General features: G+C 37.6%; 1 pseudogene; it reads right to left on the minus strand.

Annotated features, from left to right (window-relative positions):
- Positions 1-26,494: 26,494 nt before the first annotated feature.
- Positions 26,495-27,125, minus strand: LOC102833216 (annotated as a pseudogene).
- Positions 27,126-54,007: the final 26,882 nt, after the last annotated feature.

Here is a 54,007-nt window from a genome sequence, read left to right on the forward strand (position 1 = left end):
AGAAGCCCAACGAAGTCCAGGAAGGGTGGACCCCAAAAGAAAATCACCAAGACATATCATAGTCAAGCTCTCCAAACTCAAAGACAAGGAGATGCTCCTGAAGGCAGCAAGAGAAAAGCGAGGAGTCACATGCAAGGGCAAAAAAGTCAGACTAAGCTCAGCCCTCTCGGCAGGAACCATGCAAGCGAGAAGGCAATGGGAAGACATATATAAAACCTTGCAAGAAAAAAATTGTCAACCAAGAATCCTTTATCCAGCAAATCAATCAATCAAATATGAGGGAGCAATCAAAACATCAGGATAAACAGAAGCTATGGGACTTCACCAAAGCCAACCCTGTGCTACAAAACATCCTAAAGGGATTTCTGTGGACCAAGAACCAACAAGAACAGACAACAATCAGAGACTGACGTATGAGGCAGCACATCCCTGAATTAAGTAAACAGAAAGAAGAAATGTTAACAAAACAAATCTATAAGAACAAACTGAGAGACTCTGGGAGGGCAGTATATGACACAAACAAGTACAATGCAAAAGAAGGTGAACACATAGGAACAGAGATCCAGACAATGAGAAGGTCAGGTAGATTACAGGATAAAATAGTTTGCACTAAATGGACAGAGAAGTCAATGGACCATAAGGCAACCTCAAAGAAAATTAACACTTCACAGCAAAATGGCCAATACCAGTCCATTTCAGCTCACTAATGCCTATGATATTGATGTTTATACATTCCATTTCATTTTTGACAACTTCCTATTTTCCCAGATTCATACTTCAAATGACCATCATTGTACTTTGAAGCAAATAATTTGTATTGTAGCTAGATTCACAGATTGAAGAGGAATTTTTGCCCCAGGTTGTAACTTCAGCTTGGAGGACTTTGGCAATGATGTGATGAGGTCAAAGTGTTTTGCATGTAGCAGAAACATGAATTGCGTGGTGACGGTGAGTGTGGGTGTTGGAGAGGTGATGGGTGTCCTAGATTGAACTGTGTGCCACCAAAATAGCAAAATATGTATCAACTTGACCGTGCCATGATATTCAGTGATTTTGCAGTTATGATGCAGTCATTTTCCAGGATATGATCTGAAATAATAAACCAATAAACAATAAAAGGATGAAGGGTAAGCTACAGAAACCTTGGGAAACCCTAGTGGTGCTGTGGGTTAGGTGTTGGGCTACCAATTACAAAGTTGGCAGTTCAAGCCCATCAGCTATATTTGGATTGACTATTTACTTAAAGATTTACAGTCTTGTAAACACCATAAAGGGTTACAGTTAGTCTGAACTAATTCAGTGACAGCAGGTTTGGTTGATATGGCAGTTTCCGTGATCTAACCATAACCTTGAGCTGATGTAAAGGGAAGTTTCCCGGAAGTGTATTCTGCAACAGCTGTTATTTTACAAGAGATAAAAGGAGAAAGAGAATCAAATGGACCTACAACCACGAAGAAAAAGGGTCTAGAAGTGGACTGTGTCCTTTGGACCTGAGGTCCCTGCACTGTGAAGCATATATATCTAGGATATCTCTAAGGAATGTTGGACTTGCAGATGATGAAAGAGGATAAGGGGCCTTTTCCCCAGATATCATAGAGAGAAAACCCTTCTCCTAGAGTTGGACCTCTTAACATGAACTTGTAGCCTCCTAAACTATAAGAGAATAAAGTTCTGTTTATTAAAGCCAACCACTTGTATTTCTGTTACAGGAGCACTAGATATATATTATAAAATGTGGTACAATACTAAATTGGCTGAAGAAAAAAAAGAAAGAAAATACTCAAAAACTAAAATATTCAAAGTGGGAGCATCACTACCATTTTTTCCCAGAAATTTAAAAAAGAATATGAGGGCATAGTATAAATGATTGTGTACCAGGAAGTTGAACAACATATATGAAATGGACAATACCTTGAAACAAAGTACCAAAGCTAAATCTGAACTCTTAATACATCTAAAAGTAGTACAAAGATTAAATCAGTAATAAAAACCCTAACAACAAATAAATGTTCAGATGAGATGACTTCAATAGTGAATTCTACCAAATAGTTAAAGAAGAATTAATAGCAATCTTTGTCGAATCCTTGTAAAATTATAAGAGGAGGGAACATCGCCATCCATCCACATGCAGCATTTCTGTTACAGCAGCACTAGATGTATAGGATGGCATTTGGTACAATTAACTAGATTGAGTAAAAAATACTAATTTTAAAGGACTATGAGTATACTATATATGATTGTTGTCCTCTAAGATCAAGAACTCACCACTCGTCTATCAGTATGTCTTACTGTAGTGGCTTGTTGAGTTGCTGTGATTCTGGAAGCTATGCCATAGGTATTTATTTAAAATACCAGCAGGGTCACTCATGGTGGACAGGTTTCAGATGAGCTTCCAGATGAAGACAGACTAGGAAGAAGGAGAGACAAACTACTTCCGAATATTTAGTCATGGATAACCTTATGAATAGTAGAGAAACACTTTCAGATATAGTGCTGGAAAATTAGCCCTTCAGATTGGAAGTCACTCAAAATGCGACTGGGGAAGAACTGCCTATTCAAAGTAAAGTTGACCATGATGCTAATGGAGTAAAGTTGATGGGAGTAAAGTCCTTGGGACCTTCCTTTGCTGATGAGGCACAACTCAAAATGAAGAGAAACAGCTGTAGACATCCATTCATAATCAGAACACGGAATGAACTAAGCAAGAATCCAGGAAAATTGGAAATTGTCAAAAATGAAATGAAACACATAAACATCAATATCATAGGCATTAATAAGCTGAAATGAGCTAGTATTGGCCATTTTAAATCTGACAAGCATATGGTTTACTATGCCAAGAATGACAAACTGAAGACAAATGATGTTGCATTCACTGTCATAAAGAACATATCAAGATCAGTCATGAGGTAAAGTCTGAATTTAGAGATCATCTTAAGAACAGATTTGCTATATTAAACATTGAAGACCGAAAACCAGAACAGTTGTGGGATGACATTAAAGAACTTCATACAAGAAGAGAGCAAAAAGTCATTGAGAAGACAAGAAAGAAAAGATAAAAATGGATGTCAGAAGAGACACAGAAACTTGCTCTACTGTGTCAAGATTCTAAAGCAAATGGAAGAAATGAGGAGGTCCAAGAGCTGAACGAAAATTTCAAAGGTTAGCTCAAGAAGACAAAGTCAAATATTACAACAAAATATGCAAATATCTGGAGTCAGAGAACAAAAAGGGAAGAACATGTTCAGCAGTTCTCAAGCTGGGGTACTTTAAGTGAAAAATTTGAAGCCTCAACTTTCATTACTCAAATTTGAGGCTTCAATTTTTGAAGCCTGGGAAAATTATTGAGTGACACAGACAGCATCAAAAGATGATGAAAGGAATACACAGAGTCACTGTACCAAAAGGAAAAGGTTGATGTTCAACCGTGTCAAGAGATAGCATATGATCAAGAGCCAATGATACTGAAGGAAGAAGTCCAAGGTACATTGAAGGAATTGGCAAAGAACAAGGTACCAGAAATTGATGGAATAAAAATTGAAATATTTCAAGAAAGTGAAGCAGCACTGGAAGCATTCACTCATCTATGCCAAGAAATTTGGAAGATAACTAGCTGGGCAGCTGATCCATATTTGTGCCCATTCCAAAGAGAGGTGATCCAACAGGATGCAGAAATCATCGGACAATATGTTTGATATTCCATGTGAGTAAAGTTTACCAAAGGTAATACAGAAATGGTTACAAGCATACATTGACAGAGAACTTCCAGAAGTTGAAGCTGGCTTCAGAAGAGGCCGTGGAATGAGGGATATCATTGCTGATGTCCAGTGAATCTTGACTGAAAGCAGATAATACCAGAAAGATGTTTACCTGTGCATTATTGACTATGCAAAGGCTTTCAATTGTGTGGATCATGACAACCTATGGACAACATTGCAAAGTATGAGTACTCTGGAACATTAATTGGGCTCATGAGGAATCTGTACATGGACCAAAAAGCAGTTATTCGAACAGACCTGGGAATACTGAATGGTTTAAAATTAAGAAAGGTGTGCAACAGGGTTGTTTTCTTTCACCAAACTTCTTTAACCTGTGTTATCAGCAAATAATGTGAGAAGCTGGGTTATATGAAGAAAATCATGGCATCAGGATTGGAGGAATATTTATTCACAATCTGCGATATGCAAATGACACAACATTGCTTGCTAAGTGAAGAAGACTTAAAATACTTACTGATGAAGATCAAAAAACACAGCGATTGGTATGGATTGCATCTCAATGTAAAGAAAACAAAAATCCTCACCACTGGACCAATAAACAACATTCTTATCAATGGAGAAAAGACTGAAGTTGTCAAGGACTTCATTCTTCTTGGATCAACCATCAACACTCATGGAAACAGCGCTCAAGAAATCAAACAACATATTGCATTAGACAAATCTGCTGTGCAAGACCTTTTTAAAATTATGAAGAGCAAAGATGTCAACTTGAGGTCTAAGGTGCACCTGACCCAAGCCATGGTATTTTCAATAACCTTATATGCTTGTGAAAGCTGGACAGTGAATAAGGTAAACATCTTTCTGGTATTATCTGCTTTCAGCCAAGATCCACTGGACATCAGAAGACCATAGAAGACCACAGAAGAATTGATGCTTTTGTGTTATGGTGTTGGAGTAGAATATTTCAAGCGCCATGGGCTGCCAAAAGAACAAAGAGATCTGTGTTGGAAGAAGTGCAGTCAGAGTGCTCCTTGGAGGCCAGGATAGTCAAACTTTGCCTCTCATACTTCGGACATATTGTCAGGAGGGACCAGTTGCTGGAGAAGGATATCATGTTTGGTAAGGTGGAGAGTCAGAGAAAAAGGAAGACCCCCAGCGAGATGATTGGCAAAGTGGCAGCATCTATGGGCTCAAGGGTGGCAACAATTGTGAGGTTGGCCAGGACCGGGCAGTGTTTCCTTCTGTTGTACATAAGGTCGCTATGAGTTGGTACCAACTTGATGCCAACTAAAAACAAGCTCAAGAACAAGATGAGGATGCCCACTTTCACCACTTCTATTCACCACAGCACTGGGAATCCTAGTCAGAATAATTAGAAAAGAAAATCAGAGACTTCCTAATTAGAAAGGATTAAGTAAAATTATTTCTGTTTGCCAACGATAGGGGCTTATAAGTGGAAAATACACAAACATAAATCTATCTAACAAATTCAGCAAAGTTTCAGGCTATAAAGTCAACACAATGAATTAATTGATAAAATTATTGTAATGTTATTCGGCTATATATAGACCTGTTTTGGAAGAAGTGCAGCCAGAGTGCTCCTTGGAGGCCAGGATAGCTAAGCTTCATCACTCCTACTTTGGACATCAATTCCAGAGGAAACAATCATTGGAGAAGGATGTCATGCTGGGTAGGGTGGAGGGTCAGAGAAAAAGAGGAGGACCCCCAACGAGATGGATCTGCCAGGCGACATCATTGATGCCTTCAAGTGTGGCAGCGGTAGTGAGGTTGGCCCAGGATCAGACATTGTTTCGTTCTGCTGTGCATGGGGTCGCTATGAGTCGGTTCCGACTCGATGGCACCTAACAACAACAAATTACAAGTAATGAAGTGATGGTGATATGACACGGATTCAGTTCTGACTCATAGTGACCCTGTATAGGATTTCTGAGGCTGTAAATCTTTATGGGAGCAGAAAGCCTCATCTTTCTCCTGAGAAATGGCTGGTAGTTTCAAAGGGCTGGCCTTTAGTTTAGCCACTTGTAACCACTTATGCTACCAGAGCCTCTCGTACATATCTCTAAATATCCTAAAAGTCATTGAATTTCACACTCAAAATAGTCAAATTACATGTTATTCTAATTATATTTCAATAAAACTATTAAAATGTCATGTATTTTTATTGTTGTTAAGTTGGTTCCAATGCCTAGTGACTCTTTACAGGCTTCCAAACAACATTTGTATTTAAACCAAATGGTGGATTTGAACCACCAACCTTTTAACTGGCAATCTAAAGTTTATCCTACAGCACCACACCAGGAATATATGTGGATATGTTCCTCTCTATTCATGGATATGGAATCCTGATGTGGCACTGTGGGTTAATGCACTGGACTGCAAAGTTGTTTAATCTGCAAGGTCATTGCTTCAAGCTCACCAACCACTCCTTGGAAACCCTATACAGGGTTGCTATGGGTTGGAACTGACTTGATGACACTTAACAACATTAATGGATATATTCAACTCATAGTGACCCTGTATGTTGTTGTTGTTATGTGCTATGGAGTCCGTTCTGACTCATAGTGACCCTGTACAGGGTTTCCAAGCCTGTAAATCTTTACGAGACCAGAAAGCCTCATCTTTCTCCCATGGAACAGCTGGTAGTTTCGAACTGCTGACCTTGCGGTTCGCAGCCCAATTCATAACCATTATGCTACGAGAGCTCCTTTCTAGTGCTTATCCTACAGAGCCATGCCAGAAATATACATGGACATATTTTTGAGGAGCCCTGGTAATGCAGTGGCTATGCACTTGACTATTACTTGAAAAGCCAACTATCCAAACCTACCAGCCACTCTGTGGAAAAAAATGTGGCGGTCTGATTCTATGGGGCAGTTCTGTTCTGTCCTACAGGGTTACTGTTAGTCAAGATAGATATGATAACAAACTAGAAGACATGAGAAAAGGAATTCCATGGCAATCTTGTTCTGGAGTCTAGAGTCAAATGTGTCTACTTTTTGATGTCATATGTTCGAATATTTTGGGATAGCTGTCTACATCAGAGAAACCATGGTGGCACAGCAGATAAAGTGCTTAGCTACTAACCAAAAGGTTTGCATTGAAATCCATAATTCTCAGAAACTCTATGAGGTAGTTCTACTCTACCTGATAGATTTGCTAAGAATAGCAATCAACTCAAAGACAATAGGTTTCATTTTATGGTTTGGTTACTATAGTCATTTGCTTATTATGCACATGGTGCATTGAAATATTCCTGGTTCAGTGATTCAAACTGTAGTTCCCACTGTGTGGAAGTTACATAAAGTCAACTGGTGGGTATTTCACTTACCGGTTGTAAGAATGGCTTGGGGACAGCATCTGACACCTAATATGACTTTTCCAGAGGGAATGAGAATTCCAAGCTCATTATCAGTTTGAGGCCAATTCTTACACCAAGTCATTCTCTACTTCTTGTCTGGGTTCAATAATTCATTGCATTTCCACAGAAAATTCACAAACAATACTCCCAATTATGGAGTTTATTAGAGAGGTGGACTGGTTACAATTCAGGATCAGAAATACAGTTATTTGGTTTGGACAGCTTATCCTCAGCCATGCCCACTAGCACACCTCTCCTTCTTTGGTCCTTGTTCTCTCAGCCACAAGGTTCTTTAACATCGCTCTTATTCAAGCAATATTAAAAAAAAAAAAAAAAATTCTTTCCATGTTACTGTTAAATGGGCACTCTATTCTACCATAAGTAAGCTTCAAACCAAAGGCACTCAGATCTAGCTCCCCTGATTCTGAGTCTGGAGGCAACCCACTCTGCAAGTTAGCCTTCTATCTAAATGCACTCAGGTTTCTTGCTCCATGGGCTCACCACTCTTTCACACGATCTTGGTTTTGCAGCCATCATTCTGGGACCATTTTTTCTGCTGCTCCTCTGGTGTCAGAACTTTGTCTCCTGAATCAAGGAGGTTCAATGTGCAGGGATCTCAGGGACCAAAGGAGGCACTCTATGCCTGGCTCTTTTCTTTATGATAGTGAGATTTCCTGTTCCTGTTTTCAAGATGGCTCATTTCAGACCCAGTGGGTTGGCAAAACTGACCAATTCCCATGTTAGATTTCCATATGCATTGTTGTTTATATTTCCGCTCAGTCATTTAATGGGAATTACAAAGACTATGGCTAGAAGAGTGATATCTGGTAATTCACTGCACCACAACACTTCAGTGTAAGATTTTCAGGAAACACTACAAAGTCAGCCTTTATGTAAACTGTTAGACCACAGCTGAGAAGACTTGCTAACCAGCATAGGTAAAGTATATTAAGCAGCAGGGACCAAAAATATTCACAAGTGCCTTTTAAGATTCCTCTTCTCTAACATGAATATATTAAAGTTGCTGAAGTCTTTAATAGAAAATATTTGGACTGACATTTCTGTGAGTGGAAGAGATTATCTGTTGCTTACAATTTGTCACTTCTAACCGACTGTAGATCACAGCAGTTTAGAAGCTTAACCCCTTTAAAGTAAGGCTTTCTTCAGCATTTGCAAAAAATCCTTTCAGCAGGCTGATAAAAATAGCAGCAGTGAAGCAATTAGATGTAATCCCACACATCTGCAGTCCAAGCCAGACCCGATATATGCTTTCTCCTATTTTAGTTGCTCACAGATTCAAAATTCTCTTTTAAGGTCTTGACAAAGTGAACGGAATGGATGATCTTCAAATAGTATACATTTAAATTCAACTCTAAATACTTCCATACAACTCTCATGGCAATTTTGGCCATCCACTTCAGTAAAATGTAGTGCAATTCAGATATTTTGAGTCTAAATTTACTGACACTAAGTAGTTGAGCATTGGATTTCAATTGAATTTTGGAACTTTTATCAAGTCCTACTAGATGTAGGTGCTTTCAAAGATTGGACACAAAGATAAATATGGTGTTTTGCTACCTGTAATTAGCATACCATATAAAATTGGATTACAATCTATTTATTTTGATAGTGTAAATATTGTCTTATTATATATTTATATCATATAATTGTTGTTGTTAAGTGCCGTCAAGTTGATTCCGACCCATAGCGACTCTGTATAGGGTTTCCAAGGTGTAGCTGGTGAGCATGAACTGCTGACCTTACAGTTCAAATGGCTTTACAGTCTGGTGTATTAACCCACAGCACCACACTACTGTCAAATAGAGTTTGACTCAGAGTATCCACATGTACAACAGAATGCAACATTGTCTTTCCCTGAACCATCATCATAATTACTATTATGTTTAAGCCCATTCCATTGTTGTTGCCACTATGCCAATCCATCTCATTAAGGGTCTTCTGGTGTTCTGCTGACCCTGAAGTCTACTTTTCCAGATATGATGCCCTTCTCCAAGGACTGGTCCACCTAACAACATGTTCAAAGTATGAGAGATGAAGTCTTGCTTCTAAGGAGGATTCTGGCTATACTTCTTCCAAGACATATTTGTTTGTTCTTGCGGCAGTCCAAGGTACTTTCGATATTCTTCTTCAACACCATAATTCAAATGCACTGAAGACTACATATGAATCAATGATTGTAATATCATTGTTGTTGTTGTTAAGTGCTGTGGAGTTGGTTCCAACTCATAGTGACACTGTATAGGGAGCGACTCGTGTGTTTGAACCACAGTCCTTGTGATCCAAACCAACCTTGAGGTAGAGCACTTATCCTACAGCACCACACCAGGACTCTTATGATATCATAAGTCTGATAATTTGAAGACACCTATGGCAAAATGCATAATTGATAAGTACTCTTAAGGCAACCAGTTAAGTTCTGAGGTACTATTAAATCTTTAACCAGTAAAATGTTAGCTAACTTCCAAAGCAGAATATGTGGAAGGCCCTAACATGTCAGCAAAATATTGTCTGAAGAATAATCAGAATAGTGAGTAGACAGTTTTGGTTTTGTTACTTCACATAATGTTTTGAAACTTTATAAATATCTATAAAACCGTTTTCCTTGTCTCTGGATCTGATCAAATGAAACAGTGTTTAGATTCCTGCTAATGTTCTCCAAGTAGATTTTTATGAACAAGAAAGCTATTTCTGTTTCTTTAATTGTATTTTGTACCTGATTTCTGAGTTTTTGAATTTTTGAAGATCATCACAGAATTGTCATGAAGAAGAGTAATCATGCAAACACCATATTCTCTCTGATCACAACTCCAAAAATGAGTAATCTACAAGTTCTTTAGGATTTCATAATCATTAATCACATCTCCTTTTCTTGTTGTTGTTGCTATTCTGGGGTTGTGAGTGTTGATGTCTACAGGAAGCAGGTGCCAAAATGGAAGAAGAAGTCCAAGAGGCTTATTGGAGACAATGAATGTGAGTAAAATAAAAGAAAGAAAGAAAGTTTGGGTAGGAAGACCAGAGGACTGCAATGCATCTTGGTCATCTCCCTGGGAAAATAAACATTGTCCAGAAATAGCAAGCCCTTGACTTCCTATGTTGCTCAGTCATTGCCAAGTACTGTGCAAAAAGTGAACGAAAAAACCTTGGAGAACTAGTGCTTCAGCTAACTCTGCTCCTTGAAGCAGATCCTCTTTTGAAAGGAAATATGAGTGGTTCACTATCATGACTGTAATAGGTGATTGATAGTTTTTGAATTTTTTTTCTTCCTATTTAAAAATATTTTATTTCTCAGTTGTTGCAGTTTTATATATCCATATCCACATTATTTCAATTAATACAATAAACATCCTACAAACTCTACCTTTGAGAATTACAACCATTGGTTTTAGAGGACAACCTTCCATCACAGGGAGCACCAAGAAGAGACCTCTCCACCATTATCCAACTGAGGTTGCCCTTTTATTTCATAAATACAAAAATAAAAAAATTTTTTTTATTTTTGGAAATAAAAAATCACACATACAAAACACAGAGCTTAGTTATGCTCATGTGACCTAAAGTGGAACCAAAGAGATTGCATTCAGAACCAGAAAGAGAAAAGGAAAAAAAAAAAAAAATCATGTAAGCCTGTCTTCCAGGTTTAATTCAAATGATGTGCAATCAAACACTTAGCTTACTTTAAAAAACAACAACAAAACAACAAAAAAACATTGTTAGTAGTATATGATGCCAGTGAAGTAGAGAGAGGCAATGAGACATTCCAAAGCATTCTTCTCTTCACAGAAATAGTAGTCATCAATGAGATGACCAGTAACTTAGTTGTTCAATAATCCTAAATTTAATTTCACATTATTTGTGATATTTACTTCCTCTGACATCTACAAAAATAATCAAATATTAGCTTAACATAATAAAATAAAATGTCTCAGGGATAAACCAACAATACCAGTGCTGGATCAGTATTTGATTACACAAGCTATGGAAAGGAAAAAGCTATGCATCAGGATTGAATTCTTTCACTTTTCTTATTTAATCTCCTTGCCGAGAAAATAATTAGAAGAGCTGTATTATATGAATCAAAACTGGAGAAAGTCTATGATATGCAGAAGACAAAACCTTGCTTGCTGGAAGTGAAGTAGACTTGAAATACTTATTGATGAATCTCAAAGGCTGCAGGTGAAAATCCTCACAACTGGCCCAACAAACGACATACTGATAACTGGAGAGTTAACTGAAGTTGTCAAAGATATCATTTTATTGGATCCACATTCTATGCTTATGGAAGCAGAAGCCAAGAAATCAAAAGACATGTTGCATTAGGCAGTTCTGCTGCAAATGTTCTCTTTAAAATATTAAAGAGCAAAGATATCATTTTGTGGACTAAGGTTCACCTGATACACGCCACAGTATTTTCAGTCTTTGCATATTCATGTGAAAGTTGGACAATGTATAAGGAACACAGAAGAATCGATGCATTTACATTATGATGTTGGCAAAAAATATTGAAAGGTACTTGGATGCCAGAATGAATAAATTTGTCTTGGAAGAAGTACATCTAGACGGCTCCTTAGAAACAACAATGGTGTGATTTCTTTTCTTGTAAGTTGAGCCAGTTATCAGGAAGGATCATTCCATGGCGAGACACCTAATTCTTGGTAAAGTCGAGGGTCAATAAAAAATGGAAGATCTTCAATGAGATGACATGGCAGTGGTAGCAACAATTCAAGTCAAACCAAGTATAACAATTGCGAAGATGGTGCAAAAATAGATAGTGTTTGTTTTGTTGTACATAGGTTCTCTATGAGATGGAACCAACTTGATGGCATCTAATAACAATAAGGAAAAAGTACCCTGGTAGTGTGGTAGATTAAGCATCGGATGGCTAACTGAAATGTCAGTGGTTTAACCCCACCATGGATGGGAGGGAAATGTGGCAGTCTGCTTCTGTAAAGATTTACAACCTCGGAAACCCTATGGGGCAATTCTATTCTGTTCTATAGGGTTGTTGTGTCAGAACTGATAGACATCAGTTGATTTTAGTTTTCTGATTGCACGGTAAAAATGTACCTTTCTTGTCATAACTTAAATAATCATGAATGAAAATGGAATGAAACCAAGCATATAAAGAATAGGGGTGTAGAGAGGAACAAGAGTAGTAAAGAGAATCAACAAAACAATTCATTATGTTTTTAACCTCTGCTCTGATTAAGATATACATATTTTGATCACTGCTTTTGTGGGATTGTTTTTTTGTTTGGTTTTGCATAGAATCTATAAATTGGAATACTGGTATGGTGCTTTAGGAAAAGCACTGTCCTGCTAATTACAAGGTAATTCAAACACACAAGTCACTCCTTGGAAACCCTATACAGGGTCGCTATGGGTCAGAAGTGACTTGACGACACTTAATAACAGCAATAGCAAATACAGGAAAGACATTAGTTTGAGATCTGAGCAAATGTGTATCATTTGAAGTGGTTCAAATACCAAAACACAAACAACCAAATTGTACATGTCTAAAGGGAATTATTTTTCTTTCCTGTTTTTTAATGAACTTTGATTTTTTCATGTGTGATATACTTGATGTTGTTTCACAACTCATCTAGTCTTTGGTCATTAGTATTGAATGTGTCAAATCTATTCTTGAAACGATTTCTATATTCAGGTGGGATATACCCAACATCATGCTTTGGCACTCATGAATTTGTTTTCATTTTCTTCAGCTTCACCTTGAATAAGCTTATAAATAATTAATGGTCTCCGGCATCATTTCTATCATTAAAGCCATGTTTATTTTTCAACAATCAAACCTTCTTTGTTTCTAACTCATGCAATCCAATGGTTGGTTGGTTGGTTACATGCCGTGGAGTCAGTTCCGACTCATAGTAACCCCTGCACAGGGTTTCTGAGGCTGTAAATCTTTTTGGGAGCAGAAAGCCTCATCTTTCTACTGTGGAACAGCTGGTAGTTTCAAACTGCTGACCTTGACATTTGCAGCCTGATTCGTAACCACTACGCTACCAGAGCTCCTTGGCCAATTGTTAATTATCCATAAATCTTTATAATATGTTTGATCAATTTCAGATTGCAAAAGTTTGTAAAAATCATCAGTTTTTTTCATCTTTGGCATTAATGGTTGGTGTATAAATTTAAATAACAGTGTTATGGACTGGTCTTATTGTCTTATGTTTATTTGACTGTCATTGGCAGCACTGTACTTTAGGATAGACTTTGAAATGTTCTTTTTTTACAATGGCGTCATTTCTCTTCAATTTTGTCATCCCTAGCATAGTAGACTTTATGATTGTCTGTTTCAAAATGGCCAACACTTGTCAATTGCTATTCATTATTGCCTATGGATGGCACTTAACAACAACGATGCCTAGTAAGCATCTGAGGATTAAGGTGTGCCCGACCAAGTCATGCTATTTTCCATACAAGTATGTATGTGAAAGCAAGGCAATGAATAAGGGAGCCTGGAGAAGAATTGATGCATTTCCGTTATGATTAACAAAGAATACTGAATATACCATGGACTGCCAGAAGAACGAACAAATCTGTTTTGGAAGAAGTAAAGCCAAATTGCTCTTTCTAGAGACCATGTTGATGCTTGTCTCTCATAGTCTGGACATGCTGTCAGAAAGGACTAATAAGAAGGTGTACATGCCCCACGCCATGGTATTTTCAATAGCTGTATATGTATGTGAAAGTTGGACAGTGATTAAGTGTAGAGAATTTATGCATTTGTGTTAATGTTAGATAAAAATATTAAAAGTACAGTGGACTTCCAGAAGAAAAAAATATATATGTTAGAAGTAAGGCCAGAGTTCTTATTTGAATCCACGGTGGCCAGACTTCATCTCTCATAATTTGAATATGTTGCCAGAAACGTAAGCAGAAAAGAAGAAGCTCTTCATTGAAATTGATTAACACAGTGGCTGCAACAAAAGTGTTAAATATAACAACAGTGGTGAGCTATAGTACTGGACTGTTTGTACTTCTGTTGTACATAGGGTCACTGACTCGACACCATCAAACAACAGCAACAAATGCCTACATATGGATCTTCAAGCATTCCATTTCATTTTGATAACTTCCAGTTTTCCATGATTCATATTGTATGCACAGCAAATAATCCAATAAGCTTAACTATACAATTAATAATGTAGTATCAAGACTGGAGAAGGTCAAATTAACAACCTACAATATGCAGATGTCACAATCTTGTTGAAAGTGAAGCATTTACTGATGAAGATAAAAAATTACAGTATTCTGTATGATTATATCTCAACTTTAATCCTCAGAACTGGAATAATAAGCAACTTAATGATAATGGAGTTTACTTGGATCTGCAATCAATGCTCAAGGAAGCAAAAGTCAAAAAATCAAATGATGTATTGCATTCTGCAAATCTCCTACAAAAGACCTCTTAAACTGTTAGCAAGCAAAGATGTTGCCTTGAGACTATGGCATGCCTGACACTATCCATGGTGTTTTCAATGATCTCATAATGCATTCAAAGGCTGGATAATGAACAAGGAAGATTTAAGAAGAATTGATGCCTTTAAATTATGTTGTTGTCAAATAATACTGAATTTATGCTGTACCTGGTGTGGCACTGTGAGCTAATGCGTCAGATGGCAAAGTCATTTGAACTGCAAGGTTGATAGTTCAAGCTCACCAACTGCTCCATGGAAACCCTATAAAGGGTTGCTATGGGTCGGAATTGACTCTATGGCACTTAACAACAACAAAAACAACCAGAATAATGAGCAAATCTGTCAGAATGTTCCTTGGAAGCAAGGCTGTAGAGTCTTTGTCTCGCTCACTTTGGCATTTTATCAGGAAGTTCTAGTACTGGTACCAGTAAATAAGTGGACAAGTGAATGACAATATGATAAATGTGGGAAAGATTGAAATTGGCAAAGACTACATTTTGTTGGACTCCATTATCAACATTCATGGAAGCAGCAGTCAAGAAACCAAATGACAAATGACATTAGGCAAATCTACCATACAAGACTTCTTTAAAGTGTTCAAGAGCAAAGATATCAGTTTGAGGACTTAAGTACACCTGACCCATGCCATGGTATTTCCAGTCTCCTCATATGCATGTTAAAGTTGGAAAATGAATAAGGAAGACCGCAGAAGAATTTATGCATTTGAGTTATGGTGTTGGGAATAATAAATAATATTAAAAGTACCACGGACTGCCAGAAGAAGAAACAAATCTGTGCTGGAAGAAATATAAGCAGAGTGCTCCTTAGATGTTATCATAAGGGACCAGTCCCTGGAGAAGGACACCATGCTTGATAAAGTGGAGGGTCAATGAAAAAGAAGAAGAACCCCAAGGAGATGGATTAACTTAGTGGAAGCAGAAATGGGCTCAAGCATAACAACAATTGTGAGGATGACACAGGCCTGGGTAGTGTGCATAGGGTCGCTATGAGTCAGAACCAACTCAACAGCAACCAACAACAAAAGCAACAACAGTCCCTTGAGGTGGACATCATGCTTGAAAAAGAAAAGGGTCAGTGAGAAATAGGGAGACCTTCAATGAGACAGATTTACATACTCAAATTTATTAGCTACAAGAGTTGTAAGTAAAGAGGAAGACTTGACATCTGGTGTGGATTTACTAGAGGTATGTATAGTATCACCTGTACACAGTGACTTAGCTTTTGTTTCCTCCATCTTTCTCTTAGATCTTTCCTTCTTCATATTTTAGGGTTTCCAGATAATTAACTGAGTAGGACCTCATTCAAATGCCATGGTCTGATAGAGAGGAAGGGCTGTGTGGGCAATGCTTTTGTTGGTAAGTGCCATCGAGTTGGTTCTGACTTATAGCAACCCTGTATAGGGTTACTGAGGAGGGCCTGGTGGGTTTGGGCTATTGACTTTGTAGTTAACAGTTCATCGCTTATCCCACTGTGCCTATGCATGAAACATATAACCTAATATGCACTGAGATTTCATTTAATTAAATTATATAAGGACAATAGCCAGAACTCCTGCTCTAAAATGAAATATCAGTGCTTTTAGGAGTCTATGCACTGACTGAGGACAGCTCTGGTAGCGTAGTGGTTACGAATTGGTCTGTGAAGCACAAGGTCAGCAGTTCAAAACTACCAGCAGTTCCGCGGGAGAAAGATGAGGCGTTCTGCTCCTGTAAAGATTACAGCCTCGGAAACCCTGTACAGGGTCGCTATGAGTCGGAACCAACTCCACGGCACTTAACAACAACAACAATTCACTGACTACTTTATATTTTTTTATTTCTAATAGAAGAATCTCTAGATCCAGTCTGCTAGCAAGGTCTTATATAACATAATGTTTTCACAAAATGACAGCTCATCAATTACTTAGAAGCAAGTCAGAAGTCCCACATACACTAAGGGGAGGAGACAGACATGAGCACCAAGAGACAGGGACCACTGAGCATCATCTGAGGATTCTCTTTTTACTCTTTTGTGAAATCCTTAGGTGCACATAAGTGTTTAAATTTTAGGACATCCAAGTCATATACTTGTCTCCTGTTTTGTGTGTTTTCAGTGATGTTTGGTAGTGTAATTATGCCATGTATCAGAGCCCCTAACTTGCCCCCTCCTTTTTTTTTTCATAGTCTAGGCTTTGCATTTCAGTCTTTATATTTGAGTTCATTTTTTTATATGGTGTGAGAAATGAGTCATATTTAATTTTTCTAAAAATGGATTTCCAATTTTGTCAGTACCATTTGTTGAAACGACTATCTTTTACCACATTTATTGCAATTTGGCCCTTTGTCCGAGATCAAATGATCATTGGTGGATAGATTTACTTCTGAGTCCTCAATTCTGTTCCATTTAGCTGTGTGTCTTTCATTTTACCAGGACTAGGCTGTCTTTACTACTGTGACTGTGTAGTAAGTTTAGAGATTCGTAAATGAGAGGTGTCCTACTTTGTTCTTCTTTTTCAATAGTGTTTCTTCTTCTCTTTTCATACCATACAAAGCTAATGATTCATTTTTCCATCTCTTTAAAGCATGAGGTTGAAATTTGGATTGGGATTGCATTATACCTATAGATTACTTTGGGTAGTGTTGGTTGATACTTTCACAATGTTAAATCTTCCAGTCCATGAACAGAGCATATTCCTTCATTTCTGCAGGTCTATTTTGGTTTATTATAGTAGTGTTTTGTAGTTTTCTATGTTTATCTAAAGGAGCTCTGATAGCGTAGTGGTTACAAATGGGGCTGCTAACCTCAAGGTAGGCAGATAAAAACTACCAGCTGTTCCACAGGAGAAAGATGAGGCTTTCTGCTCCCGTAAAGATGTGCAGCCTCAGAAACCCTGTTCAGGGTTGCTGAGTCAGAACTGACTCAATGGTACTTAACAACAACAATGTTTATATCGAGTTAAATTTATTCCCAAGTATTTCATCTTTTGGGTAGCTATTCAAAATAGTATTGTTTTTCTGATTTCCTTTTCAGAGCTCTTTTTGTTAATTGATCTTGTATACTTACAGATTTTTGTATGTTGATCTTGTACTCTGCCACTTTGTTGACTCTACAGATAACTTCCAATAATTTTCTTGCTGAGTCTCTGGGATTTTCTAAGTATAGGATAATATTATCTGCAAATAGACAGAATTTTACTTCTTCTCTGTCAACTTTGATGCCTTTAATTTCTGTTTCTGGTATTTTTGTAGTTGTTAGGTACCATGAGGTCAGTTGTGACTTAGAATGACCCTTTTTGCACAACAGAACAAAACACTGCTTAGTCATGCACCTTCCTCAAAATTGTTTCACTTGAGTCCACTGCTGCACCCACCAATTCCTAGAAGCTACTTTGGGGCCTACTTCTTTTTAATCACTCTCAATTTTACCATGTATGATATCCTTCCTCAGGGACTGCTTCCTCCTGATAATATGCCTAAATTATGAGAGACGAAGTATCACCATCCTGACTTCTAAGGAACATTCTGGCTTTACTTCTTCCAACACAGATACTTTGTTCTTTTGGCACTTTTAATATTCTTATCCAACACCACAACTCAAATGTACCAGTTCTTTTACAGTCTTCATTATTCATTGTTCAATTTTCACATACATTGAAGCTACTGAAAATACTACAGCGTGGATCAGGCACACATTATACCTCAAACTGTTATCTATTCTCTTGAAAACTTTGAAGTGGTCTTGCGTCTTGTGCAGCAGATTTGCCTAATGTAATACATCGCTTGGATTCATGACTGCTGCTTCCATGAGTGTTGATAGTGGATACAAGCAAAATGAAGTATTTGACAATTTCAATCAGTTCTCTATTTATTGTGTTATTTATTGGCCCAGTAGTTAAGATTCTTGTTTTCTTTATATCAAGGAGCAACTCATACTGAAGACTGTGGCCTTGATCTTCATAAGTAAGTATTTTAAGTCCTCTCCACTTTCAGCAAGCAAGGTTATGTCATCTGCATATCTCAGGTTGTTAATGAGTCCTTCTCCAATTCTGATATCATGTTCTTCATATATTCCAGTTTCTAGGACTATTTACTCAGCATATGAATTGAATATGTAAGATGAAAGAATGCTTCCCAGGTGAAATTGGTTCATTCTTGCTGGATTCTAGGAATTTTTAAATTTCTTTCTTATTTCATCTAACTCCTGGTGTGGCACAGTAGGATCATCGCTAGACTGAGAACCTCAAGGTTGGCAGTTCAAACACACCAGCTGCTCCTCAGAAAATCTACATAGGGTTGCTAAGATTCAGAACCAACTCAAAGGCACTTAACAAGATCAACATTACCCAGTAGCTTTTAAGCAGGGTGTTGTTCGATTTTCATATATTTGAATTTTTTCCTTGATCTTATTGTTTTTGCTCATTTCTAATTTCATAGCATTGTTATCTAAGATACTGTGTAGCATTCTGATGTTTTTAAATTTATTGATTTTGCTTTGTGATACAACGTATGATATATTCTTCAGACTCTTTTATGTGCACTAGGAAAAAAATGGTAGCGTAGTGGTTACGAATCGGGCTGCGAACCTTAAGGCCAACAGTTCGAAACTACCAGCCGCTCCGCAGGAGAAAGATGAGGCGTTCTGCTCCTGTAAAGATTTACAGCCTTGGAAACCCTGTACGGGGTCGCTATGGGTCGGAACCGACTCGACGGCACTTAACAACAACAACAACAAGGAAAAAAATGTATACTTTGCTATTTTGGGGTTGAGTGCTCTGTGTGTGTCTATGAGGTCAAGTTGATTATCTTGTTTAGTTCTGTGTCTTTGTTGAGTTTCTTTCTAGCTGTTCTGTCCTTCATCAAAGTCATTAAAATTCCCTACAATTATTATAGAGTTGTTTCCTTCTTCAATTCGATTTGAGTTTGACTTGAATATTTTAATGTTACTTCATTGGGAGATTAGATATGTATTATGGTTACAACCTCTTGTTCAGTTAACCCCTAAATCATGATATAATGTTATTTTTCTCTTATGCTTGTTTTTACCTTAAAGTCTATTTTATCAGAGATTAAAATTGCCATGCCTACTGATTTTTTACTTCTATTATCTTGATACATTATTTCTCATCTTTTGGTTTTTAGTCTATTTCTGTCTTTGTGTGTAAGATTTGTCTATTGTGACAGTGTATAGAAGGATCCTGTTTTCCCATCCATTCTGCTACTCTGTTTCTTAAAGTGTGCATTTATTCTATATAGAGCAAGTGTTATTATTGATAGGTATGAATTGATTGCAGTATTTTCTACATTTTTTGTGGTGCTGCTGGTTTCTTTGTTTCACATAATTTTCTGTACTTACTTCATTTTATTTGTCTGTTTTCTTTCCATTTTTCTTCATTTCTGTTGTGGTAATATTAATCTTCCTGGTTTTTCTGTTTATTTTTATGTGAATGTATATTTACTTTCTTTGAGTATACCCTGTAATTTATTCATTCTTTTCCCCCATTTAAAACAGTCTGTTTTATCTTGTAATGTATCTGACTTACTTTCCCTTTGGAAGTTCTGTATCTAAACTATTCCATGTTTCTGCCTTGTAGTTAATTTCATTATAATTTAGTATCTCTAGTTCCCTATTTTCTGTCTTTTAGATTTGCTTTACTTGAAGTACTTCCACATCTGAACTGAGCTGTGTGTGGTGATGTCTACTTTCTTCTAGTCTAGGGTTCCAGGATTTTCATTTGTGTCTGTTTCATTTGGGCTCTCATATCTTTTGTAGAAGGCCCATGTAGTGCATCTACCTAGTCCCAACAGCTGTCATTAGTAGTGAAAACAAAACAAAACAAATTGCAACAACCCTAGAAGGACTCAAGTGTCTGTGTTACTCATTATTTTCAGCTTTAGTAATTCTGATTTGGACTTGTAATTTTTACTCTCTTAAAATTCATGGCATTTTATCATATTTCTTTAACATTCATTTATGCACAGATATACAAATTTCAAAACATGTCTCAATTCCCATGTAAATACCTAATTTATATACAAAATATATATCTGGAAAACAGAAGAATCAGTAAAAGGTAATAAAAGTACAATGAAAGAAGGTGAGATGTGAAGTAAGACTTTATGGGTGCATAGCTACAGCCATATGATTTGGGGGAATCCCGTGGGTATCACTTTCCTTTCTATAATATGGTTCATGTGCTGTGGAGTCAATTCCAACTCACAGTGTTCCTGTATGGGGTTTGCAAAGTTGTACATCCTTATGGGATCAGACAGCCTCTTCTTTCTCCTGCAGAGTGACTGGTAGATTCAAACTGCTGACCTTGTAGTTAGAAGCCCATCTCATAATATCCTCTGCTATCGGGGCTCCTTTAGAATATAGAAGTGAGGTATAAAAATACCATTCATTCTTGTTTTAATACAGGGTGTATTTTTAAAAATCCATATATTAGCATATGTAAATGAACTTTTAAACTCCTAAGTGTTGTATTAAAAATAGAATATTGTATACTCATTGAAGACATGTACAGGAAAAACAGAAGTATACTGTTACTAATTTACCAGAAGCAACCAGAAGCAATGGGAAACAACACATCGAGGGATGTAGTTTTGAGATGTAGTTTCAAGAAGTTTGAGTGAGCAAATACAGCTGATTGCAGCAACAAGTACTATAAACTGGAACTGCACAGTGTAGGAAAAGTAATTTATGGTACAATGGTAGGATCATAAGTTCACTCGTGTTCAGAAAAAAAGCTAGAATGAACAATGTGTTACTTCACTTCAGAAAGCACACAGAGAATAAGCTAAATTAGCAAGTCTTTTTTGTTAAACAAATATTGGAAATGGGGCAGAAAATGAATTAAATAGTACTGGGGAAAAATGAGGACTTATGACAACTATTAGACCTTTACTGTGGGAGTCCTGCTATGGCTCAGCTGGATAAGCACTGAGATTGTTGGATAAGCACTGGACTGCTAGCCATAAGATCGGTGGTTCAAACCTATCAAATGCTCCTCAAATCCCCTACACAGGATCACTATGAGTCGGAACCAGCATTTAACAATAACAACAATCATGGAGAAAGGCACCTAATAAACTTTTCTCATAGCAAGGCCTAATAATTGTCATAAATCTTCATTAGATAAAACATGGAAGTTGTCAAAGACTTCATTTTGCTTAGATCCACAATCAACACTCATAGAAACAACAGTCAAGAAATCAAATGATATATTGCAATAGGCCTTTTTAAAATGTTCAAGAGCAAAGATGATTATTAAGGTGTGCCTGACCCAAGCCATGGCATGTTCAGCTGGCTCATATGCATGTGGAATTTAGAGAATGGATAATCAGGACCAGAAAAGAATCAATGCATTTGAATTATGGTGTTGGAGGCAAATATTATAGGTACCATGGACTGCCAAAAACAAACAAATCTATCTTAGAAGAAGTGCAGTTACAATACTGCTTAGAAGCCAGGATAGTGAGGTTTTATCCCTTATACTTTGGACATGTTATCAAGAGGGACCAATTCCTGGAGAAGGACATCATGTTTGGTAAAGTGAAGGATCAGTGAAAAAGAGGAAGACCCTTAACTAGAAGGACTGACACAGTGGCAGCAACAATGGGCTCATATGTAGCAAAAAACTGTGAGGATGGCTCAGGATCAGGTAGTTTTTTGTTCTGTTGAGCATAGGATCACAATGACTCAGAACCAAGTTGACAGCAGATGACAATAGTAGCAAGCACTGGAAAATTTTTCAAATGCCTCGAGGAACAAACAAGATGGCGGATGGGGTGGACGTGTAGTAAAGAGCTCTGCCAACAACAACACAGAATACCCGACCAAGCAGGCTCAGGGGATGGTCCCAGAACTCTGAACCACATATAAAGGAATATTTAGAAGGTTGGAAGACTTACAGCTGGGGGAATTTGTGGCAGAAGCTAGAAATCTATTGCTTTCTAGTCCGGGACACTCAGCTGCTACAGGAGCCACCATCTTGGGTGAGACCAAGCTGGAGAAGGATCGGAGCTGAGACAAACGCCTGGCAGAACCGCAGAGATAAAGGTGTGGACATTATTTTCTTTTGGTAGCTGTTCATTGGTCTCTAGCTGTCTGCTCATCTCCATTCTGGTGATTATAGGGGTGCCTGAGCTAGTGGGCACCCCAACCCTACCCTTGAAGGGTTCTACTACGCATGCGCACAGACTTCCTTGAAATTTAAAGAGATAGTTTCCAATTAAAACCAAATGGCCACAGCCGGCCCTGAACAGTTTCCAACTAGAAAAAAAGGCCTGAATGGGGATTGTGGAGCAGGACAAGCAGACAAAAGAAGAAATAGGCTGAAAATTAAATCCTAAGTTACGTCATAACAACCAACAGTGGTATCTTGAAATTTCTCAGAAAGAAGAGTGAAAGGGAAGCCCATTTCCTGATCACATCTACATGGAGGCATTCAGAAAGCATAAAAAAAATCAAAATACATACCCATCTAAGTATTAAGGCCACAGATAACCCCTGAAGATGCCCAAAAAACAGAAGCAGATGACCATAACTGCACATGTCCAGAAACGAGATAAAGTGACTAAGGCAAATGAGCTGGAAGGAGACCTACACTCCATACTGGAAGATGGGCAGGCTTTGGAGATGCCAGAGAAGGAATTCAGAAAAAATGATTATAAAATATATCAAAACACTATACAATGGAGTTGAGAAAAATAAGGAAGAAGTCAGGAAAGCGACACAGGAACAATCAGATAAGATAGATACAGCACTGGAAACAATTCAAAACCTACAGAAAGAGGTCCAAACGATTATTAATAGAATATCAGAAATGGACAATACATTGAAAGGGCAAAGGAATAGAATTGAAGAGATAGAAGTCAGAACTAGTGAGATAGAAGATAAATCTCTCAACACTACTAAGATAGAAGAACAAGTACAAAAAAGGATAAAAAAAATCTGAAGAAGGCCTAAGATTCATGTTGGATAACATGAAAAGGAATAACAAGAATTATTGGCATTCCAGAACAGGAACAATCACACAAGCCCACAGAGGAGATAGTTGAAGAGCTTCTGGAAGGAAATTTTCCTAACATCATGAAAAGTGAAACGATAAGCATTCAAGAAGCTCAATGAACCCCAAGATGGATAGACCCTAAAAGACAATCACCAAGACATATAATAATCAAGCTCTCCAAAATCAAAGATAAAGACAGGATCTTGAAAGCAGCTAGGGAAAAGAGACATATAACATACAAAGGCAAGCAAATCAGATTAAGCTCAGATTTCTCAACAGAAACCATGCAGGCAAGAAGGCAATGGGGAGAGAGATATAAAACCCCGAAAGAAAAAAACTTCCACCCAAGAATCCTCTACCCAGCAAAGCTGTCAATCAGATACAATGGTGTAATCAAAACATTTCAGGATAAGCAGAAGCTAGGGGATTTTGTCAAAGTCAACCCTGCTATGAAAAGCATCCTAAAGGAAGTTCTGTGGACTGAGAACCAACAAGAACATACAACAACTACAGAATGACGTACATGGCAGCATCAACCTGAACTCAGTAGACAAATGAAAGAGTCAAGAACGGAATAAAATTATAAGAACAGAGGATCTGGGACTCTATGATCAAAACAATTACAGTGTGAAAAAAGGTAAACACAGAAGAATAGAGATCCAGGTGGTGAGTATGTCAGGTAGATTACTGGATAAAATAGACTATCTTAAAAGGAGGGAATAACTAATGGAATATAAGGTAACCACAATGTGGATGGGGTTTATTTTGGGTGTTGGGGAGGGCAATACAAGAAGGGGGGAGGTGGCAGAAGAACAAGATAGATAGGGGAACACTGAGACAGGTTTGCATGGCCTAGTGGGACAGTGATGCATACTCAACCTTGGAACAACAGGGCTCTGGGATACAGGGATCTAGGTATATAGCTTGAAGAGGGTAAATAATACTAAAATCCTTGACTGCCTTATGAATATTAGTTTCCCTTGCCTACTATTGTAAAATAGACACTTGAGTGGGATAGAAAGGAATGTTGGAAAATATGATTAGAGAAAACTTGTAAGCCCGTCTTCAGCCTAAAACTGATTGGAATACCTAAAATGGGTTCTACAACTTGCCCAGTGAAATAGACCTCATGCAAAGCCTTTACAGAGTATAGGACCTTAGGTGGAATCCTGAGTCCCATCCACAACCTTATGAGGTGAGACATTCCCACTAGAAAGGACAAACAGACTGGAACAGCTACAGTGACAGAAGATACATCTTCATGATGAACCTGACCTATACTCAGAGCAGTAGTTACCAGTCCAGTATTTGTTTAGGCAAATGGTTAAGTCCAGGGAAGGTTGTATATACTTTGGAATTTCAACCTCAACCTTTCATCCAACAACATATTTTGCCTTATTTATTCTTGTGGTTGTAGTTATACTCCATTTAAAATACATACATTTTGTATAGTTGCATTGTATACTATAATGCTTTCATTACATGAAACAAGCCACTGCCATGGAGTCAATTCTGACTGGGCATATTAACACTTCCATGAATACTAACATCAGTTAACTTCTCCCTACCTTCTTAGCTGAACACTAATAACACTTGTTTTCTGTTTTTTTGTTTAAAATGAATATACCAAGTTGTGTTCTGGGATCAATTAATGCATCAAACCATGAATTCATTAACGTATTATTTGAACTTAACTTAATTGAAATACTTTTTCAATATTGCATATTTTTTCATTAGCATCACCTGACATATTTTTTCCCAGAGCCTCTAAAATTTAAGAATTCCTTTTTTTTCCCCTAAGACTAAGCCATATTATCTGTGCCAGTTTTTAACTGGTACATAAAAATCAAGCTAGAAAACAAGAAGAAGAACAAACCATCTCAAAGGCAGTGGCTAACAACAGTTTGTTTCTCATGATATCAACAACAGAGCAGAGTTCTCTAGATGGTTCTTTAGGTGTGATGTCTGCTAGAGCTATATTATCTAGAAAATTATTTTGGCAGGAACATCCCAATCGGCTTATTTATATGGCTGGTAGAAGATGCTGTCAACTGAAGCTGTCAATCAAAACTATTAACTCTTGATGTCTTTTGGTGTAGTGAATTTTTAAAAAAAATTTTTAATCATTTATTAGTTTATTTTGTCTCTACTAACACATTAGTCATTCATCATTTAAATATCTGACTTCATTAGAAACCATTTTAACACTTTTTCTCCCTCCCACCATAAAAATAGTGTAATTTGCTTTAAAAAAACAAACTATGAGTAAGTGTCTGGTTTCCTCTCCCTCAACTACTAGGTACCCTCAGTGACAGCAGTTTGAGGACTGAGCTTCAAAGTGCTGAGCTATGGAATTGGCTCTTTCCATATCCTAACACATATATACAACCGAAACCACTGATTTTAAAAAACCAGTAAGTAGTGTTGGACTCTTCTCACTCTAGTATTAGTTTCAATAAATGCAACTTACCTTAGTGTTGTATTCAGAAAAATATTAAGACTCAAGTCCCCCAACAACCTGGGACTGAACTAGATAACCACCCTAAAAACACTTCTGACAGAAGTAATGCACTATTTAGAAAGGTTTCCAAAACCTGCTGTTAGAAGCTAAGTATATATGAAAAACACTGGTCGCAGTCATTGTCCACACAGTTTTACTCTTCAGGCAGTCCTTTGCCATTGGTCAGCTTTAACTAGGCCAGAGTCCAGCAGGAAAGTGTGCGGTGCACCAGATTCACCACCTCTTAGGTTGCTACTGTTTTCTCTTCTTTGCTGAAAGGTTGCACTGAGCCAGGCTTTACCCACGACAGGCCTGCAACATGGACACTTTTATTGTGCTGTTCTTCAGGCTTCTTCTGAGTCAGCATCTTCTCTATGGCTTCATCATGTACAGACGGATTCCACGAAGAAAAGCTAATGGCGTAGGGGTCCTCTATTTTAGGGTGGTCAAACAGATGAGACACACACACCTTAACACTGTCAACCACTTTACTTTTGAAAAGTTGAACATCTTTAATACTTGCCAGATATGATTATGGTTCTGCCTCCACTTTGTAAATGCTCGCTTCTTGTCCAGTTCACCTGATGTGGGATCAACCAGCTAGTGGAAGACAGGAATATCAAACACCAAGCGTGGGCAGTCCCCATCTGGGTAGTTGTCAGGGATGTACACTGTAAACTTAAATACGCCATCCTGATAAAGACCATGCCGTATGAATATTACTCCAAACCACATTAACGCAGAGCGATAAGACAGCTGCACATAGATGCCTGGTGACTTCTGCTTCACAACCAAGGTAAATTCTGCAAGAAGCGAGTATTCTAGGTAGAAGGGCCCAAAAGAAGCATGTGTGCCATTTGTAGACAGCTGCTGGGGCAGGAGATGTGGGCTTAATTATGGGCAAAGCATTTTTGGGAATAGAAGACAGCAGTTTTTCTGGAGTAGTCTGTGGAGGACTGGTTTTCAGGTCCCCTGTGAACGTCTTCTCTTCACCATCAGATCGTTTGCCACCATCAGATCGTTTGCGTACAGAGCTTATAGACATGCTCTAGAAAGGGATCATAACGGGTACTCCAACAACGAAATTCAGTGGTCTGAGTCATCAAATTCCCGTCCTCAGCATTCACTTTACCCGGACTCCCTGGCAGTGTGCCTCTTCCCTTTGCCTTCAACGCAGCGCCCGACAGCATCTCTGGCCACAGCGCCCATCCAGCCCCTCGTGAATTATTTAATGAATGCTCTAGTCTTAATCTTTGTAACTCTCACCAAATAATGTTTTTGCCCTGATGGTTGTAAGAGAAAATGGGAGAAGATGCTGGTAGGATTTTATTATTAAATTGTGAGTGGTTAATAGGGTCAATTGTGATTATGAGAAAGAGAATGGAAGAACCTAAAACTATGCCCTTGGCCACCCTTCAGATCTGGAATGGAACTCAACTTTGTGACCCAATTTTGAGCTAAGCAGTAAAGAGGACTACAGAGGGAGCAACAATATTAGTAAGGTATCCTCACCACATAAATGTCAAATTTTCAAGATCAAAAGGGCAATATTTACCTAAGGACAAAGTGCAGAAGAATTCAGAAAGAGGGTGAAGAAATTAAGAATCACAGGGAGGAATAAGAATAGCCATTGTTACATGGAGGGGATTGCAATTATTAAGATTAAACAAAGTGTATGATTTATTGAATGTAACACTGATAATATATTCTTTAAACTGTCACTCAATTCACAATAAAATTATAAAAAACGAAACAAACCTAAACCAAACTTGTTGCTTCCCATTCAGTTTTGACTCATAGTGATACTAAATATAATAATAATAAAAATTCCAAGAGTTTGAGATGTTGGTCTCTTTAAAAGTATAAACTTATTTGGATTTATAGAGTGCTGTAGCTCAGGTAACACATAATGGCTACTCAAGTTTTTTTCATCCACAGATCGCTCAAGTTATTAATAAAAATCTCTTGTATTCAACACAGAAAGAGACCTGAAAGATTTCATGGCATTGAGACAATTCACACATAAACACTAATGCTGATGTCTAACATTTATTCTTCACCTCTAAATTCTGAAGTTTATCTATGTGTTTCAAAGTTGCTCTTATCAATTAAGACAGAGGATACAAAAGGAAGAGTTCTGTTAAAAATTTGCATACTTTACCAAAGCTACATCACCCTCTTACCAAAGCTACATCATTCCATCTAAGATGTTTCCTTGGCAACTACTGTCCAACCCTATTTGTAAAGGATATCCTTCAAGCCTCAAAGGTCTTCAGTTAGATTGGTGTTATTGTTGTTAAGTTGTTAAGTGCCATCAAGTCGGTTCTGACCCATAGAGACCTTTTATAGCGTTTCCAAGAAGCGACTGGTGAGCTCGAACCACCAACCTTGCAACTGAAACCAATGTTGCAGTCCAGCACATTAACCTACAGCACTACAATTATGGCTAGACAGGTAATTTAACTATATCTGTACTTAGGAATTTAAAACCCCAAACAATTTCTTCCATTCACAATCCTTTCATCTTTTCCTAGGAAAAATAGTCTTGGAAAGATACCATTGTTACACATCAGATACATATTTCATTTTTTACTGTTGTTTGCATTAAAGTTTTCAGAACAAATTAGTTTTCCACTCAACAATTTATAGATATTTTGTTTCATAACATTACTTGCAACTCCTTTAATATAACAGTATATTCTTTCCACTTCCTCCCTGGATTCCCCATATTTGTTCTTCATTCTTTCCTGCCTTCTGAACTTCTTTTGGGGAAAATATTGCCTTGTTGGTCTTATATTGTTAATTAATTTGAGGAGTGCATTCCTCATGAATGTTATTGTTCAAAAACATCGGGCTGTCTGTTGTTTGACTTAAAGGTGAACTCAGAATTGGTGGTGGCAGATTAAGAGGGGAAAGAGAAGTTAGTTTAGTTCTAGGTTTGCAGGGTGTATAAGGCTCTCTGACTCAGGGGTTATACTCTATCAAGTCATTAAGTCTTGACTTTTTTTTATGATTTTGAATTGTTCTATAATTTTCTCCTGTTCTGTCCTGGACTTTCTGTGATCCCAATCAGAGCAGTTGGTAGTGGTAGCCAGGCATAATCTTCTTCTTCTGGTTTTCAGGTAATGGAAGCTGTGGTTCCTGTGGTCCATTAGCCTCTTGACAAATTCTTTCCTTGAGTCTTTGATTTTCTTCACTCCTCTTTCCTCTAGGTAGGGGGAGACCAATAGGTGCAATTTAGATAACCATTTATTAGCCTTTCAAAATCTAGTTGCTAGAGGAAGTAAAACTATCTCTATGTGTAGATATGATCCTATACATAGAAAACCCTAAAGACTCAGCAAAAAAACCTACTGGAACTCTTTGGAAGATTCAGCGAAGTGGCAGGGTACAAGATCAACATACAAAAATAAGTTGGGCTCCTCTATACTAATAATGACAACACTGAAAAGGAAACTAGGAAAGCAATATCATTTATAATAGCCATCCAAAGAATGAAATATTTAGGAATAAACGTAACCAGAGAAACAAAGGACCTGTACAAAGAAAACTACAAAACACTACTACAAGAAACCAAAAGAGACTTACAAAAATGCAAGAATATAGTATGCTCCTGGATAGGAAGACTTAACACTGTGAAAATGTCAATAATACCCAAAGCAAATCCAGATTACAAATGACATTCTTTAGAGAGATGGAAAACACAATTACCAACTTTATATGGAAAGGAAAGAGAGCCAGCACTTCTTGTGAATTTAGTGATAATCTGCATGGGGGAACATCAGTTTTGCACACAACCAATCGTATTTTTTTCATTGCAATGATTACAGTCCCCTCCATGCACCATTAGTTAACAGTGTTTGCCTCGGCACCCTCTTTTCTTTTTTATGTGCACAAAAACACTCATGAATATATAATTGTTTAAACAATCAAAGGTCACATTTTGCAAGCCAGCCTCCTGCCTGCCAGCACACAGTCTTATTGCTTTCTCTTTCCATGAGTCTAGAGTCTTTAGATTCTTTATCGTTCCATGCCATCACCTCTGCCTCCATCTCTGGTGTCACTGCTTCTCTGGTTAGGATCTAATGTTCTGCTCATGTGCCTCTCTTGATGACCCTAGGGTCCTCTGTTCTTCATATTCAGCATTTAATCCTTAAGCTAATCAGCATTTTCGTGGACACCACAACTAGCATCATCATTAATTATTTCCTTGAGGGTTGTATATTTCTGTGTCTCATTCATATTTGCATTATAAGCTGTCAGCCAAATCCCCAGAATATAACAGCTAGCACTTTTTTGAAAATAAACAATCTAAAAATCAATTTTAATCAACATCTGCTTATTTTGTGCTTAGTCTCATGATTTTTGTTGTTGCTAAGTGCCATTGAGTCGATTCTAACCCATAGTGACCCTGTATATGGTTTCCAAGGAGCCGCTAGTGAGCTTGAACCACCAACGTGGCAGTTCAAATGACTTTGCAGTCTGACACATTAGCCCACAGCGCCACACCAGAACTCCCGAGTTGGTATGAAAACAGTACAGATAAATTGAATAATACATACAATTTCCACTATGCAATAGCTTATAATTTAATAGTGAAGTTAAATATAAATACCCCTGAAAGGCAAATGAAAGATTTTAGTGACATAAAAGGCAAATAATAATACTAGTACATTTCTCTGTGTATGCTTACAGACAAAAGCACTCTAGCTAGGAAATTGGTGACGATGAAAAGGTAGGCAAGGTTGATGACTAGACAAAATGGTAGATCTTTTAAAAATGTTTTGACAAGTATATATTTTGGGGCAAGATTTTCTAGGAAAAAATGTTTGAACAAACATGACTCCTGCTATTGAGCTGATTCCATCATAGTGGTCCTATAGAATGGAGCAGAACTGCTCCACAGGGTTCTGATATTTGTTGTTGTTATTATGTGCCGTGGAGTCATGTGACTCATAGTGACCCTGTACAGGGTTTCTGAGACTGTAAATCTTTATGGGAGCAGAGAGCCTCATCTTTCTCCTGCGGAACAGCTGGTAGTTTCAAACTGCTTACCTTACGGTTCACAAACTGATTCGTAACCTCTACACTACCAGAGCTCCTTGGGTTCTGATATACTAAATGATAATGAGAGCAGCCCAATGCTTAAACCACTGCAACACCAGGAATTCTTATATCTGAACAAGAACCCTCAAATTATGCAAGATAAGGTATTTGGGGTAATAATATTTAACTGAGTGATATTTAAGTGCGTAAGATAGAAAAAGGGAGAGGAAAACAAAAAATATGGCAAGAAGAAAGCCCAGAAGACCAGTTAGCTGCTCCAGAGTAGAGAAGGCTTAAGAAGGTGAATTATTTAAACTTGGTAATCCATTAAAGTCTTACAAAGATTCCTTCTAACCCCACACCTACCCGAACTCCAGATAAAAACAGGACCATAATAGGATGAGATTCTTGTCTTAAAGATTTTGTTTTGTAGAAGAATTCAGACTTTGTGAGGAAGAGCATGATGGTTGAGAACTAGGGACATAGCACAGTAGCAGAAAGATGTTTTTGCAAATACCCAGGTAATTTAGTGAGAGTTTGAACTAGAAAAGGAATAGCTAGAAAAGAATTGTGCTAAGTTCTGTTCAAATACAAGAAGCTTATGCTTATGAAAGTCTTTTTTTTTCTCCTAATTCATGCTTTCTTTCCTTGTGTTCGCAATCTCCTTATTTAGATATTTTTGTTTTTATTTCATCAATAGGTATCAGTATGCTGGTGCTTTGTGCCATAATATTGGGCAATGCTATCAAAGGCTTTTAAAGTCACTTGTTTTGTAGAAAAGGTTTATTGCTGGTTTCAGTGGGAGTTACATTCACTATCATAAAAAGGGTAGAGACTAACAATTATTTGTAAAATTCTACATGAATTTCTATATAAGTAAAAGGGACTTATTTCTTTACATTTGCTAAAGTAGATATTTGTAGTCCTGCGAACATTGCTCACAGCTATTTTATACTGAAAGGTAAAACCAAGAGGGAAAAACAGTATTACTTACACTCCTTTGATTCATGGGGAAATTGCCTCTCTTTGACGCTTAAGAAGGAAAAGCTCTAGTTTTAATAAAATACAACAACAAAAAGAACAACTTTGCTTTGCGATGAACAGAAGCACACACATCCACATACAGAGAGGAAGACATGCATTTTAATTCACCCACAGGTTTCACTGCAAAACATTTCATAAAACCGTCTGGATCAAATTTGCCAATGTTGATGCCTGAGTTATTTCTGCTAGATAAAATCAAGTCAACCTGTCATTTTGCATTATAAACAGATGATCCTGGATGCACAATTTAACATCTGTATGCATAGTAAGCAGTTGGGTCAGTACAAACAGTTGCTGTGATGTGGACAAATGAGACTGAATCCACATCGTCTTCATACATTATTCAGATGCCTTCATTTGTAAATTTGGGTCTTTAAATTTAAAGGAAGAGCATGTATATGAAAACAGTTTGATCAAGCACAGGTACTTGAAGTTAGAATTTCTCTCAATATGAAATAGATTTGTTAATAAAATGTAACATAATGGAAATTTGAACACTAGGAGCACCTGGCACAGAATTTTGGCTGATAATTAGATAATTGAATACTTATGACAGGCAGTTAATTGTCATAATCAGTGGATTACTTATTTGAGACATAATCATATCCATGCCTTTATTATGTACAAATGGGCATGTTGCCAGATGTGCATGAAGTATAATTTCAATTATGCTTTTTACAATGGGATTGACTTCCATTAGTCTTCCTGGGCAATAGATAGCCCTTTAACTTGTGGCTTTGAGAAAACAGGAATTTGGTGACAGCTTTTGAACGAGGTCTTAACAGAGAATATCATTTTAATTTAGTTAAAAATAAAATTGGTGTTAAAGAGAATGAATTATTATACTCAATTTATTTTGAAAAGAGAGCTACCTATTAATATCTAATTAATGCTTCTCAAGGGAGACTGAAGCCTTATTCACATATTAAGAGAATGGGAAACAGTATACAAAACTGGCGGAAACCAGAGGTACATTCCATAGGTAATATTCCTTCATTGTCTTGTCAGTAAGATGGCAATGTCTTTATACTTTTATATAAAATTGCATATAATAATGGTGAAATAATTTCTATTTAAAAAAAAAAAAAACAAAAACTGGTGAAGGTTTTCCAAGCAGACCAATTTTCCATTCAACAACTCATACACATTTTTGCTTCATCTCACTGATTGTAATCCACATAATGTAGCATCACTTATTCCCCTTCCCTCCTGTATTTCCTATTTCAATTTCTCCCTCTAACCCAACTCTTCTGAATTTTGTCCTTGGGTAAATGCTGCCATTTTGATCTAAGATGATTGAATATTTACAGGTGCCCAGAACTCACTAGTGTTATTAAGTCCCTTACAAACATGTCCACTATTTGTCTGAAACTAAAGTCACCTGGCTAAGTTCATTTCCAGACTGGAAGTGTGACAAAAAGCCATAGTGTCAGAGGTTCCACCAGTTTCTATCTGACCAGAAAGCCGGATCTTTTATGTGTGTGATTTTGAGTTTTGTTCTAGTCTTTTCCCACACTACCTAGGAGCTTCTATTGTTTTTCCTTTGAGAGCATGGGAGGCATTATTTAGTTCTTCTGGTCTCAGGGTTGTAGAGGCTGATGTTCACATGGTCCATTAGATTAATTTTTCCAAGGTCTCAGTTTTCATCACTCTTGTTTCTTCCAGATAGGGACAGACAAATAGTTGTATAGCCTTTTAAGATCCCAGTAGCTACTAAAAAAAGACTATACTATAACAATTAAAATTGAGATTCGAGATCCAGTGACTCATTCCATCAAAATGTTTTGGTATATCTAAGAAGTCTTCTTAACTTTGCATCCTTTATACTCCAGCACATTCATAGATATTGTTAGTAGCAAAGGCAAATGCCCATGTATAAACAGTCCCTGTAAAATCTATATGTTGTTGTTGTTGTTAAATGCCGTCGAGTCGGTTCCGACCCATAGCGACCCTGTACAGGGTTTCCGAGGGTGTAAATCTTTACGGGAGTAGAAAGCCTCATCTTCCATTGTTATAGTCCCATTCTCCCTCCCACACCCCTTCAGACTGCATTTCTATCCACGATCCTTCCTATTCATAGATAACCTCTACTGAAAGACTATGTATACAATGAGTGTAACTCCAAATGAGTACACACAGAGGTGTGGTGGTGGTAGTGATGTGCCGTGGAGTCGGTTCCGACTCATAGTGACCCTGCACAGGGTTTCCGAGGCTGCAAATCTTTATGGGAGCAGAAAGCCTCATTTTTCTCTCACAGAACAGCTGGTAGTTTTGAACTGCTGACCCTTACGTTAGCAGCCTGATTTGTACTCACTAGGTTACGAATCAGGCTGCTAACCCCAAGGTCGGCAGTTCGAAACTACCAGCTGTTACGAGGGAGAAAGATAAGGCTTTCTGCTCCGGTAAAGATTTATAGCCTCGGAAACCCTGTGCAGGGTCACTATGAGTTGGAACCGACTCCACGGTACTTAACAACAACTCTACTAGAGCTCCTTAGAAACAGAGGTAACATCCGTTAATAATGAGAACATGAACTATACAAAGTATGAACTTAGGAAAAGTGGAAGTTGTCAAAATTAAATGGAACACATAAAGATCTGTATCCTAGCCATTAATTAGCTAAACATGGACTGACATTGGCTGTTTTGAATCTGACAATCATATGTGAGGAATGTCAAATTTAAGAAGGCACATGAAGCATTCATCGTTAAAAAGAATATTTCAAAATCTATCTTGAATAATAATGCTGTCTGTTATAGAATAATATCAATACAGCTAAAAGGGAGATCAGTTAACACCACAATTATGTACCATGCACTAAATATTTATGCAGCATAAATATTTATGCATCATGCACTAAAGTCGGTGATGATGAAATTGAAGAATTCTACCAACTTCTTCAGTCTGATATCAAAAATGCAGTCAAGATATAGTGATAATTAATGGTGATTGAAATGCAAATGTTGGAAACACAGAGGAAGGTTCAGTAAATGGAGAATATAGCTTTGGTAATAGAAATGATACTTGAGATAATATAACAGAATTTTGAAAGACCAATGATTTACTTATTGTGAATACCTTTTTAAAATAACATAAAAGACGACTATGCACATGGAGCTCATCAGATGCAACAAACAGAAATAAAATTGATTACATATGTAGGAAGAGATGGTGAGAAAGCTCCAGTATCATGAATTAAAATAAGACCAGTGGCAGATTATGGAACAGACCATCAATTGCTCTGATGTCATTAAGAAGACAAGAAAAAAGTAAACAACTAAAATGGATGTCATAGGCAACCCTGAAACTTCTCTACAGTATAGAGATACTAAAGCAAAATTAAGAAATGAGAAGGTAAAAGACATGAACAGAAAATATCAAGGGGCATTTTGTGAAGAAAAAGTTAAGTACTATATATAAGAAAATCTGCAAAGACCTGGATTTAGAAAACCAAAAGGGAAGAACATGTTTACCATCAAGTTAAAAAAACTGAAGAAAAACATTAAGCCTTGACTTGTAATATTGAAGGATTCTAATGGAGTCCTGGTATGGCACTGTGGCCTAATGCGTCAGACTGCAAAGTCATTTGAACCGCAAGGTTGGTGGTTCAAGCTCACCAGCCGCTCCTTGGAAACGCTATACAGGGTCACTATGGATCGGAATCAATTCGACAGCACTTAACAACAACAACAAGGGCAAAATACTGAATAATGCAGAAAGCACTGAAATAAGATGGAAGGAAAACACTGAGTCACTGTACTAAAAAGAAATGGTAGTTTTTCAACCATTTCAAGAGGTAGCATATGATGACGAGCCAATGGTACTGAAGGAAGAAGTCCAATATGCAGTCAAGGTATTGGAAAAGAACAAAGCTGGAGAAACTAAGTGACTACACATTGAAATCTCGCAACACACTGGGGGAGCATTGGAGGCATTCACTCATCTTTGCCAAGAAATTTGGAAGTGAGCTACCTGGCCAATTGACTGGAAGAGATCCATATTTGTTGCCCATTCCAATGAGAGGTGACCCAACGGATTACGGAAATCATCTGACAAAATCATTATCACACGCAAGTAAAATTTTGTTTATGACAATTCAAAACCAGAAATAACTGTAACAGTACATAAGCAAGGAATTATATGAAGTTTCCAAGGATCAGCTGGTGGGTTTGAATCACAGACCTGTAGTTAGCAGTTCAGTGCTTACCCTATAGCACCACACCAGGAACCTATTTGTTGTTGTTAAGTGCTGTCAAGCAGTTCCCACTCATAGCAACCCCATACAGGATATTCAAGGAGCAAGTGGTAGATTTGAACTACTGACCTTGCGGTTAGCAGTCCATTGCTTATCCTACAACATCATATCAGGACTCATGCCATGTACTGTTGTTGTTAAGTGTCATCGAGTCAATTCCAACCTATAGCAACGCTGTATAGGGTTTCCAAGGAGCAGCTGATGAGCTTGAACCACTGACCTTGCAGTTCAAATGACTTTGCAGTCTGACGCATTAGCCCACAGCACCACACTAGGACTCCATACCATCCATTAGAACCTCTATATTTGTTTCTATGTTTTTACTGATGATAGTCATACTTGTAGGTATACACTGGGAGTATGGTATCTCTGTAGGTTAAACCACAATGTTGGCGGTTTGTGACCACCAACAATTCGAGGGAGAAACATGAAGCTTTTAGCTCCTGCAAAAATTTACAGTCTTAGAAACCACAGACATGGTTGCTATGAGTCAGAATTAACTCAACAGCACTTAACAAGAACAACAAGATTAAACATTTAGATCATGAACATAGATGTAAAAATTCTCAAAAAAAAAAAAAAAGTGAGCCACAGGCTTCTTCTGCAGGTCTGTCTGAGCAGCTCTCTTGGGAATTTCTGGATCTGACGGAAAGAAAGTAAATCTTCAGCCACTGACACTGATCTATTTCATGGAAGATAGCTTTCCTACAGAATCATCTTGACTTAACAGCGGAATATGTATGAATTATAAGGCATTTATGTTGTGATAAACTATTGATATCTTGGGGCTTTTGTTACTGCAACATATTCAACCTAATATGTGCACAGTTTTCCTTTCTTTTTGTCCCTCAGAAACTCAGTGCATACTTATATTCCTCCTTAGGCCTCCTAAGACAGGCCTAAGATAGGCCTGAATTGCTTTCACGTGGAAACATTGGTAAATAATTGATATCTAAACCAAAAATAATCAATAGCCAATTTTGTCATTAGCCAAAATTGAATACATGCTCAATCATATGAGGAAAATGTAGTTTTTAGCTGGATGAATTGGTCACCCAACAAAATTAGGTTTCTGTGTATCAAGGAGAGCATAATAGTGATGGAAAAACCATTACCATCTCTGCCACAGCTCCCAATCATATTAACAAACATTGAAAAAGCTAATTTTATGGAGCCAGAATAATTTGTCCAAGACCTGGACTCATGATTTGAATCTAAATCTTTAAAGCTCTAGTATATCATTATTGCTTTCTCCTGTTAACTGGAATCTCAACAAGAAGATTTACTTAAATCTTTTAAATGACCAGCTTTTATGGTGGCGACAGCTTGGTGTCTACCAAATATTGATGCTTTATTTCTATTTAGAATTGCTGGTGCCAGGACACACCAGAGGAGTCAGGTAACACATTTCTAATTCTATCTTGTGACCCGTTCTTGACAGTGGAACACAAGTAAAAGTGATATGTGTTATTTTCAAGCTGAAGTAGTTACATATATCTGTGCCTTCTAAAGTCTAGAAAGAATGCAGAGCCTTAGTCTGTTGAGTGTTAGAATGACTTTGGGGAATAAAAGTGCCTCTTTTTCCCCCACCTACATAGGGTCATTGAAAAGGAGCCTGCATTTGGCCTATTGTTTGTAAAAGAAGTACACTTTTGAGTTTAGCAAGTGAATTTTTATAATTTGTCTATTAATAATCAAGTTTGTTTCTGTTAAATGTCATCAAGTTGGTTCCTACTCATAGTAACCATGCTTAGGGTTTTTGAAGCTTCAGATCTGTGCAGAAGCAGAAAGCCTCATGTTGCCCATAGGAGACTGGTGGGCTTGAACTGTGGACCTTGTGGTTTGCAGTCCAGTGCTGATAGTATGGAGCTACTATGCTCTCTATAAGGCAGAAGACTAATAAAATAATATAGATAAAAAGATGTGGGTGACATCTGGATCACTGATGGTATGGTGGGTTAAGTAGCAGACTGCTAAACAAAGTGTCAATTCTTCAAATCTTCCATGTGATTTGTGGAAAAAATATGAGGAAGTCTGTATACATGAAGATTTACAGCCTTGAACACCTTACAGAAGGAACTACTGTAGAAGCCAGGCATTGATGTGGAAGGGGGATTCTTTTCTCTCATGATATGTCATTTATTGCTCCTATACTTAGGCTTTTGTGAGAATGAGGAAAGTCTTGTTGAAAAGAAAGGATAATTAGAATAAAAGAATTAAGAAAGTAAATTCACATTTTGATAATGAAATTTTAAACAACATCTGCAAAAACAAAGGTTAACTTTTAGAGCTTCAATGATAACTCCTCAAGCAGACATATTCTAAAGAGTCTACTTTAAAGTCTGGAAATTTTCAAAGTTTATTTAACTATCAGAATAGAATATCTGAGGTTCCATTGTTTTCTCAAATTGCTTTCCAATCCTGTAGCTATTGAGCATTTAAACTGTGGGACTTCAAATTGAGATGTGCTATCAATGTGAAATATGCATGGGATTATTTAGTTGTTGTTGCTGTTGTTGTTCAGTGCGCTCAAAACAGTTCCAACTCACAGCGTCGCTGTATCGGGTTTCTGAAGCGTCACTGCTGGGTTTGAACTGTTGACCTTGCGATTCAAACTGACCTTGTAATCCAGTGCTTTATCCTACAGTGCCACACCAGGGTTATTATAATTAGATTAATTATACATTGAACTCTAGACATATTGGGTTAAAGAAAACGTAATAATAAAAATATATTTACATCTTTCTTTTTACTTTAGAAATGAAGTTAATAGAAAATTTAAATCAGACAGGGGTCTCACCTTATATTCTTACTAGACAATGCTGTGCTAAGAAATGCGCAGTATAGTTAAATTTTCCTTCTGAGTTCAGGATTGGGAGGAAAATATGTGAAGACAAACACTTGTCCAGGGAAGCAATGTTGTCAACTGAGTATGAAAGGAAATGAGTGGTTGAGTTGATTCACGATCATTTGAAGCATGCTATTTTAATAAACGAATGTACAAATGAATAAAGAGTACCTCCTCCAACCTATCCTTTAATCATACTTGAAGAAAAACAAATGAAACAAACAAAAAGACCACTTTGTGATATTCTTCCACCACCATTTTGTGAGTCTTACATACATTTGAAGTCATTCTGCCCGATTTCCTGCAATTTGAACTAGAATGATTATATTTGCTTTCTTTGCATAATTATGATGGTCAAAGGCAAAAACATACATTAAAAGCTCTTTAAGAAAGCATATAAGTGCTCTGCTATTGCAAGAAAGCAATACCTAGAAATTAGGGGATTTACTATCAGAACAGAGAAAATATTATAGTTCTTTCTAAATAATGTTTAAGCATCAAGGTAAGTCTCTTTGAATGATTTAATGGACACTTAAGTTTCTTTTCACTCCAAATAATCTTAAGGATTCAATTATGCTTTCAATATGTTACAATAATAACATAACTACCTTTTCTATCATAAAATATATTTTTTTAAATGTGACAACATTTACTCTTTGGCTACAGATTTGTTCTCTGCCCCATCACGTTCACGCTAGATAACTAAGGAGTTAAGGCCAGACTCAGAAACTAGGTCAGTTGCGTTTGATGTAAGGCTGATATTTTAAAACTTATACTATATAGTGCAATATTCTAGAAAAGTAACTTATTTGTATATATATACCTATCTATCTGGGAGCATATCATGTTGGCTCTGTAGGATAAGCACTAGATTGCAAACCACAAGGTTAGTGGTCGAAGCCCATCAGCTTCGTTGAAGGAGAAAGATGAGACTTTCTGCTCTCACAAATATTTACAGACTCAGAAACCCTATACAGAGTCCCTGAGTCAGAACCGATTTGAAGGAATTTAATGACAATAGATTCAGAAGCCCTATACTGATTTCCTGAACCAGAAATTATTTGATGGCACTAACCAACAACAACAACATCCAGCTAGACAGCTAGATAGCTAATCCTCCAGAGGTGATATTATATATACTTATGTGGGTTACTGAGCTAGACTGTAAAGTCAGTCTGAAGCTCAAGGTCAGTGGGTCAAGCTCAACAGCTGTATCTTGGAAACTCTATACAATGTTGCTATGGGTTGGAATCAACTCAATGGCACTTAACCACAACAACAACGTATAATTATTTAAGAAACTGGTAGGTCTGAACTGCCAACCTTGTGGTTTGCAGTCCAGTACTGATCCTACACTACAATGTCACATCAGAAGTTCAATTATTTATATAGGTAAGCCAAAAAGTATTGCTACTAAATTATATGAAACTTTATTTTTAAAAAATAAGAAAATTTGATGATACTGTTTTTCTGACATACCCTCTATTTGTTGTTGTTGTTAAGTGTCGTGGAGTCGGTTCCAACTCATAGAGACCCTAAATAGGGTTTCCAAGGAGCAGCTGGTGAATTTGAACCAGCGACCTTGTGGTCAAAACAACCTAGTCATCCAATGCTTTATCTCAGAGCATCATACCAGGACTCCATTTAGGTCTATACAGTTCTGAAGGTGAGGGATCCACCTCGCTAACCCTCTCCCATCCACCACTCATCTTTTAGTTTCTTGTAGCGGTGGCTTGCCTGTTGCAGTGATGCTAGAAGTCATGCCATCAGTAGTTTGAATGCTGGCAAGGACACCCACGGTGGACAGGTTTCAGCTAAGTTTCCAGACGAAAAGAGATTCAGAAGGAGAGACAGACTGCTTCCAAATATTTAGCCACTGAAAACCTTATGAATAGCAGTGAAACATTTTCAGACAGCACCAGATTATCTATAGAATCATGATGAACAGACCCAGGGTATTGTCAGACATATTGCCCTAAGATGAGCTTTTCAGATTGGAAGGCATTCCAAATGCATCTGGGAAAGAGCTGCCTTCTCAAAGTAGAGTTGATCTTGATGACACAAATGGAGCAAAGCTTAAAGGACCTTCATTTGCTGGTGGGGCATAATTAAAAATGGAAAAACAGAGGAAAACATCACTTAAAAATCAGAAGATAGAAAGTAAGAAGTACATATCTAGGAAAACTGGAAATTGTTGAAAATGCAATGGAATGCATAAACATTGATATCTTAGGCATTAGTGAGCTGAAATGGACTAGTATTGTCCAGTTTGAATCTGACAATCACATGGTTTACTATGCTAGAAATGAAAAATTGAAGTGGAATAGCATCAAATTCATCATTAAAAAGAACACTTCAAGATCGATCTGAAAGTATATGCTGTCTGTGAAAGGATAAAAACCATATGCTTACAAAAAAGACCACTTGATACCACTATTATTTGAGTTTATGCACCAAACACTAAAGCCAGTGAGGATGAAATAGAAGAATTCTACCAACTTTTCAGTCTGAAATTGATCAAACATGCAATCAGATACATTGATAATTACTGGTGATTAGAATGCAGAGGTTGGAAACAAAGAGAAAGGATCAGTAGTTGGAAAATATGGCCTTGCTGATAGAAATGATGCTGGAGATCACATGACAGAATTTTGCAAGACCAATGACTTCTTCAATGAAAATACATTTTCCAACAACATAAAAAAAGGATCATACACATGGACTTCACTAGGTGGAATATACAGAAATCAAATTGACTATATCTTTGGAAAAGGAGCTCTGGTAGCGTAGAGGTTACGAATCGGGCTGCGAACCACAAGGTCAGCAGCTCAAAACTACCAGTGGTTCAGCGGGAGAAAGATGAGGCGGTCTGCTCCCGTAAAGATTTACAGCCTCGTAAACCCTGTGTAGGGTCGCTATGAGTCGGAACTGACTCCATGGCACATCACAACAACAACAACATATCTTTGGAAAAAGAAGGTAGAAAAGTTCCATATCATCAGCCAAACACAGTCAGGGGCAGACTGTGAAACAGACCATCAATTGTTCATATGTTACTTCAGGCTGAAGCTTAAAAAAATGAAAACAAGCCCATGAGTACAAAAATATGACATTGAACATATCTCACCTAAATATAGAGCTAATCGCAAGGACAGATTTGATGCATTAGACACCAATCACAGAAGACCAGAATAATGGTGGGATGACAACAAGAACATCATACAAGAAACAAAGCAAAAACTCTTTAGGAAGATAAGAAAGAAAAGACTAAAATGAATGTTAGAAGAGACTCTGATACTTCCTTTCAAGATGTTAAAGCAAACGGAAAATATCAGGAGATAAAAGAGCTGTAAGAAAATTCCTAAGGTCAGCTTGAGAAGACAAAAGCAAATATTATAGTGAAATGTGCAAAGATCTGGAGTTAGAAAACCAGTAACATAGAATATGTTCACCATTTCTCAAGCTGAAGGAACTGAAGAAAAAATTCAAACCTCGACTTGCAGTACTGAGAAACTGTATGGGAAAAAACTGAGTGATGCAGAAAGCATCATAGAGTCACCGAACCAAAAAGAAATAGTTGATGTTCAACCATTTCAAGAGGTAGCATAAGATCAAGATCCAATGGTACTGAAGGAAGAAGTCCATGATGCACCGAAGACATTGGCAAAGAACAACACTCTAAATACAGATGGAACACAAATTGAAATCTTTCAACAAATTCATGTAGCACTGGAGGTACTCACTCAACTAGGTCAAAAAATTTGGAAGATAACTACCTGGCCCACTAATTGTAAGAGATCTGTATTTGTGCCCATTGCAACAAGATGTTACCCAATGGAATGTAGAAATCATTGGACCATATCATTAATATGTCATGCAAGTAAAATTTTACTCAAAATAAATAAAAAAACAGCTGCAACAGTACATTGACTGGGATCTGCCAGAGGGTCAAGTTAGATTCAGACAAAGAGGTGTGGAACAAGGAATATCATTGCTGACATCAGATGGATCTTGGCTGAAAATAGAATAACAGAAAGATGTTTACCTGTGCTTCAATGATTATGCAAAGGCTTTCAACTCTGTTGGTCATGATAAGGTATGGCTAGCATAGCAGAGAATGAGTATTCTGGAACATTTAATTTTTCTAATGAGGAACCTGTACATAGACTAAGAGGCAGCCCCAAGAAAAGAACAAGGGAACACAGAATGGTTTAAAATCAAGAAAGATGTGTGGCAGAGTTGCATTCTTTTACCATATTTATTCAATCTGTTTGCTGAGCAAATAATTTGAGAAACTAGCTTATATGAAGCAGAACATGGCATCAGGATTGGAAGAAGTCTCATTAACAACCTGAGATATGCAGATGATACAACCTTGCTTGCTGAAAGTGTACAGAAATTAAAATATATAATGATGAATATCAAAGACCACAGCCTTTGGTATGGGTTGCACCTCAATATAAAGAAAATAAAAATCCTCACAAATGAAGCAATTAACATCAAAATAAATGCAGAAAAGACTGGAATTGTTGAAGACTTCATTTTGCAGTTCAAATGATGTATTACATTAGGCAAATCTGCTGCACAAGATCTATCTGAAGTGTTCAAGAGCAAAATGTCAGTGTGGACTGATGTGCACCTGACCCAAGCCATTGTATTTTCAATAGTCTTATATGCATGTGAAAGTTGGACAACGAATAAGGAAGACTGAAGAATTGATGCATTTAATTATGCTGTTGGAGAAATATAATAATATTAAAAGGACCATGAATTGCTAAAAAAACAAATCTGTGGAAGAAGTACAAAGAATGCTTGTTGGGAACCAGGACAGCGAGACTTCGTCTCTCCTATTTGGGACATATTGTCAGCAGAGAGCTGTCCATGAAGAAAGATACCATGTTTGGTAAATTGGCAGGTCGGTGAAAAAGAAGACCCCAATAAAATGGATTGGCATAGTGACAACAGCGATAGACTCAAGCTTAACAATGATTGTGATGATTGCACAGGACTGAATAATACTTTTTTTTTCTGCTGTGCATAAGGACACTATTAGTGGGAATAGACTCAATGGTACCTAACAACAGCAACAACCCTCCCAGAATAATTCTCAGCTTTGAAATATGCACTAAGGTCTCAAATTGTGTTCCCTGTAAATGTATTTTGGGTTCTGGGGAATAAAATAGAAGTCTGGAGGACAGGATCAGAGCTGTATGGTGGATACTGTATGGTTTCCCAATAAAAATCTCATAGGGCAGTCTTTATTACCTTTGAAAAATAAGCATGTTAATTGTGTGATGGAAAAAAAATTAATTCTTCAGTGCAACTTCCTTGTCCTTTTTCTCATTCCAAATCAGTTTTCAATGGTTTAAAAAACCTCATAATAAGCCTTCATGATTGTCCTGTATCCTTCAAGAAAATCTACCAAGGTTACCCCTTTTGTTGTTGTTGTTGTTGTAAGCACCATCGAGTCAGTTCCGACTCACAGTGACCCTGTATAGGATTTCCAAGGAGCTACTGGTGAGCTTGAACCAATAACCTTGCAGTTCAAATGGCTTTGTAGTCTGGCACATTAACCCACAGTGCCACACCAGGACACAATTGTCATAACCTTCTGATCTGATCTATCACCATTCAATTTCTAGCTCAGCAGATTCCTTCAGAAGTCAATACTTTGACTGGACCTTATTTTTGAAGGCACCTAGTATTATGGAGAGAACTTGTCTGTAGACATCCACTGAGTACAGAGCCATGTTTAAACATATTTTGTTTAGACTATACCAATGCATGTATGAAATGGAACCCTAGTGACAATGGTTTTTTTACTTATTTTATTTTATGAATTTTAGTATAGTCATTAGAAGCATTCCTTAGGTCTTAGAGATTATATAACACAAAAATATCTGAGGAATAAGCAATGTATTTTTATCTATATATTGTTGTTGTTTTTGTTAAGTACCATGGATTCGGTTCTGAATCATAATGATCTTGTGCAGGGTTTCTGAGGCTATAAATCTTTATGGGAGCAGAAAGCCTCATCTTTCTCCAGCAGAATGTCTGGTAGTTTCAAACTGACGACCTTGAGGTTAGCAGCCCGATGCATAACCACTATGCTACCAGAGCTTCTTATCTATATATTATCAAATCTTATTTCAACTCTTGGTTTCAATTATACATATACATTTGTAAACTTTATAATTATACTCTTATTCATGTTGGCATTGTGCACCTTAATATAATGTAGAAAATTGCACATCTGCTCATCTTATATTTTTATAATTCTGTGTCTTTCTTTTCAAAAAATTAAGGAAAAATCTTGCATAGGTATAAATGTGAAATTTTTCAATACTTGCAGATAGTACCCACTTGACCTGGCTTCAAAGACTGGATGATCAGAACTCAACTAGAAGAAGAAAGAAGAGGGGGTAAAAAGAGTAATCTGATATAATTTGATTAACTTGACCTACACCTATTGATGCAGTAGCTCAAAAGATGGAACAAATCCTTAGAGCAAGGATCATTCCCACCCCCTCCACACACAGAGTAGACAGGGATAGGCAACTTGGACATTGGCTACGCAAAATGGGGGGGCTACAAAGGTAAGAAGTGACTGGATTACAAGCTTTCAAGAGGGAACCTAGATCCAGAGGGCATGGAGGAAGGTAGAATCTCCACTGAGTAATATCCAATCTGTCAGGGTGGGGCTGATGAAAGGAAATGTGGATAGGTCCCTTGTGATACAATAGTGAATAATTGTTAGTAGGACTGATTGTGAGGATTTGAAATGTAAAGGTAGACATTTTGTAGCAAAAGGAAGGGAGTGGTTGCCTTTACAGTCTAGGAGTGGAGGTCCCTGGGACCATCAAGGGAGAAGAGCAGAGAGCAGGACCCTACCCAGAGAAACGGTGATGCCAGAGAGGAAGGCAGAGATGATAATGTGGAGAGATGGAGCAGCTGAGGACTTTAGACACAGAGAGGGAGGGGGTCTGTGTGCTGACGACCGACCGAGGGGCTTGCCGGGTATGCACTTTGGTTGGTTGATGATGCATGGAGGGGATTTTAACCATGGCAATGAAACAATATAAGATAGGATGAATGTAAAGCTAATGTTCTCCCATTATTTGTAGAGGTTAAATTTGGGATATTGAGATATTTCTTTTAGCTACAAGACAATCTAAGCCTATGATTCCCCAAAGCAAACTGTGTACTGGGAATTTGAATTCAGACACTGTCAGCACTTGGCTGCCAATCACAAGGTCAGTGGTTTAAACCCACCAGCTGCTCCTTGGAAACCCTATACAGGGTTGCTATGAGTTGGAACCAACTCAATGGTGCTTTATGACAACAACAAACCCACCAGCTGCTGCTCAGAAACACTGTATACAAGGTCGCTATGAGTTGGGATCGTCTCTATGGCACTTAACAACAACTATGGTATCCTGGTTGATGGTTCAAGCTCACCAGCTGCTCCTTGGAAACCCTATACAGGGTCACTAGGAGTCGGAATCAGACAGCACTTAACAATAACAATAACAACAATGGTATCCTGGTGAGGTGCTGTAGGATAAAGCCCTGGACCAGAGGGTCGGTTTGAATCACAAGGTCAGTGACTCAAACTCATCAGCCACTCCCTGGAAATCCTATACAGAGTTGCTATGAGTCAGTAGGACAAAGAAGAAGCCATCTGTTCCAGCAAATATTTAAAGCCTCAGAAAACCCTATACAGAGTCACTATGACTTGGAACCACTCAATGGCCCTTAACAACAACAACAACTAAGCTGACCTAAGAGTCCTGGTACCATAAAGCACTGGATCTGAGATGAAAATTCACTAATTGCTCCTCTGGAAACCCATAGAGAGAGTAGCTATGAGCCGAACCATCTGGACAGTACTTGACAAAAACACAACGACATTATTCCCAGGAACTTCATCAAATTTGCTTATCACCAAAATTGGTGGACCTATGTTCACTCAAATAAATTTTTCTAAATCATATATATGTTGTTGTTGTTATGTGCTGTGGAGTTGGTTTCAACTCATAGTGACGCTGTACAAGGTTTCCGAGGCTGTAAATCTTTACAGGAGGAGAAAGCCTCATCTTTCTCCCGCGGAACAGCTGGTAGTTTCGAAATGCTGACCTTGCAGTTCACAGCCCGATTCATAACCACTACGCTACCAGAACTCCTATATTTTACGTGTAGAGCCATCGAATCAATTCTGACCCATAGCAACCCTGTGTAGGGTTTCCAAGGAGCAGGTGGTGAGCTTGAACCATCGACTTTGCAGTCTGTTGCATTAGTCCACAGAGCCACACTAGGACTCTTTCTCTCTGTCTCTCTCCATATATATATATATATATATATATATATATATATATATATACATATACACACACACACACATATATGGGGTTTCCAGGGATCTGCTGGTGAGCTAGAACCGCTGACCATGCAGTTCAAACCCACACTGTCTTCCAGTACCTTAAACCACTGCACTACAACAGGACTCCATAGTGACCCTGAATGGGATTTCCAAGGACCAGCTGGTGAATTTGAACCACCAACACTGGTTCAAATCAACCTTCCAGTCCAGTGCTTTATCCCACAGAACCACACCAGGACTCCAGGCTGTTATTATTGCTGTTGTTAAGTGCCGTGGAGTCAGTTCCAACGATAGCAACCCTGTATAGATTTCTAAGGAGCAGAAGATGAGCTTGAACTGCTGACCATGCAGTTCAAACCAACACTGCAGTCTAGCACATTAACCCATAGTGCCACACCAGGACTCCTTAGTTGTTCTTCAGCACCATAAAGCAAGCTACAACTCATAGGGGCCCTGTATAGGGTTTCTGAGGAGCAGCTGGGGGGTCTGAACTGATAACCCTGTGTTTCAAAGTCCAGTGCTGATCCTACAGTGCCACATCAGAATGTATGTAATATAATATAGAATAATATATATACATATAGTTGTTGTTGTTGTTAAGTGCCGTCGAGTTGGTTCCAACCCATAGCAACCCTGAACAGGGTTTCCGAGGCTGTAAATCTTTACGGGAGCAGAAAGCCTCCTCTTTCTCCCGCGGAGCAGCTGGTAGTTTCGAACTGCTGACCTTGCAATTCGCAGCCCTATTCGTAACCACTACGCTATCAGAGCTCCTTATATACATATAGTATGTATATATATTTATATGTTACATGTTTTATGTTATTATTGTTAAGTGTGTTGAGTTGGGTCTGACTCATAGCAACCCTATACAGGGTTTCCAAGGAGCAGGTAGTGGGTTTGAACTGCTAACCTTGTGGTTCACAGTTCAGTGCAGTTCCACAGTGCCACAGTAAAAGTAAATGATGTATACATAATCTTGAAAGCTCTTAAGTTATTGCGCTACATGTTTCTAAAAAGTAAAGACTAGCACTTGGGTCAATGCAATAAATTAAGTAATGAATGTTAGATTATTGACAAAGTACCTTCAAAGATAAGAATTTTAAATAAAATGATTATTTTATCTGAAATGAGAAAGTAAAAAGTGTTAGTCCTTTGCTTAAGAGAAAATGTGGAATTCTTAGGCAAAATACTCCTTCTCACTGAGCAATTTTATATACCAGCAATCACAGGAGTCATGGCCTTGTTCAAGTCACAACAGGCTCTTTGAAGAGTTGATTTTCATATTTGAGGCCATTTAAAATCTCCTAAACAAGATGAAGGAGTCCTGGTGTGGTGCTGTGGGTTAATGCACCAGACTGTAAAGCCATTTGAACTGCAAGGTCGGCAGTTCAAGCTCACCAGCTGCTCCTCAGAAACCCTGTACAGGGTTGCTATGGGTTGGGATGGACTCAACAGCACTTAACAACAACAACAACAACAACAAACAAGATGATGCTGCAGGATCATGTACTGGACCATAAGGTAGGTTTGAACTACAAGGTGAACAGCTGTTCTTCAGAAACCCTTATAGGGTTGCTATGATTCTGAACTGACTCAGCATCACTTACCAACAATAACAACAAACAAAATACAGTGTTTCTATGAGTTGGAACCAACTTGACAGCAATTAACAACATCTACAAAACAAGAACATAGTGGTTACAAGTTGGGCTGTCAACCTCAAGGTCAGCAGTTCAAAACTACCAGCAGTTACGCGGGAGAAAGGTGAAGCGTTCTGCTTCCATAAAGATTTACAGCCTCGGAAACCCTGTGCAGGGTCACTATGAGTCTGAACCGACTCCATGGTACTTAACAACAACAACAACAAAACAAGAAGTTCTATTCCAGATAAAATGAGATCTTGGCCTACACACATAAGCAGCTCTGATATATTAAAGACCCCCTTTAAAAGAAACCTTTCATTTAAAATCATGTCTTGGATAGGTACTGTGTAAAAAATACTTCCATTATCAGATTATTTATTCAAATATATAGTACTAGCCTAAGTGCGAGACTATTCACTATAGAAATATATACCCTGAGAATCTGAGAGCTATCTAAAATAGATGTTTCGTTCATTGGTCTCAAAATGTCTTTCAATATTTATGTTTTCATATTTATTCATTCAAAATAAAGGCATTGATAAGGAACTGTATATCTAGGAATATAAAGATGAACAGGAATTGCCGATCTGAAATGCACATTTCAGCAGACGAGTCACCCTGACTGAAAACTAAGTAACATGTGTTTTAGTGGAACTCTGAAGAGTGTGCTGAGGAAACAGAAAGCAGACCGCAGCTGGCTGTCTGGATAAGGCACCAGGGCAGTCAGTATTTGAGATGTTCTGAGAAGGGTGAGTTGGCCTGGTTTCTCACCTGCCTCTAGACTAATTGTCGTTGCTGTGGAGTGTTGCTGAGTCCCTTTTGACTCAGAATGGCCTCATATGATAGAGGAGAACTACCACATAGGGCTTTCTTGTCTGTAATTTTTACAGAAGCAGATAACCAGACCTTTACCCTGGGGAGCCAATGGATAGATTCAAATTGTCAAGTGCTTAACTGTTGGACCACCAGTTCTTTTCATTTTACTAAATGCCAGGAATGGTTTGCTTGATCATGTGTAACTTGGCATTGTCCACTTTCTGCTTCATATCTCCTCCCTGGAAAATAGAGGATTTAGAGAAACAAACAATTATCTCAGTTAAAGAAAAAAAAAATATTTAACTCAAATAAGGATAGATTAAAACATGTGTTTCTTTACTAAAACCTACAGACAAACTCTGACTATCCATTGAATGAAGTATTGAATGATTCCTCAGGTAAAGATGACTTGAAAGGCTATTCCCAGCAGAGAAATAAAATACTCAGAAACTCTTTAACGGTTTGGCAGTTTCATGAACAGAGAAAATTCCACTGGGTTTACAAATAGGAAGTCAGTCATCACCTACTAGGGGAGTAAGGAAAATAATTCAGGGTGAAGAGGAGTTACAGGCTAAGTCTAGAAAGAGAGGTTATGAAGTCCTTCTGTATGTTGGCCATTACCCCTCCATTGAATAAAATTAAAGGTTTCATTCATTCAAGGGAGATTCATGTGGATGCTACATGCCATCAAGTGGGTTCTGACTCATAGTGCACAACACAACAAAACACTACCTGGCCCTAACCATTCTCACAACTGTTGCTATGTTTGAGCCCATTGTTGCAGTCACTGTGTCAAATCCATCTTCTAGGGGGTCTTCTTCTTTGCTGACATTCTTGGTTATTTGCTCCTCCTGATAGCATGACCAAAGTGAGTGATAACATGTCCAAAGTCTCACTATTTTCACTTCTAAGGAGCATTCTGACTCTACTTCTCCCAAGACAAATTTGTTCTTCTTGAAGTCCATGGTACTTGGAATATTCTTTGCCACCACCAAAATTAAAATGCAGCAATTCTTTTCCAGTCTTCCTTATTTATTGTATAATTTTCACATGCATATGAGGTGACTGAAATATCTTGTTTTAGGTCATACACACCTTAGTCCTCGTAGTGACACTTTAACGAGGTCTTCTGCAGCAGATTTACCAAATGTAATGTGTCCTTTGATTTCTTGACTGGCACTTCCATGAGCATTAATTGTGGATTCATGTGAAATGGAGTCCTGGACATCACCCCTCCTCTCTTCATTTATCATGATATTGTGTATCAGTCTAGTTGTGATCATTTTTGGTTTTTTTACACTGAGTTATAATCCATAATGAAGAATGTATTCTTTGAGTTTCATCAACAAATGCTTCAAATTTTCTATGCTTTCAGCAAGAAAGGATTGTCATCAGCATATTGCAGATTGTTAATGAGTCTTCCTTAAATCCTGATACCCATTGTTCTTCATATAATCTAGCTTTATGGATTATTTGCTTAACATACAGGTTGCATGAGTATGGTGAGAAGATAAAACCATGACTCACATCTTTGCTAACTTTAAACCATTCAGTATCCTCTTGTTATGTTTCAATGATTGCCTCTTGGTCTATGTACAAGTTCCACATAAGCACAATTAAATGTTCTAGAATTGCCATTACTTGCAATGTTATCCAGAGTTTGATATGATCCACATAGTCTAATGGTTTTGCACAGTCAATAAAAGACAAGCAAATATCTTTCTGGTATTCTCTGATTTCTGCCATGATCCATATGATGTCAGCAATGATATCCCTTGTTGTATGTTGTTGTTGTTATTAAGTGCCATCAAGATGGTTCCGACTCATAGCAACACTGTATAACATTTCTGAGGCTGTAAATCTTCATGGGAGCACAAAGCCTCATCTTTTTTCTGTGGAGATTCAAGTGGGCTCAAACAGTGTCTGCATTGCAAACAAACAGTGAGATTTGTCAAAGTGGAGGTTATTGGGCATTATAGAAATTTTGGAACTGTGGACCCAGTGACAGAAGTTACCAGTATAAAGCTAGTAGCTAATGTCATAGAGCTGGTGTGGTGCTGCAGGATAAGCTCTCGACAACAAGGTCAGAAGGTTGACAGTTCAAACTCACCAGGTGCTCTTCAGAAACCCTACACAGGGTCACTGTGAGTTGGAGTGAACTTGACAACACTTAACAACAACAAAGTCATGGCAGGATAAGAGAAAACAAAGAAAATGAGTTTGCAGTAAGAGAAATATGAGGCTCAGGGCAAAATTTGGAGGACAACATTTAACTGGTGACAGAGAAAGAACAGTCCATGAAGGTAATACAGTTAGAAACATAAGACTGTCAGAATAATTTACCTTAAAGTGAGTTTTCTTCATTGGTTAAATCACTCTTCATTTATTATATGTTTATCTCATGTGAAGCACTTGCTAGGTCTTGTAATAAAACTATGTCATGGAAAATACATTCCTTGATCAGATAGTTCATATAAAATAAGGAATATGTTTGTGAGAGAGAATAATGAGTTTGGGTTTGGATCACAAGTTGAGTGAGGTATAAAAAGTCAATAAAAAGAGATTAGGTCAGAAAGTAGAGGTTTCCTAAGAGACACACATAAAAGGAGAAAAGAATGAAGAAAATTTTATAAAAATGAAAGAAAACAGAGATAGAAAACGAGCCAGGAGAAATCAGTCTCCTGAACATTTAGCCTTTTACGAAATATGGTGCCATTGCAAACAGACAGTAAGATTTGTCAAAGCAGAGGCAATCGGTAGCTTTAAGAAAAACTGTCAAAAAGGAATGGAGAAAATATACATTATTTTGAGTTAAAATAAGGAAAGGGAAACATGGTGATTAGATAAAAGTCTTCATTTGTACATCTTCCTTATATTATATTAAACAGATTTTCATTAGGACATAAAGCCACTGTCTTTGAGAGAATGATAATACCAATATACTAATGACTGGAAAATTGATAGATGAATGGTACTGATTAAGTCAGCTGGAGAAAATATGAAAGCAAAGCCAATCTACCCTCTAGGGTTGGCTACCAGTTACAGGAGATGCAGAAAAAGATGGATGCATTAAAACATAGATATATGCATTCAGTAAATTGAAAATTCTATCCTTCGTTTCTCTTCAACAGATGTTAATTAATAAGAGGAATGCAGTTGAAACTGTTATAAATTAAAAAGAAATTAATATACATTTGTAAGATTTGTTTGGATCCATATTTAACAAATCAATTATAAAACACCCTGCTTATTGTTAGGTGCCATTGAGTTGGTACTGAATCCTAGCAACACTATGCACAACAGAATGAAACACTGCCCGGTCCTCGACCAACCTCACAACTGTTCCCACACTTGAGACAATTACTGCTCTCACTTTGTCAATCTATCTCACTTGGGGTCTTTCTCTTTTTCTCTGACCCTCCACCTTGCCAAACATGATCTCCTTCTCCAGTGATTAGTGCCTCCAGACAATATGTCCAAAGTATGCGAGACAAAGTTTGGCCATCTTGGCCTCCAAGGAGCACGCTGGCTATACTTCTTCCAAAACGGATCTATTGGTTCTTTTGGCAGCCTATGGCACTTACAATATTCTCCTCCAACATCATATCTCAAAAGCATCAATTCTTCTACAGTCATCCTTATTCACTGTCCAGATTTCACATGCATATGAGGTTATTGAAAATACCATGGCTTGGGTCAGGTGTCTCAAGCTGACATGTTTGCTCTTCAACACTTGAAAAAGGTCTTGGCAGCAGATTCGCCTAATGTGAAACATCATTTGATTTCTTGATTGCTGCTTCCATGAGTGTTGATAGTTGATCCAAGACGAATGAAGTCCTTGACAACTTCAATCTTTTCTCCATTGACATGAATATTGTTTATTGGTCCAGTGGTGAGGATTTTTGTTTTCTTT

This window comes from Chrysochloris asiatica, unplaced genomic scaffold, assembly GCF_000296735.1.
Source record: "Chrysochloris asiatica unplaced genomic scaffold, ChrAsi1.0 scaffold00030, whole genome shotgun sequence".
Classification (NCBI taxonomy): Eukaryota; Metazoa; Chordata; class Mammalia; order Afrosoricida; family Chrysochloridae; genus Chrysochloris; species Chrysochloris asiatica.